The 72,089-nt window shown below is 43.7% G+C and overlaps 1 protein-coding gene, 1 long non-coding RNA gene and 1 pseudogene across 3 annotated transcripts; 2 read left to right on the plus strand and 1 right to left on the minus strand.

Moving 5' to 3' along the window:
* Positions 1-10,789: 10,789 nt before the first annotated feature.
* On the plus strand, positions 10,790-19,357 carry LOC138441645 (uncharacterized). The gene is given in 6 exon segments (XM_070292426.1): positions 10,790-10,893; positions 10,981-12,427; positions 12,429-14,253; positions 15,278-15,480; positions 16,266-16,361; positions 19,076-19,357. Coding segments are annotated over 6 exon segments (3,957 nt in total).
* A 6,795-nt stretch (positions 19,358-26,152) lies between these two features.
* LOC138441646 (bcl-2-like protein 1) lies at positions 26,153-26,843 on the minus strand (annotated as a pseudogene).
* Positions 26,844-27,253: 410 nt separating this feature from the next.
* On the plus strand, positions 27,254-56,908 carry LOC138440554 (uncharacterized). Of its 2 annotated transcripts, none has more exons than XR_011257079.1 (5): positions 27,254-27,426; positions 28,187-28,271; positions 40,444-40,524; positions 43,375-43,531; positions 56,611-56,908. It is a non-coding gene; the product is annotated as an uncharacterized lncRNA (long non-coding RNA). The 2 variants fall into 2 exon arrangements; XR_011257080.1 differs by lacking the exon at positions 56,611-56,908 and adding an exon at positions 44,242-44,718 and having other exon boundaries at positions 27,260-27,426.
* The last annotated feature ends 15,181 nt before the right edge of the window (positions 56,909-72,089 follow it).

The raw sequence follows: 72,089 nt of genomic DNA on the forward strand, positions 1-72,089 counted from the left end.
TATCAGTTAATTGAAATTACATAGTCATTCCAGCTATAAACTCTGTGCCTTTTTAAAATAATTTCATCTTTATTATATACTACACTTCCAAAGTCCATTAGTTACTCTCTTATCCATATACCCAGTTCCAGGCCCCTTAAAAAATGCTCAAGTGCATCATTAAAATTATCTTATAACTACTCACTCTTGCCAGATTACCCCTATTCAAAAACCTCATGCTGCTTCTAAATTGTCTGACTGTGATGTTCTTGATTAGGACACTGTGACGTGAATTAAAAGGAAAATGAACAAACAACAGCAACAGAAAACAGATGGTTCCTGATGTTACCTACAGAGTAAGAACCAAAAGCTCCTCACTGAGTGACTGAAAGAAAGAACATTGGTTTTCTATCATCGTTCTAGTATTTATTCTTAACTGATTATTCTTAGAGAAGTTAAACTTTCTGAGACTCAGTTTCTTCAAAAAGGCTAGTAACACCTAAAAAAGCTGCTGTGCTGGTAAAGTGAGACTGTTCACACGAGAGACTGTTCAGTAGAGCAGAAAATCCAGAGATCAGGCTTTCTTCTTTCTTTACTCAGAGTAGTCCCAGACTGCTTTTTAGGTTACTTCCTGCCACGCCCACTCCCTTGCAATCTGAACTCGAACATTCCAGTTTCTCACAAACATGGGCACACCTATGTCTCATTTCTTCTTCTTGGTGTTCATCCCACTTCTCGTCTTTCGAGATGCAGTTCAGTGTCACCTCTCCCGCGACAGTTGCCCGAAGACCCCCGAGCTGCGTCCGCAGAAGAGAGCCCTGAGTCCTCTGAGCTGACAGCAGCGCAGTTCAGAGTTCGCACATGCGCTGCGTCAAGAACTGTGAATTTTTATCTCCGCTCAAGCTCATAAGCTGGCCTGTCAATTTCATGCTGGCAGAAGCCAAGAGAATCCTGGGTTAGGGACAATGGCTTCATTAGTCACAGCACGGCAAGCAACACAAGATTCACATTCAGCTTCGCTCTCCCTGCTCCTCAGTCCCCTGCTGCGGAGGAGAGAGGCCAGGCGGATACGGAGCAGGCAGTGGGATCCTGAGTACAGAGAGTCTCAGTCTACTGACGGCCTCAGAGCAAACCCATCAACCTTAGTCCCCAAGGGAAGCACTGTCTTTATTACACTGGACAGCAGGCAAGCCCGTGCTCCGCTCCGCGTGCAGACGCCTGCACTAGCTTAAGGCTTTCCCTCTGCACAGTCTGGGAGACGACAAATGAGAACGAAAGGGCAGTTAGCTCTGCTGTGAATTTTGCAGAAACCCAAGAGCTCCATGGGGAACTGTCTCCCGACACTTGCATGGGAGTTTTCCCTCTGTTTCCAAGTTGAGGGAGAAGGACAGACGTTGGGCAGTGTCCCGTTCTCAGTAGGACCTTAGTGCCAATAAGAGGGACATCTGTTGAAGAGAGGCCGATCCAATCTCGCTTTCAAGATAGAAAGTCTCCAAAGAAGAGCAAATGAAGGTGACAATACAAAGTAGGCAAGGTGAGCCCAGGCTAAGAGAGAGTTCCAAATGTACATATCTTTCATTTTAAACCGGGGTGGCTATAAATTATCTAAGGATATGCTTTTGACTCTAGTAACATAAATCCCTAAATTTCTTTCTTTTGTTTTTTTTGTTGGAAAAGTATTGGTTTCATGTTGTGGTTGTTGTTCAGTCACCAAGTCACGTCCAACTCTTTGAAACCCCAAGCACACCAGGCTTCCTTGTCCCTCACCATCTCCCGGAGTTTGCCCAAGCTCATGGCCGTAGCGTCAGTGATGCCGTCCAGCCGTCTCATCCTCTGGCGTCCCCTTCTCCTTCTGCCTTTAGCCTTCCCCAGCCTCAGGGTCTTTTCCAGTGAGTCAGCTTTCCAAGTCAGGTGGCCAAAGAATCGGAGCTGCAGCTTCAGCATCAGTCCTTCCAAAGAGTATTTAGGGTTGATGTCCTTTAAGATGGACTGGTTTGATCTCCTTGCTTTTCAAGGAACTCTCAAGAGTCTTCTCCAGCACCACAGTTTGAAAGCATCAGTTCTTCAGCACTCTCCCTTCTTTACGGTCCAGCTCTCCTATTTGTACATGACTACTGGAAAGACCGTAGCTTTGACTATATGGACCTTTGTCTGCAAAGTGATTTCTTGGACTTTTAACACACTGTCTAGGTTTGTCATTGCTTTCCTGCCAAGAAGCAGTCATCTAATCCCATGGCTGCAGTCACCATCCGCAGTGATCTTAGAGCCCAAGAAGAGGACGTCTGTCACTGCTTCCACGTTTTCCGCTTCTATTTGCCATGAACGGATGGGATTGGGTGCCACGATCATAGTTTTTTAAATATTGAGTTTTAAGCCTACTTTTTCACTCTTCTCCTTCACCCTTATCAAGAGGTTTTTTAGTTCCTCTTTGCTTTCTGCCATTAGAGTGGTATCATCCACATATCTGAGATTGTTAATATTTCTTCCAGCAATCTTGATTCCAGCTTGTAACTCATCCAGCCCAGCGTTTTGCAAGGTGAGGTCTGCCTATAAATTAAATAAACAGTATGATAATAAACAGCCTTGTCATACTCATTTTCAATCCTGAACCAGTCACTTGTTCCATACAGAGTTCTAACTGTTGATTCCAGACCTGTATTCAGCTCTCTCAGGAGACAGGTAAGGTGGTCTTGTATTCCCACCTCTTTAAGAGTTTTCCGCAGTTTGTTGCAATCCACACAGTCAAAGGCTTTAGTGTAGTCAATTAAACAGAGGTAGATGTTTTTCTGGAATTCCCTTGCTTTCTTTATGATCCAGCAAATGTTGGTAATTTGATCTCTGGCTCCTCTGCCTTTTATAAACCCAGCTTGAACATCTGGAAGTTCTTGGTTCACATAATGCTGAAACCTAGCTTGGAGAATTTTGAGCCTAACCTTACTAGCAGGGGAGATGAGTGCAATTGTCCGGTGGTTTGAACATTCCTTAGTACCACCTTGCTTGGGAACTGGGTTGAGGATTGACCTTTTCCAGTCCTATGGCCACTGCTGAGTTTTCCAAATTTGCTGACAAATTGAGTGCAGCACTTCGATAGCATCATCTTTGGGGATTTTAAATAGCTCTGCTGGAATTCCATCACCTCCACTAGCTTTATTGGCAGCAGTGCTTCCTAAGGCCCCCCTGACTTCACACTCCAGGATGTCTGGCTCTGAGTGAGAGACTACACCATCCTCGCATCCAGGTCATTAAGGTCTTTTTTGTCCAGTTATTCTGTGCATTCTTTTCAAGTCTTCTTAATCTCTTTTGCTTCTATAGGTCTTTACCATTTCTGCCCTTTATTGTGTGCATCTTTGGATGAAATGTTCCTTGATATTTCCATTTTTCTTGAAGAGGTCTCTGTTGTTTTCCTCTGTGTCTTCTCACTGTCCATAGAGGAAGGCCTTCCTGCATCTCCTCGCTGCTCTCTGGAACTCTGCATTCCGTTTGGTGCACCTCTCCCTCTCTCCCTTGCTTTTCCCTCCTCTTCTTTCCTTGGTTTCATATCTACCCCAAAATTCTGCTCTCAACTGTGAGTAGCAGCTATATCTTAGTGGTACCTACTGTGAGCCTCATCATACATCTGCATCATCTCTAATGCTTACACAACCGCGTGAGGAACTTTCCATGTTCCAAATTTTGGGGATGAGCTCTTGTATTATCCAAAGTGACAGAACTAATAAGGGGAGGACTTGTTTTTCGAACCCAGTCTCTTTCCAAATTCTATGAACTAAACTTCCTCAAGACAATGCTCTTCTGCGATTACCTTCCCTCCATGACCAACAGCTAAGACCAAGGGAAGTGGAGTTAAATCTGGAAGCGGGCCCAGACTCCAGTCCCGGGTGACCACATGGATGGTGCTAAGCAGGGGCTGCCAAGTGTAGAGATGGAGAAGGCCCTGAGTCTCACTTTGCCTGCCTTTCGGTTTAACTAAAGCCCGTCCTAACTACAGAAACAGCGACGCGCAGTCTTTCTCTTTTCACTTCATAGGGAGGTTGGGGCAGCCTCGCTTTGTCACAAGAGACAGGAGTGCTTCACAATGCAGACCAATTCTATAAAGCTCCCTGTTATCACTTCTAGCTCTCAGATCAGCGTTGTCCATGAAGTCTCGGGTGCTTCCTGCTTCTGCTGCTTAGAAGATAAACTATCTAACCTCTCCAGGCCTCTGTTTCATTGTATGTAAAGTGAAAAAGTAGTCCCCATCTCTATTTATGTGCAAGAATAAGAGCAAAGAAGTCTCTCAGTTGCCTAACAGAGTGCCTGAATTGTGAATGGTGGCTCCTGTCTCTCTCAGACATCACAAGGCTAAGATGATTGTGTGCTACTTCTAGAACACTAACAGATATCATAAAGAACACACTGGCCTCAGAGAACTTAAATATTTACTCTTACATGAAGCTGTCTGTATGCTGGATATGGATTCCGGACCAGAAATAAAAATCTAATTTCCTGCCCAGCAATTGAATGAACATCAAACCCTTATGTTCAGTGCAGTTTCCCCAGAGGAAATTCAAAGCTTAGCTGAGGGGTTTTAGAAGTTAAACTATCTGTTTGTGGCTGTTGGATAAGCAAGTGGAGCAGGAAGCCATTCTCCCAGCTGGCTAGAACTCAAAATAAGGAAAGCCTGCTGGAATCCTGTAAAGCACAGGTGATTAAAAAACAAAAACAACTGAATTGGTGATTTCAAAAAGTTTGAAGAATATTCTACCAAATCTCCTGAAATCTTATTCTTCTGACTAGTACATGTAACACACAAATGAAAATAACCATGATTTGCTTTAAAAAAATAAAATAAAAAATAAAAAACAAAAACAAACTATGGCTTTTGTTGAGATTGAGAAGAAGGAAGATTTTACTATAACTTTTCTTTGCCAGGAAAAAGCAGCAACCATACATATTCGTGGTGATCTGGAACAGAGAGAGAGCAAACATGGGGATTTCCATTGCGGAAAGTGCCCAGTTCTTGCAGCTACTACAGCAGCTGCCAAAGGGCTGGATACTGAAAGCGTCTGATCTGTCATCCGTTGTGGTGTCTGTCGCTACTGACGAATGTGTGCGTTGAATCTGGTGTACTGTCAGCGTGGGAACCCTGGCAGAGCTATTTCCTTTTTTGATGCTCAGATAACCGCGTGGCACAGCCGCCAAAGGAAGTGCTTCCAGAAGCTCATCAGGGTGCTCTGAATGGCTGGAAGAACATGCCTTGAGCACATGTCTTCCTGGCTTCAGCTACATTCCAAGAGGAAATGTGTTTGCATCCGATGATATGGAAAAGAATTATCAGGGCATAAGCACCCTGAATGTAGCAAGATTTTCTTTTTGACAAAGTCCCAATCCAATCCACGATGAATCATGGGATTAAAGCTAAAACACACAAGTCTGTAGTATAGTTTTGCTGCAAAGAAGGAAACAATCTTAAGTTTTGATCCAAGTGTGAAGTCTGACATGCTGTATTTCCTGTCTTCCTGTTCTTAGTCAGACCCTCAAAAAAAATAAATCTTTACTGACTAATGTGAGATCTAAAAATATTGTAGTTACTGATACAAATGATGTTAACTGGAAAGATTAAAGCACTCATCTCGAAAAAATTTTTTTTGAAAACAGCTTAGTTTCCATAGACTTCCCTGGTGGCTCAGACGGTTAAGCGTCTGCCTACAATGTGGGAGATCCAGGTTTAATCCCTGGGTTGAGAAGATCCCCTGGAGAAGGAAATGGCAACCCACTCCAGTACTCTTGCCTTGAATGGAGGAACCTGGTAGGCCACAGTCCATGGGGTTGCAGAGTCAGACACGACTGAGCGACTTCACTTTCTTTCTTTCTACAGTTTCCATGGGGAGAGAATAGACAGTAACAAGAAAAGATGACAAAATATTCTTTAGGTCACAGATGGAAAGAAATTTTCGTGCAATAGGAGTAAAAAGGTCTTACTTCCAGTCTGTGACACAGAACTCTGTTGATATGAACTTGCCCCACCTGAATCCATGATAACGAGCTGTGAGGTGTCCTTCCCTTAGAGTGAACTCACCCTTTCTGAATCCTTAGGAACGAGCTGTGAGGTATCCTCCCCTCCGTCTAGTTTACTTGACCCCTCTTGTCCTGTTCACTGACCTCAGCACCATCGCAGAAAGACAGAACGTGGAAACAAGCACAACTCAAGAGAATCAACTTTCTTTGCCCTTTCTAGAAAGAAAGGTATTTATATCAGTTTTCTACCCAAACATCTACCTGTGATTTTGCTTGGCCTATCTGTGGTATTTGTCTAACTTTCCTTAAAGAAAAATTGCACATTGCCTCCCAACTAAGCAATACTAACATCTCTTAGTAAGCAAAATTGAAGCAATGAATGTTGGCTAGACCACTTAGCCTATCTGCCAAAATGCACCTTGCTTTTCTCACTTAATATGCAGCCTTCCCGTGCTAGTGCGAACCTCATTATTATGAATGGCTTTTTGGTATTCTATTGTATGAATGTCCAGTACTTTTTTTAACAACTCACCTGCTGAGGCACATATCTGTTTTAACTTTCTGAGAACTGCTGATGTAGGCATCCTTCATTCCTAATTTTATATTTGTAAGTTTGTATTTATTTTCTTATGAAGAGTGCCTCTTTCTGAGGCTTGTGTAAGCTTCAAGCCTCACAACACCCAGAATTTATTCTTAAATATTTGACAATGTCCCTGTTTCTACTGCTTTCTAAATTTCTGAGTTAATTTATTTGATATTTTAATTGTTGATACATCACATTATCCAAAGAGGATATAATGATCATTATTAATAACAGTTAATACATGTAATTAAGTACTAGGTATTGTTCTACATGCCTTAGTGTATAAATAACTTGGTCCTTATGAAGATTCCATGAGATAGATACTGTTATTATCTATATTTTACAAATGAAGGAACTTAAATGTGAAATGATTAAGGCATTTAAAAAAAAGGACCAAGGCATAAGGCCAACAATTTAGTGGCATAGTCATTTTCTTCAGCTTTTGTTTCCCTAAAATCCTGAGTATATCTCTTTGTCCAATGCAATGGAATATTAAAAATGTGTTGACAGATATATAGAACAGATTTGTGGTTTCCAAGGGAGCAGGGGATGGGTTGCGAGTTTGGAATTAGCAGATGCAAGCTATTATATACAGAACAGATACACAACAAGGGCCTGCTGTATAGCACAGGGAACTCTGTTCAATATCCTGTAATAAACCGCAATGGAAAACATGAAGTAGAATATATAAACATAGAGCTGAATCAGCAGAAACTAAAAAAATTAATTTTTGTTGGAGTATATTTGCTTCACAATGTTGTTAGTTTCTACAGTACAGCAGAATGGATCAGCCATTCGCACACATATATCTCCACCTTTTCAGACTTCCTTCCCATCAGGGCACCACAGGGAGCTGCGTGGAGCTCCCTGGGCTACATAGCATGCTATCACTAGTTACCTCCCTAAAACACAGCGTTAAAAGAGCATATGCGTCACATGTAAAAGGAATTGATGCAATATTGTAGATCACTATGCCTGGGAACACTAGGGTTAGGGTCTTTCCAAGCAGTGTCACGGCATCAGTCAGGGGCTGTGGCCTCACACCAGAAAGTAGGCAAGTCCATGACCTTTTCATTGGGCTTTATGGTCATTTGGAGGCAACAATCCCCAAACCTCAGAGGTTGTTTTAGTTAGGTTAGACTGCAATAACAAAATATCATAGGATGGGTAGTGTAAACAAGGACACGGTTCAGGAGGCTGGAGGCCTATGAGCAGGCTGTCCACATGGCTGGGCTGTAGTCAGAGCTCTCTGGCCAGGGGCCCCTTCTTGGTGTTTAGACAGGCACCTTTGTGTCCAGCTTTGCCTCGTGACTCACACTTAAACCACACCCCAGTTCTTAACCAGATTGCTTATATTCAGATAAAAGTAGAATTGGTAAATTAGTGAATTTGGGGATTGGGCAAAATTATCATAGAATTAAATATCTTCTCCCTCATTCCACTCATTTTCTTTACTGCCTCTAAGCCACCATGAGTAAACTCCAGGATTTGGTGATGGACAGGGAGGCCTGTCATGCTGCGGTCCATGGGGTCACTGAGAGTCGGACATGGCTGAGCAACTGAACTGAAGCCACCATGGTTTTACATTTGTTGAGGAGGAAAAACAATATTTCCTTTTCAACATAATTATGAAAATAAAATGAGAAAATGGATATAAAGGTACCTTGCTAACTGCAAAGCATTCCACAATGCTTTGTAAACACAGTAAATAAAGTAACGTTCAGTTCAGTTCAGTTCAGTTGCTCAGTCGTGTCCGACTCCTTGTGAACCCATGAATCACAGCTCGCCAGGCCTCCCTGTCCATCACCATCTCCCGGAGTTCACTCAGACTCACTCCGTTGAGTCGGTGATGCCATCCAGCCATCTCATCCTCTGTCGTCCCCTTCTCCTCCTGCCCCCAATCCCTCGCAGCATCAGGGTCTTTTCCAATGAGTCAACTCTTCGCATGAAGTGGCCAAAGTACTGGAGTTTCAGCTTTGGCATCAGTCCTTCCAAAGAACACCCAGGGCTGATCTCCTTTAGAATGGGCTAGTTGGATCTCCTTGGAGTCCAAGGGACTCTCAAGAGTCTTCTCCAACACCACAGCTCAAAAGCATCAATTCTTCAGTGTTCAGCTCTCAACCCACTCCAGTACTCTTGCCTGGAAAATCCCATGGATGGAGGAGCCTGGTAGGCTGCAGTCCATTGGGTCACACAGAGTCGGATACGACTGAAGCGACTTAGCAGTAGCAGCAGCAGCTTTCTTCACAGTCCAACTCTCGCATCCATACACGACTACTGGAAAAACCATAGCCTTGATTAGATGGACCTTTGTTGGCAAAGTAATGTCTTTGCTTTTGAATATGCTATCTAGGTTGGTCATAACTTTTCTTCCAAGGAGTAAGCATCTTTTAATTTCATGGCTGCAGTCACCATCTGCAGTGATTTTGGAGCCCCCAAAAATAAAGTCTGACACTGTTTCCACTGTTTCCCCATCTATTTCCCATGAAGTGATGGGACCTATATTCTATATGGAGATTATCATACTAAGTGAAGTAAGTCAGACAGAGAAAGGCCAGTATCATATGATATTGTTTATATCTGGAATCTTAAAAAATGGTACAATGAACTTATTTGAAACAGACTCACAGACCTAGAGAAAGAACTAATGATGACCAGAGGGGAAGTAGGGGAAGAGACAGATTGGGAGTTTGGAATTGATGTACATGTTGCTATATTTAAAATAGATAGCCAACAATGATCTACCATATAGCACAGGGAATTCTGCTCAATATTCTATAATAACCTAAATGGGAAAATAATCTGAAAAGAATAGATACATGTATACTGTTAGGGGCCAAACCCTGGCTACGACAAGCTCAGTGAGGTATACTAAGCCTAGGACCTGAGTTATGGTTCTTTAACAGAACATTCCTCGACCAAATTAGGAAGACTTCCCGCACACACCAACCAAGGGGAGACAGGACGTGAACTCATCCTGCCTAGCCAATCATGTAACGCCAGCTACCCCTGTAACTGAGACAAAGAGCTGCCTGTATATAAGCCGCCATAATCCTTTGTTCGGGGCTCTTGTCAGATTCCACTGTGCTGGATGAGACTTGGGCCCTAGCGCGCTAGAAATAAACTCCCTTCTTGCCTTTGCATTACTGTGGTGGACTTGTTCTCTTGGTCGGTTTGGAGATACAGGCTCGGTGTATAACATTTGGGGGCTCGTCTGGGATCTCCATCCAACCGGGGAGAACAACTCTCCTGGTAGAAGGGGGCAACCTCGTTAGGAGGTATGAGCTCTGAGCACCGGTGTTAATGCTGTAAAGGCCCAGACTAAGTCCGGGGCCCAGTATCGTACTGGGAAGGCATCTGGGTATAGGTGCAGAGGCAAGTCCAGCATGAGGCCGAGTCCCCGGTGGCATACAGGGAGGGCAGCTGGCACTGAGGACGTCCTGACGGTAAGACACGTGCAAGTAGAGAAGGGGTTTCTGGCGGTGTAAAGAGGACCAAAGCATGCTGGGATTGGGTACCTGTTTGTTGTGCCGTTCCTGTGTCTCTGTGCCGGCTCTGTCGTCGTGAGTCTCATTGTTATTCGTGTTCTCTGTACCCATGGGGCAAACTGCTTCTACTCCGCTGTCTCTGATGACTGACCACTTCTCTGATTTCAAGTCTAGAGCTCAGAATCTATCATTACTGGTGAAGAAGAGCCAACTGGTGACTTTCTGTTCCACCGTGTGGCCTACCTTTGATGTCGGGTGGCTGCTAGAGGGAACCTTCAACCCCCAAATTATCCAGGCAGTTAAAGAGAGGGTGCTCACTCCTGGTCCTGCCGGGCACCCAGACCAGACTCCCTATATTCTGGCCTGGCAGGATCTAGTGAGAAACCCGCCAGAATGGCTTAAACCCTTTGTTCTCACTCCTCCTAAACCTCCTAAACCTCCCCATCCCTCTTCCCCAACTCCAACCTCGCCAAGCCCACAGGTGCTAGTCATGAAGTCTTCCGAAGAGAAGGAAAGAAAAAAGGATGAAAATCGACCGAAACCAGTATTCCAGGAATCTTCTCCGTATCCTAATCTGATAGACCTGGAGACCGAATTGTCCCCACCCCCATATGCGGATCCACATCCACCCTTGCTTCCACAGGTTCCACAAGTTTCATCAGGAGAAACCACGAGGGGAACCTAGCCTTCAGCTCCTCCCCGAGAAGGGGGCCCCACCAGGGGAACTTGGGGAAGGACAAGGGGAATGGCCAGCGTAGCAGAAGAAGACCCAGAAGTTCCCTCCTCCACCGTTCACGCGTTTCTGGTCCGGGCGGGGCCAGCCAGAGAGGGTGGAGAGCGGACACATCAGTATTGGCCCTTCTCCACTAGTGATCTGTACAATTGGAAAACCCAGACTCCCTCCTTCTCTGAAAAACCACAGAGTCTTATTGATCTTTTAGAGTCTATCCTTTTCACTCACAATCCCACTTGGGATGATTGTCAGCAACTGTTACAGGTGCTTTTCACTACAGAGGAGTGCGAACAGATCCTGCCAGAAGCTCGGGAAAATGTGCCAGGGGCGGATGGGAGGCCCACGATACAGCCTAACCTCATTGAGGAGGGGTTCCCCTCGGTGCGACCCAGCTGGGACTTCGAACGCGCTGAAGGTAGGGAGCGTCTCCGAGTGTACCGCCAGACTCTTACGGCCGGCCTTAGCGCGGCCGCCAGGAAGCCAACAAATTTGGTCAAAATAAATTCAGTGAGACAGGAGCCAAATGAGAGCCCGGCAGCCTTCCTTGAAAGGATAATGGAAGCCTTTAGACAGTATACCCCTATGGACCCACAGGCAGATGAGTCACGAGCGGCAGTTATGTTAGCATTTGTAAATCAAGCAGCCCCCGATATTAGAAAAAAGTTACAAAAGATAGAGAGGTTAAGCGAACAATCCCTGCAGGATCTAGTGAGGGCAGCTGAGAGAGTGTTTAATCATAGAGAGACCCCAGAGGAGAGAGAGGACCGCATTAGACGAGAAGAAAGAGAATTTAGAGCTGAAGAAAACCGTAAAAATAAAAAAGAGCTGGCCCAGATATTTTTTGCTGGGATTGAAAACAAAAACAGGTTCCAAAAAGGGAAAAAGATGGACTCAAAAATTGAAGAGAAAACAACAAGGCGTAAGCTTGAGAAAAACCAATATGCATTTTGTAAAGAGTTTGGACATTGGAAAGATAAATGCCCCAAGAAAAATCTGAAAGAGAGGCCCAGAACCCCCAAGAATGAGACCCCTTCCCCAGAAAGTCATATCCTCTACACGGGAGAGGATAGCGACTAGGGGGGTCAGGGCTCGATGCCCCTCCCCGAGTCCTGGGTAACCATAAATGTGGAGGGGAAACCGGTTGGCTTCATGGTGGACGCGGGAGCCCAATACTCAGTCTTAAACCAAAAAGATGGACCTATGTCTAAAAAAAGTAGCTGGGTACAGGGAGCAACCAGGACTAAACGATATGGATAGACTACAAAACGGTATGTGAACTTGGGGGCCCACCAGGTAACCCACTCTTTTTTGGTGATACCCGAGTGTCCAGCACCCTTGCTAGGAAGAGATTTACTGTCTAAAGTGAATGCCCAAATTCGTTTCGACCACGGACAAGTGTCGGTCTTAGATGGGACCGGGCATCCTCTCCAGGTCTTGTCTCTGGCATTGAAAGATGAATACAGACTATATTTGCCAGAGGCCCCAGCGTCAATAAACCCCGAAGTACAACCATAGATTCAAAGATACCCTCAGGCCTGGGCTGAAATAGCAGGAATGGGACGAGCCAAACAGAGGTCCCCTATCATTGTGGAACTAAAGGCCAATGCTTCCCCGGTGAGGGTACGGCAGTATCCCATGAGTCAAGAGGCTTGACAAAAAAATCACACCTCATATACAACGCCTCATAGATGCAGGGGTCCTAAAAAGGTGCCGGTCCCCATGGAACACTCCTCTGTTGCCTGTGAGAAAGCCTGGGGGGACTGATTTTAGACCAGTTCAAGATCTACAAGAAGTCAACAAATGGGTGAGTGATATTCATCCTACGGTTCCTAACCCTTATACACTACTAAGCAACTTGCCTCCAAACTACATTTGGTACACTGTTTTAGATTTAAAAGATGCCTTTTTCAGTTTGCCTCTTGCCCCCGCAAGCCAAGAGATCTTTGCCTTCGAATGGCAGGAAGACGGTGGTCAGACCCCTGTGCAGCTGACATGGACTCGCTTACCACAGGGTTTCAAAAACTCGCCCACGTTATTTAATGAGGCCCTGGACGAAGACCTCCGTGAGTATCAGCTTGAACACCCTACCATTGTTTTATTACAATATGTCGATGACCTCATGCTGGCAGCAGTTACAGAAAAAGATTGCCAAGAGGCAACAGGTGACCTCCTCCAAACATTGGAGACTTTAGGTTACAGGGCCAGTGCCAAAAAGGCCCAGATTGCCAAGCAGGAGGTTACATACCTTGGTTATAAGATAAAACAGGGCCAGAGGTGGCTAACACAGGCCATGAAAGAAACCATCCTCCAGATCCCTGAGCTGGCTAACCCTAGGCAAGTGAGAGAATTTCTGGGAACTGTGGGATATTGCTGGTTGTGGGTCTTGGGGTTTGCAGAAAAGGCTAGGCCCCTATATGAAGGGAGCAAGGAAAACAAGGACTGGAAATGGACTGAGCCAATGAAGAACGCCTTCCAAGAGCTCAGGCGAGCCTTGCTGGAAGCTCCTGCCCTTGCCCTCCCTGATCCATCTAAGCCTTTCCAATTATTTGTAGATGAAAAGCAGGGGATAGGAAAAAGGGTACTAACACAGAGATGGGGACCATGGAAGCGACCTGTACCTTACCTTTCCAAGAGGCTGCACCCAGTGGCAGCCGGATGGCCACCTTGCCTCCGTATCACTGCGGCCACCGCGCTCTTAGTCCACGATGCTGATAAACTGACTTATGGACAGAGACTCTTGGTCTACACTCCTCATGCCATAGAGAGAGTTTTAAAGCAACCCCCAGGTAAATGGATTTCCAATGCCCGCTTGATGCACTACCAGGCCTTGCTGCTTGACACCCCACGGATACATTTCCAAACGCCCTGCACTCTAAATCTGGCCACTCTTTTGCCCAATCCGGAGGGAGACAGCCCCCTCCATGATTGTGATGAGATACTGGCCGGGGTAACAGCAATACGAAAGGACTTAACCGATACTCCACTGGATAACAGTGAGCTAAGATGGTTCACAGACTGCAGCAGTTATGTAAAAGATGGACAGAGACAGGCGGGAGCCACAGTAGTAGATGACTCTGGACAGACCATATGGGCTGAGGCCCTTCCCCCAGATACCTCCGCACAAAAGGCAGAATTAATTGCCCTGATTCAAGCACTAGAGAGGGCCAAAGGAAGGAGAATAACCATCTTCACTGACAGTCGCTATGCTTTAGGCACGGTACACATCCAGGGCCCAATATATCGGGAACGGGGTTTTTTGACAGCTGAAGGGAAAGAAATTAAAAATTTGCCAGAAATCCATAGACTTTTGGAGGCTGTACAGATGCCTCGGGCTGTGTCAATAGTACACGTACTTGGACACCAGAAGGGCGACAACCCTATGGCACGAGGGAATCGTGCCACAGACCTGGCAGCTCAAAAGGTAGCTGATGAAGAGTACATCACCCCTGTGTTGGCGATTGAACTTCCACCTGCAGGTATGGGAACTTTGCCCCCAACCCCTGAGTATTCATCCTCAGACCTTGCTTGGATCCAAGAAAACACCAACCTTCAAAAAGGTGAAGATGGATGGTACCAAGACTCAGATGGCTACTTGATACTCCCCACTCAGTTGGGACAGCAACTATGGGAACATTTACACTTGACTACTCATCTGGGGGAAAAAAAGACTCTGATGCTCTTTCAAACTGCGCGCCTGTGATTCCCCCAGCACCAAACAACTGTGAAGAATATAGTACATGCTTGTAAGGCATGTCAACAAATGAGACCAGGGAAAGGACAACACACAGGACTGAGGTATCGGGGAGAAGGACCAGGGCAACACTGGGAAATAGATTTCACCGAGGTAAGGCCAGGCAAGTATGGTTACCGGTACTTGTTAGTGTTGGTGGATACCTTCTCAGGGTGGGTGGAGGCTTTTCCTACAAAGGGAGAAACCACAATGATAGTGGCGAAAAAGATTTTAGAAGAAATAGTTCCCAGGTTTGGCCTGCCAGTGGCCAATCGGCTCTGATAATGGACCTGCTTTTGTGAGTCAAATAGTTCAGAGCCTTGCCCTAGCCCTGGGGACCAAATGGAAATTACATTGTGAATACAGTCCACAGAGCTCAGGGCAAGTTGAAAGAATGAATCGGACCCTAAAAGAAACTTTAACTAAATTGGCTATAGAGACTGGCGGGGACTCCTTATCAACTTAATCTGACCCCATTCAAAATTCTGTATGAGAGACCTCCCCCTATGTGTCCAATCTTTGAAGGGAAGAATCTACCACCTCCCACGTTGGGACAATTCCAAGAGGCCTTGATGGCCTTAAGTAAGGTGCATTCCTGTGTTTGGAAACTGCTCCGGGAACTACATGTAGGTCAAAATAAGGGAACTGTCCCCTCACACAACATTGGCCCAGGAGATTGGGTGTGGGTCAGAAGGCACCAAACCAAGGCACTAGAACCCAGATGGAAGGGTCCTTATGTTGTTCTTCTTACCACCCCAACTGCCCTAAAGGTCGACGGTATCGGGCCTTGGGTGCATTGCAACCACGTACGCCAAGCCACCTCAGCAGAACAAGAAAATGCCAAGAAAGAATGGGAAGCATCTCTACACCCATCCAACCCCCTGAGGCTGAAGCTCTGTCACCGACAGGACCAAGACAAATCGTCTGGACCGTCTGGTGGATGACCATGTTACTCTGCTCCGAAGCTGCCCACGTAAACCCACATCAACCCATCAGAATCACCTGGAAACTGCAAAATGGACTAACACGTGAGATGCTCAACTCAACCACTGTAATACATCTGCCAAATACGTGGTGGCCAGACTTATACTTTGACCTTAAGCTGGTGGTAAATGTGCCTTGGGCTAGGGGTTTCCTCCAGATACAGGGGTTCTGGGCGTGCCTGGGCCACCAGAAGACCAACTGGAAAACTTGTGGGGGGGGCACAAGATTATTTTTGTAAATCATGGGATTGTGTTACTTGTAATGATGGGCCTCGGCGCTGGGAGGTAAGAGATCGGGACCTACTTAACTTCTCGTTCGCAGAGCCCATCCCCAAAGCCCTTGGGGATCCAACTTTTGAATGTGAAGAGAGTTGTAACTATGCACAGGTTAAGATAAGGTTCAATCAGGAAGAAGTGAAAAAAGAGGGGGCTTGGATTTCTGGCCTATCTTGGGGAATATAGACAAGAATGGTGGGAGGCGCATACATTTATGGGGGAATTTATAGTCACAAGCCAGGTTCTAGAGCCAACACAGGTACACAGTATAGGTCCCAACCCAATGGAAAAAATTGCTGTAACTCCCTACCCGACAACCTCCCTACCTATATCACAGAGACCAACAGAAGACCCAAAAGCAGACCCCCTTGTTAAACTCAGACATACAGATCCACTATGGAAATTAGTAAAGGCAGCCTATGCTACCTTAAATCAGACCCATCCTGAGGCAACTAAATCCTGTTGGTTATGTTACAACTTAATTCCCCCTTACTATGAGGCAATAGGCCTCAACGCCTCTTACGACCTGGCCAACGGCACCGATCCTCCCCAATGTCGATGGGGAGAACAAAAAGTAGGCCTTACAATGAGAGAGGTATGGGGAAAAGGGTTATGTATGGGCAAGATATTATCAGGGAGGTCTCCACTGTGTGCGCATGTCGTTGAACCTACAGACTTGCCCGTAGCCAGGTGGCTGATACCACGGATGGGAGGATGGTGGGTCTGTTCACACACGGGGCTGACTCCATGCTTACACAGCTCAATCTTTGACCCCAAAGAAGAATTCTGTGTTATGGTAGCAGTCGTGCCAAAAATTCTGTACCAGCCAGAAGAAACAATATATGATTACTGGGCCCAAAGGCTGACCTTAAGTTCTCAAGAAAGAACTTACAGAGTTAAGAGAGAGCCTATTACTGCCATAACCATTGCAACTATGTTCGGTCTTGAAATAGCCAGGGTCAGAGCAGGAATAACAGCCTTGTCCCTGCAAAGCCAGGGATTTAACTCCCTGAGAGCAGCCATAGATGAAGACATCACCCGTGTAGAGCAATCTATTAGTCATTTGGAATCGTCTTTAACTTCCCTATCTGAAGTAGTTCTGCAAAACAGAAGAGGATTAGATCTACTTTTTCTACAACCAGGGGGACTCTGTGCAGCCCTAGGAGAAGAATGTTGTTCCTATGCCGATCACACAGGAATAGTCAGAGAATCTATGGCCAAAGTGAGAGAGGGACTAGCCCAACGCAGACGGGAACGTGGTGAGGCCCAACAAGGGTGGTTCGAGTCCTGGTTTCAGCAGTCCCCTTGGTTGACCACTCTAATCTCCACGTTGCTGGGGCCCCTGCTAGTGCTTCTACTGATACTTACTTTTGGTCCCTGTATTATCAATAGACTTATAGCCTTTGTAAAAGAACGTATAAACACCGTACAGCTATTTGTGCTTCGGCAACAATATCAAACTGTGTCTCAGGACCAAGAGAAAGATTCCTCTATATGATCTAAGGACGGGGGGAATGTTAGGGGCCAAACCCCGGCTACGACAACCTCAGCGAGGTATACTAAGCCTAGGACCTGAGTTATGTTTCTTTAACAGAACATTCCTTGACCAAATTAGGAAGACTTCCCACACACACCAACCAAGGGGAGACAGGACGTGAACTCATCCTGCCTAGCCAATCATGTAACGCCAGCTACCCCTGTAACTGAGACAAAAAGCTGCCTGTATATAAGCCGCCATAATCCTTTGTTCGGGGCTCTTGTCGGATTCCACTGTGCTGGATGAGACTTGGGCCCTAGCGAGCTAGAAATAAACTCCCTTCTTGCCTTTGCATTATTGTGGTGGACTTGTTCTCTCGGTCGGTTTGGAGATACAGGCTTGGTGTATAACATATACGTATAACTGAATTAGTCTGCTGTACATCCAAAACTAATACAGCATTGTTAATTAACTACACACCAATATAAAATAAAAATTTAAAAAGGCAAAAATGCATTCAAGGTTATGAAATATTTTGAGATTTTCCTAAGCAAACCACATTTTCTATATGCAGTATACATGTGTAGCTGTCTCACCAATATTTACATAGAAAGGATTCCTGATGTTGCAGGCATGTTTATCTTGGAAAGTTTGTGCCAAGAAAGATTGGCATGGAACACATGTGGAACTACTGTGGCTTCCACACAATGTCAGCCAAATCTGGGGATTAATCACAGCAAGAAACTGTGACTCTTACAAGAAACATTTAAGAAGAAGACAGTAAGGAAAACAAAAACCTGCTGCCTTTGTACATATACATTGTGCCAATGCCAAATCGCTGGTTTTGCCATGGTAACTATGAAAGATGGAACCACTGGGGAGGGCTGGGTCAAGGGTATATTAGAAACGCCTTCGAACCTATAATTATTTCAAAATAAAAGAGTAAAATAATATTCAGTTATTTGCTACCTCAAAAGGAAAGAAGCTGGATCAGAAGGAGCAAGAATTGGGAAACAAACCATTGATATCAACTAACGTAAAAGTAGAGACAAGGAGTTGGCTTACACTCTGGCTGTTACCTCCTGATGGGACTTGGCTTCCAGTGGGGTAAAATTGGGCCACCTCTCAGGTGCTAAGAGATGATGCCAGCTGTGGTTTGCGAGCTCCACTCACGCGGTGGTTTCTGAGGGGACACTCCCAAAGAAAAGTCATTGCTCTTTGCCCTTTTCCCTCCTTCCATATGGAATGTGGGAAAATGCTATGTAGCAGCTATTCTGAAGTCTTGAGGTAAAAAGTATGTGGGCAAAAGCGACAAATAAGGATAGAACTAGAAAGGCAAGAAAAGCCTGGGTCCCTCAAGGCACTACAGATTTCCTGGCAGTCTTGGACTTTTTACTATCTGATGAAAGCAAATGCTTCAGTGGTTGATTTATTTTTGAACTTTCAGCTCTAATTAAATCCTGATTTTAAATATATAGATATAATGTAGAGTATATATTAGAATAAAATCTCAAAGGAAGATGTAGATGTGTGTGTAAAATAGACTGGAGGGGTGATCAGCAAACTCGGACGCGTAGTTACCACTTAGGAAAGAAGCTGGACATGAGAGGGGAAGTCCCCATTGTGTTCAGTATGCTTCGGACACTATTCTAATCTTTATTTGAATCTTCTACTGTGAATGTATTTATAATTTTAAATCAAGAAATGAACATTTTCAGTTCCTTTATTTCCATGTGTGTGTGTGACCCTGCATTCTGCTTTTCAAGTTGTCACAGGAAAAGCAGGTGAACGACTTTGAAAATTCAGGCTGTGACCTTCATATGATTTTAAAGGTGAGCACTCAAGCCAAAAACAATATCTTACTTTTCCTTACCCTCAAGCCATCACTGCTGGAAACTCCACTGAGCAAGCACGCTCTCCCACTGAGCCGCCTGATGAGACCCAGCCGCCCCGGTCTCTGCGGCTGCACCCAGGGCCACCCAGAAATGACTGCAGCGTCTGGGATCAGTCACACGCTGGTCTCCTCTCCAACGCTTCTACTGGGAATAAATAGGTGTAAGTCATTATCAGTAACAGCGTTCAAGGGGAAAGCCAGGCTAAATCACACGGTGTGAAGAATTCTTCACACCGAGAAGAGCACCGAGTTACGGAGCCAAGCCGGCAGCTTGGGAGCTGACTTGGAAAGTCAGAGGGTGCTCGGCACCCTCGCAATCCACGGACAGGCTGCTGCAGCTCTGGGTGAAGCCGCTGACTCTACAGGCTAACAGCACAGCCAGCTCTGGCTTTAAAAGAAAATGCTCTCTTCCCGAATCAGTCTCAAGCCTTCAAGAAACCAACAGACACAAGCTGAATACCTATGATGGCCCAAGCACTGGACTAGACTTTGTGTTAAGAGCACGGAGTGAAGAGGTGGGGAAATCAGTGTAGTAACCCTCAAGACACATTTCTCCATAGGTCTCGCTAAGCCATGAAAGTGAAGAGTGAAAGTGTTGGTCGTTCAGTCGTGTCCGACTCTCTGCAACCCCATGGACTGCAGCCCACCAGGCTTCCCTGTCCATCGTCAGCTCCTGGAGTTTACTCAAACTCATGTCCATCAAGTTAGTGATGCCATATAAGGAAGAATAGAAAAGCACTCAGAACTTTGGGACCAGATCCTGGAAGGTATTAAATGCCCTTAAGGATGCCTTTTACACAGAGAGCAATGGTGAGGCCTCCAGGAGATTTTTAAACCAGAAAATGAACTACCAGAAAGAAACTGAACTGTGAAGTGACTGTTGGGTGCAGGGTCAGGAAGAAGAAGAAGCTGAGGCACAGGGACTAATCAGGAGGTGGCAGCAGTTCAAGGAAGATACTCAGGGCCTGTGTGAAGGTAGAAACTGAAGGGACAGGGAAAAGGGCTGTTATGGGACATTGGTATAAGTAAGTACAGGCAGGCCAATGATTGGGATGTCTTTCGCTTGCTCCTTGGAAGAAAAGCTATGGCCAACCTAGACAGCATATAAAAAAGCAGAGGCATTATTTGCCAACAAATATCCGTCTAGTCAAGACTATGGTTTTTCCAGGAGTCATGTATAGATGTGAGAGTTGGACAATAAAGAAAGCTGAGCACCAAAGAATTGATATTTTTGAACTGTGGTGTTGGAGAAGACTCTTGAGAGTCCCTTGGACTGCAAGGAGATCCAACCCACCAATCCTAAAGGAGATCAGTCCTGGGTGTTCATTGGAAGGACTGATGTTGAAGCTGAAAGTCCAACACTTTGGCCACCTGACGCGAAGAGCTGACATCTTTGGAAAAGACTCTGACGCTGGGAAAGATTGAAGGCAGGAGGAGAAGGGGACAACAGAGGATGAGATGGTTGGACAGCATCACTGACTCAATGGACACGAGTTTGAGCAAACTCCAAGAATTGGTGATGGACAAGGAGGCCTTGCGTGCTCTGGTTCATGGGGTTGCAGAGAGTTGGACACGACTGAGTGACTGAATTGAACTGAACTGAATTAACTGTTTAGTATTTATATTTACAAGTGGTACACACAGACATCATACTTTTAATACACTATTTTTTAGAACACTTAGAATTACAGAAAAATTACTGTTTTGAACATGGTGCAGATAGATTGCATATAGTCGGCCTCAGTTTCCCTTGCTAACATCTAACGTTAGTATGGCACGTTTGTTACAATTAGTAAACCAATGTTTACATATAACTATTAACAGAAGTCCGTATACACTCCACAGTCTTAGTTTTTATCTGAGGTCCTCTTTTTGTTCTAGGGTCCAGGATACCATATTACATTTAGTCACCATATCTTCTTAGGCTGTGACATTTCTCAGACTTATTTTTAAAGGCCTTGACAAATGTGAGGAGTAATGGTCTCATATTTTGCAGAATGTCCCTCAATTAGAGTTCGCTGATGTTTTTCTCATGATTAGGCTGGGTTTGGATCCTCAGGAGGAAGGTCATAGGGGTAAAATCCCATTTCTCATCACATCAAGGGCACCTGCTGTCAAGCTGACTTGCTGCCGATGCTGTTAACTTTGGCCTCCTGGCTGAGGAATCTATTTGTCCGATTTCTCCACTGCACATTTACCTTGTTCTCATCCTTCTTGTGATCTTCTCTTTAAAAGGAAGTCACTGTGTAAACACAAACATTGGCAAGAAAAGAAACACTTTCTCCAGTTCAGCTCTAATGGCCACTTAGATACCTCCTTCAGCCACACAAGTCCAGAAGCCATTTAAGTCTACACAACTCAGAAGCCACTTTAGCAAGCATCTGCTGTGACATGAGCTGGCTCATGGGGGGTCTCACTCCTCACCAGGCTATGATCAGTTTCAGCCACATGCCATGTTCTCCCCAAGGTCAGCAGACACAGACACCTTCCCTCTAAAGCTGCCCACCTTTCCAGCCATCCTTCAGTCCCAGTAGCGATGGAGGACCCTTGGAGATGGACTGCTCAAATCACCTGGCCATGGGACCCAAGTGAAGCCTGAATCCTTCCCAGCAGCCCGCCCCACCCCCTGGACACACCACCTCTGCTGTTACATCCCAGAAAATCGCCACCTTCCAGCCTCAGGTCCACATCACAGCTGGAGGGTGTGATCAAGCCCCCACTGCCGCCCTGCCCTGAGACAACCCTATTTTTAGGCCACTGCTGAATCAAGAGAGGAGAGGTTCAAATTCCTCTCCCCCATATCCTGGGGATGGCAGGGTTTCTTTTTCCTTGGCACACTTGAAGCAAATTGGGCCTATGTCCATTTTTGCCTTAACGATCATCCAAAATACAAACTCCATTCAAGTTACACTCAAAACAGAAACTCTTTCTTTCTTGGTTTCAAGATGCCAATTCATGTAAGTGTATGTCATGGATCAAATGCAGGGTGAGACGAATTCCCACATGCAAAGTTTACAAAGGAAATGTGTCAGAACCATTGCATAACTCCAGGAGCCCAAGGCCAGAGTGAGGGCATCAGTAGGCTTGAGCATGGGGAGAGGGGAAGGTGAGCCAAGGGGTATCTTTAGAGACAGCTGCCTTCCTGCTGAGTCCTGACCCCCTACCCCACTCCCACCTGGAGCCTTGTGATGCGGACTTTCATGGGGTCACATGGAGAGTTTTGAAACATGTTCTATGTAGTGGAGCAACGCAGCACACACGAGCTTAAGTCTCGGAAGAGAAAACTAAAAAGTGCTTCAGCAACAAAACGAGAATAGTGCAGGAGTTTGGCCTGTACTCACAGAGCTTGCAAATTGCTGTGGAGGCCAAAGATGAATACAGTTTTTTGTTTTTCCACGGTCCTCCCATGGGGAGAGAGAGAGAGATAGGCATAGGCCTTCCCTTTGGATCCAGGTAAGCTCTGTGACAATTCTGGGGTCAGCAGGAATGACTCAGTGCCAATTTCTGGTCCATCTTCTCTCTTTTAGAATATTCCTTGGAAATCCTGCCTGTAATAAATTGTCCACCCTGAGACCACCAGCCTAGAGAAGCCCTGGGCAAACACTCTGGATGACAGCCAACTTCCCAGTCAAAGCACCCAACATTTAAGCCTTAGACACAAGACCTGCCCATCCTCCAGTTGCAATGAGTGACTCCTACCAATGCCACATAGAACAGAAGAAGCACCCAATGAGCCACTCCTAAAGCCCTCCTGCAAGAAAAGAAAAAGTAAATTACAATCAAAAAGTTGCTGCTTTAAGCCATTAGATCTGGGGTAAATAGTTATGCAGCAGTAGGTAACCAGAGCGGTGGCAACAGACTGTCTCCGGTGGGTAATTTGGAGGGCTCCTGGAAGAGAGCTGCAGCACAGTACAAAGATAAGGGTTTGAGTTATGCCCAGAGCTGAGCCCTGCCCAGGGGCCTTTCTAGAGATGCTGGTGGACCATCAGGAAGCGAGAGGTGGCACCAGACAACTCAGGGCTACGAAAGAGGTTGAAAATGCCTGCCCAGAGCAGAGATTTGTCTGTGTCAGTCAAGGACACTGGGATGAGTTTAGCAGTGGATTCTGAAACGACCATGAAAGCATTCCACAGAGGAAGCTCTGGCTTCTAGACAGGAGAACGTGGCAGAAACAAGACAGGAAGGCTCAATGGCCTGAAGCGTGCAAAGTGAGCTGATTTGCTAATACGTCTGTGTGGTCTTCATGACAGACCAGAACCTGGGACCAGGAGTTGATGAAAAGAAGGCGAAGAAAAGATGGACGCGGGGGATCCAAGTCTCTAGTGGAACAAGGGTGCTTTATTCATGGAGGTGTGTGCTTACATATTGTTATACAAGGAAGCTTTAGGCAAAAACTAAAGTTGAGTGAAAAACACTGTAACCAGACACATCACAACAGTAACTAAGGGAATAACAATCGTCATGGGGCCATAACAACAGTTTCTAGGGGAACAACAGTTGTCATGGGGCCATAACAACAGTTTCTAGGGGAACAACAGTCGTCATGGGGCCATAACAACAGTTTCTAGGGGAACAACAATCGTCATGGGGCCATAACAATAGTTTCTAGGGGAATAACATTCGTCACAGGGCCAGAAGACAATCCAGGTATTGGAAATAGGAACAAGACTAAGTAGTTTCACAGAAAAGTAAAAGGTTACTGAAAGGAACCCAGGCGTGTGTTCTGCCGCATGACCTCAGTCCTGAGAACTGCGTGCAGCTCTGCTCGTTTCTATTTTCCAGGAACTGATAAGGGACAGAGGGCCCTTGAGAAATGAAAAACAACATATAGGCTTCCTTAAAATTAAACGCTCCCTGACAATCCCCCCTTTTTCTACTATTCTGAATTTGTTTAGTGGAAACAATTTATGTTGACAGGCATCCTTATACAACAAATACAGTTACCTGCCGGGAGCCAGCATGGGAGATCCCACCCATGACAAGGTCATGCAGAGAGACCTGACAGGCAAGGCGAGTCAGGTCTCAAGGGGTCCTCTGCCTGAGCATCTACTCCCAAAACCAGAGTCTGCCTGCCTTATTGTTCTGTGCTTTCCACACACCACCACCTTTCTCTGGAAAAAGTTAACTCAGAGCTCCAACTGATCTCCTGCATATGAAAGAAATGGCTCAGCTTAAACCCCTCTGACGGCTCTCTAACTTGCCTGACAGCTGGAGACTTTTACAACTTGTAATTGTTTACAGCCCCCCAACCACGAGAGACACGAAGCTTAAAGCATCTTAAAGATATAGAGCCTTTTTAGAGCTAAGAATTAGTTTGGTGAAGGGATTCATTGGTTGAATTAATGTTTGCCACCAGGCCTCCATATCCTTTATCTTTTAGGCACCTGGGAGGATAGTAATCAATGTAATTGGGATGCAGAAATAGGAATATAGTAGTTTTTATGTTAGCAACACTAGACTTTTGAGTTAATGAATTTTCTCTCCGTTATAAATCACTGTACTCCTCTTTCTTTGTTTGTTATAAATTGCTGTGTCCTCGCTGTGTAAGGATGTAACTTTATTTAGTGCTTTCTGAGAGCGGCACCAGACTTTGGGAAGAACAACACAAACAAGCTCTCTGGTTGACAGATCCGTATCCGAAAAGGGCCGTAAAATGTTAACTGGCCCTTTGGCCAGAAGATGATGTAAATCACCTAAGACTTGTGTATACAACTAGGTATGCAGAGAGAAAGCCTGGTCTCGGTAAGAGTCAGGGCTGCTGACACTGCATAATTTTGTATTATCCATTGATCTCTATGTACAATCAAAAGTATAAAAGGCCTTTCTGGACAATGGAGGATGGGCCAGTCATTGGAAAGACTGGTTCCCCTGTGTCTTTTCTTACTCTATTTTCAGGCTGAATTCCCATCTGGGGCGTGGAGGCTCGCCATGTCTACTTACTTGCCCTGGCTTCTAAGACCCACGAGAGAGGGAGCCCAAGGAGGGGCACCCTCCGCTATTCAAACGGGCGCCAGTGGCCTAACGTAGATGGTGCAAATCTCTTGTCCTGAGGTTTTATTAGTTCTCCATGTAAACCAAGTTATTCAGCATCTTTTCTCCACTAAATTTTCCTACTACACTGTTTCTTCCCAATCTCTCTTTATATTTCTAAATAAATAAGTTTTTCCTCGCCATGCCATCCCCACTTTGAATTACCCTGGATCCACATGGGCTGGACCCTGGCAATTACCAGGACAATCACCACTGTTACAGCATCAAACCCAATACTGTGAGTAATGCTTTGGAACTGTCTTCAAGGATCTAGCCCAGATAATTGATCAGCTAGCTATTCAGCTAAAGTTTCCAAATTATTGCAAGAGGACAGACTTTTAGGGAAGGTTTCAAAGATTTTCTTTTGCAATAATTGTACATTTAGGGAAGCATCATCATGTACGTCTTTCAAGTGAAATTTAATTTGTTCCCAGTTGTAAGCACTATAGTTGAACCAAACAAAAGTGATACAAAATTGTGTAGAATTCCAATCGCATTTTAGTATTACTTGTTTTTGTAAATCTATTAATTGATCTCTGACTCATTGGACGTTTTTAGTTCCTGTATTTCTTCTTGAATTTCGTCATCTGAGCCTGAGCAGCCCACATAATATGAGCATCTTTGGTCCAATTTTGAATAAAGTTGTGTGTTTGAATTTAGGTTTGTAAAGCGATGTCTGCAATAGCGGCAGTAATGCAAATAGCTATTAATCCCAAAATGCCAAAAATTAACCATCCAATGAATTGTTTAGATCACCGGAGGAATTTAGTGAGTAGATGGGAGGCAAGTCCTGCCATGTAACCCTCTTTCGAGGGGTTCATTTTTCAAAGAAACAGAGGAATTAAGACAAGTATACATTTTGTAATCTATACAAGTCACAAAGTGTAGAGTCTTGTTAAATTGTAAGGTCTCTATAGCTGTAACAAAAGGAAGGGGAACACAAGCTTGTGCAAAACACGAATGACTGTAATGAAAGGAACAGTCACTATGAGTTGAAGAGCGAGCCCAGCAGAGCTATACCAGCCAAAGTCACGGCCGTCAGGGACCAGCAGTTGAAGCGCTCCTGGCCCTTTTGGCTCTCGGTTGCTGTCTTGTTTTCATAGAATTCCACAGAAGCGTCCCAGCCGCCATTCTCCTGGATCCAAGGCTCTAGGTGGTCATTTAGCTGGCTGGCCATCCAAGTCATGACCTGACTCACCAATACCTGGATCTCCTTGTCTATGCTTTCCATGCATAGTGCCCCCCCGAAGGAGAAAAAGGCCACAGTGTGACCCCAGTTCACCCCGTCCCAGAAGAGCTCATACATTACCTGTTCAAAGCTCTGATATGCTGTCCCTGGGGTGGTGTGGAGCTGGGACGTCAGGTCGCTGACCGTCTGTTGGTGCCTCAGTTCAAACTCGCTGCCTGTCTCCCTTGGGGCTTGCTGTGCTATTGTCACGGGACCACTATCCGGGCGTCCAGGCTTCTGTGTGGCCAGTGGCTCCATTCACCGCAGGGCTATGCACCAGGTGCCAAGATGGGTTGGCATTGATGGCATTCGGGTTTCCATATCTGATTTTGTCCCTTCTGAGGCCTCAGTTCTCCTCCACATCATTAAATTGACTCCAGCTGTATCCTTTCTGGGAAAGCTTGTAAGAGAGAAAGTCAACCACCAGCTCTCAGTTGCTCTGAGACATTTTTATAATAAGGATGGGTTTCACCAGTCTATTGCCTAAAATACCTGTAGTAAAAAAGGGGGTTATGTATATAGGTCCAATAAGTATGATTAATTAATTCAGCTTGAGTGGGGGAAGCAAAAGCAAGCAAAGCAAGTATAGCAACAAAAATATTTTCTGGATTCTGAGGCATTCCCTGTTGAGAAGCCAGATTTTTAGCTTGATTGGTAAGGGTTTTTGTTTATCCCTAGGTAAGGAGATCATAAGGTTGATGACGTTGAGGGTGGTGTTTCTTGCAGATTTTTTAGAGTCGCCATGGCTTGTACTGGAATTTTTTTCTTCCCAGGAATTTCGCCGCTTTTTTTTTTTTTCCTCTATTTTGAACACCGGATGCTCTCCTGGGGGCAGATCTTTCAAAGAGGAAGCCAGTTGATTTTGTTGGATCTATCTGGAGAAATACAAGCATACCCCTTTCCCTGTAAGATTAATTTCCTAGATTTCCATTGTTTAGTTAGCCTGTCTTGATACCAGCCAGGCAGAGGAAGAGAAGTGTCTTTCAATTCTAAGAAATGTTTTTCTGCTTATGTCAAGATACCAACTTGTGGTAAGTTTTTAAAATTTTAAAACAAATAAAGCTGTATTAACAATAGTTATAGGATTAAAGAATATCTTGCGTTTGGAATCTAGTGGAGTCTGCTCTGGATAGAGAAGACAGAATTGTTCCTGTGTATTCCTCCTTTAAAAATTTTTCTATTTGTAGTTTCAGTGTGTGAAATGGCGGAAGTGTGGTTCCTAAAAATAGATTGTAATTCAAGAAAATGTTGTTGAATAATAGATTGATTAGAACTATACTAGAAGTTTTTATATTTTTTAATACAAAAACTGAATATGAGAAGTCAGAAATTATATTGATAAGGTAAGGATGTAGGTGAATAACCTGAATAAGAGCATATAATTTATTTTGTTGAGCAGAATGAAATTTAGTATAAAAGACTTTATATTTTTTGAGAGACCAAAATGGGGCTTTGGTGTTTTTAGTCTCATCTATATAGAAAACATCAGCTTGAGGTATAGGTTGTGATATAACAATGTGAGAGATAATAAATGTAATATTTTTGAAGAAATTTCAAAGTTTATTAGAGGGATAATGAAATGAAATTTTTTAAAAGTAGTCTGAGAAAGCTATTTGGAAATCGGTAGAAGTTTGTAATGTATTTTTAAGTTGAGCTTTATTAATAGGCAATATAATTTGGTGAGGATAGGAGCTAATTAAAGTCTTAGTTATATTTTTTTGTTGTTGATTATTAGAGTGATAAAATCAAGACAGACAAAATGGGTGTATATCCATTGTCTCTTCAAAATAGGTACTTATCCATTTTATTGGGTATTCTTGTTGGGCAAGAAGTCTTGTGGGAGAATGGAGAGAGAGGAGTATAAACAACTCTAAAGGTAATTCAAGCCTAATATGAGTAAGATATCGTTTTTGTATAATTTATTTTGTATTAAACAGAGTTTGTGTGTGTGTGTGTGTGTGTGTGTGTGTCTTGTGAAAGTGAATGAGGGCTATTTAAATCTGGATCTCCTTTTAAAGTATTTGGTGGCTCAGACGGTAAAGCATCTGCTTGAAATGCGGGAAACTCAAGTTCAATCCCTGGGTGGGGAAGATCCCCTGGAGAAGGAAATGGCAACCCACTCCAGTACTCTTTCCTGGAAAATCACATGGATGGAGGAGGCTAATAGGCTACAGCCCATGGGGTCGCAAAGAGTCAGTCATGACTGAGCGACTGCACTTTTAAAGAGGGTCTAATCCAGTTTATATTGTCTTAAAGTTTTTGAAAGTCATTCAAGGTTGATAATTTATCAACATGAATCTGTATTAGTTGGGGAGTAATATGTTGTCTATTAACAATAGATCTTAAGTAAGGTTTGGTCTAGAGGTTTGAATCTTTTTAGGGGCAATGATTAATTTAGAATCTTTTAAGCATTGTTGAGCTATGTCAAACATTTGTTGACTTTTTAAAACAGATGGAGCCAAAAACAATATATCATCTATATAAAGAATAACAAGAAAGTCATGAAATTGTTTTTTCACAGGTTCAGAGGCTTTGACTACATAATATTGACATATGGTGGAAGAATTCATCATTTTTTGAGGCAATACAGTCTATTGATATAATTTATGGGGCCCAATATGATTAGGAAAAGGAAGAGGGAAGGCAAACCTTTCTCGGTCTAGAGGGTGTAAAGGTATAGTAAAAAAGCAATCCTGTACATTTATAATAATAATATGTCAGTTTTGAGGAATAATGGTAGGTGATAGAATTTTTGGTTGCAATGTACCCATAGGTTTTATAGATGCATTAACTTTTTGAAGGTCTCTTAAAAATGTAATTTGTCAGTTTTTTTTTTAATTACAAAAATGGGAGAATTTCCAGGAGAACAAAATTTTTTAATATGTTTTCACTTTAAATGTGTATCAATAAGTTTCTTAGTAGCTTTTAGTTTCTCTTTTGTAAGGGGCCATTGTTTTGTCTAAATAGGCTTGTCACCTTTTCAAGTTATTTTAATAATTGTATTGTTTGTTAAGTGAGCAGTGGCCCCTAGGAAAAATGTGGAATGCATATTTGAGTTTGTCATTGCATAAGTAAATCTCATTTTATTAAATTAAGAAGTGCATCTATCACGTACGGTCGTAATGTTGTAGGCTGGCTGGCTTGAAGCTCAACATTCAGAAAACGAAGATCATGGCATCCAGTCCCATCACTTCATGGGAAATAGATGGGGAAACAGTGGAAACAGTGTCAGACTTTATTTTGGGGGGTTCCAAAATCACTGCAGATGGTGACTGCAGCCATGAAATTAAAAGATGCTTACTCCTTGGAAGAAAAGTTATGACCAACCTAGATAGCATATTCAAAAGCAGAGACATTACTTTGCCAACTAAGGTCCATCTAGTCAAGGCTATGGTTTTTCCAGTAGTCATGTATGGATGTGAGAGTTGGACTGTGAAGAAAGCTGAGCTCTGAAGAAGTGATGCTTTTGAACTGTGGTGTTGGAAAAGACTCTTGAGAGTCCCTTGGACTGCAAAGAGGTCCAACCAGTCCATTCTGAAGGAGAACAGCCCTGGGATTTCTTTGGAAGGAATGATGTTAAAGCTGAAACTCCACTACTTTGACCACCTCATGCGAAGAGTTGACTCATTGGAAAAGACTCTGATGCTGGGAGGGATTGGGAGCAGGAGGAGAAGGGGACGACAGAGGATGAGATGGTTGGATGGCATCACTGACTCGATGGACGTGAGTCTGAGTGGACTCCGGGAGTTGGTGATGGACAGGGAGGCCTGGCGTGCTGTGATTCATGGGGTCGCAAAGAGTTGGACATGACTGAGTGACTGAACTGAGCTGATGGATACATTTGGACATTTTGATAAACCTCTTGTATTTTGGTTTGAGAAACTCCTGTAATTTGGCAAGAAATTTTCTGTATAGGCCAAGATTTGGCTCATAAATATTTGGAAATAATAGTAATATCAAGGAGACCAGAAAATTTTTTGCCATTAATTTTGATACTTACATTTGGTTGGGTATATTCAGATACTACTGATGCCCATAAGGATTGTTTTTGATCTGAATTGTCAAATGCATCTGTCTGTACATCATTAGAGGAGTTAATAGAAATGTAAGATAAAAGAAATAATTGAGCAATTTTGTCTCTCATTTTGAATTGTCATAATATCTGAGAGACATTATAATTTGAATTTCTCCCTTATAATCTGAATCAATTACTCTAGGGTGAACAGTATTGGCCAAATAAAAGACCAAAATTTTGTGGGGGTAGGGGTCCAAAAAGTCCAGTAGATATTTTAGAAGGGACTGCTTGAGGAAAAAGGAGAAAATCATTCAGGGCTGGTATATTGATGGTAGCACTGTCAGATGTCGAGGGTTTGAGGGAAAAAATGGAGTTTGTCCCTGGTTTTTTGTTGATGGGACCCGGGAAGTCCACAGCTTGGAGTTTTCCAAAATAGGCTTCCTTACAATATCACATTTAGATTGGAATTTTCTGGCCCAATGTATCCCCTTAGGGCAATGAGGGCAAATTTCTGGAGGGTTTTTTTTTTTTTAATTGTTTTAATTGTTTTGTGTGTGTTTTTTAGGAGAATCCTTTTTAAAATGTTTTATCTCCACATGTTAAACATCTTTTATATCTCTTTTTAAAGGTAGCAACCATTGTTTCAGTTAATATTTATATTTTTTGAGTTTCTGATCCTAAATTGTGATAAGCCTTTAAGTAATTAATAATAGTCTCAAACTCATGAATTGGAGCAATAGCTCTTTAACATTTTTTGTTTGCATTTTTATAAGAAAGCAGTTTTTTTAGCTGTATTTTGGTCTCTTTTTCAATAACATTATGGGAAATAGCAACTTTCAATCTCGCTAAAAAATTACCATAGGCTTCATTAGGTCCTTGAAATATTTTTGTGTGGCTATCTTCAGGTTTCATTTACTTTAGCTTTTCAGGGGGGAACACAAGGTTGGGGTTTACCCATATCCATATGTTGGGCTCTAAATCTGGACCATCTTTATTAGGGTCAGGTGGCTCAACTATCTGGAGTTTATATCTGGCAAGGCTTTGTTTGGCTAAGGGCAGGTGTGGCATAGTGAATGCTAGAAAGGATTCGTTTTTCATGTCCCAGTCTAGTAATTCAGAAAGCCTTTGTCGTGAAGGAGAATGAGTAGATAGTGTTTTTTCATAAATATGAGTGTGTGTTAAAGGCTTATCGTCGTCATTAAGGAAAGCATCGTTAGCTTTAGTGTCAAAAAGAGCCTCTGAAGAGTCATTGTCAGAGTCCTTTGTCCTTGGGTTGAGATGACTTCTGGTTTGGTGTCTGTTGCAAGGAGGAGGAGCACTTGGGGCAGCTGGAGAAGGGCTGGTGGGATAATTTTGAAACGTTTTATGTTGTTTTAATTGGGCCTTTTGTAAAATTTTATCATCTAATTTATGTTCATGTAACAAATGTGCTGCCTGTTGTCGAATATCAGGGAGGCTAGAATTTTCTTGACATGGCAAAATCATGGCTTTAATGAGGGCCCATAAGGGCTAGAAATCTATTGGAATATTTTTTCCCTGTCTTATGGCTCATTTAACATTCTTTCTAACCTGGTTCCAAATCTTTAAATCAAAATTGCTTTCATTAAGGAACCAGGGATTATGTTCAATTCCTTGAACCTTAAATAAATGATGAAGCAAAGTAAAAAAGTGGTGGGGCTTTCCAGCCGTTTGTCTCATAACCCCGCACTTACCGACCTCAGTAGGTCCACAGTCACTCCGTCCGCTTGCCAAGGGCGTACTCCAGGGCCCTGTTCGGGTGCCCCCTGTTATGCTCTTCTTGACAGACCAGAGCCTGAGGAAGGAGTCGATGAAAAGAAGGCAAAGGAAAGTAGGACGCGGGGAACCCAAGTCTCCAGTGGAACAGGGTGTTTTATTCATGGCAGTGTGTTTATATATTGTAATACAAGGAAGCTTTAGGAAAAAAATAAAGGAAAAACACCGTAACCAGACACATCACAACAGTAACTAAGGGAATAACAATCGTCATGGGCCCATAACAACAGTTACTAGGGGAACAACAGTCGTCACAGGGCCAGAAGGCAACCCATGTATTGGAAATAGGAACATGACTAAGTAGTTTTACAGAAAAGTAAAGGTTACTGAAAGGAACCCAGGTGTGTGTTCTGCCGCATGACCTCAGTCCTGAGAACTGTGTGCATCTCTGTTCATTCCTGTTTTCCAGGAACTGATAAGGAACAGAGGGCCCTTGAGAAACGAAAAACAACATATAGGCTTCCTTAAAATTAAACGTTCCCTGACATAGATCAACTTCAAAACTGCAAAATTACACACACCTGGAAACTCCAATTAATGACTAGAACTACTGTTTGTGATTAAAGTGACAATTATTCAAAAATCAGCACATGTCTATTCTCTATGTCTGTTTCTTCACTGTTGCCCTGTAAATGGGGAGAGGGGAGGAGAGGGTGAAATGTATGGAAAGAGTAACAGGGAAACTTACATTCAGCTCAGTTCAGTTCAGTTCAGTGGCTCAGTCGTGTCCAACTCTTTGTGACCCCATGAATCACAGCACGCCAGGCCTCCCTGTCCATCACCAACTCCCAGAGTTCACTCAGACTCACGTCCATCGAGTCCATGATGCCAACCAACATCTCATCCTCGGCCATCCCCTTTTCCTCCTGCCACCAATCCCTCCCAGCATCAGAGTCTTTTCCAATGAGTCAACTCTTCGCATGAGGTGGCCAAAGTAGTGGAGTTTCAGCTTTAGCATCATTCCTTCCAAAGAAATCCTAGGGTTGATCTTTTAGGATGGGCTGGTTGGACCTCCTTGCAGTCCAAGGGACTCTCAAGAGTCTTCTCCAACACCACAGTTCAAAAGCATCAATTCTTCAGCGCTCAGCCTTCTTCACAGTCCAACTCTCACATCCATACATGACCACTGGAAAAACCATAGCCTTGACTAGATGGACCTTAGTCAGCAAAGTAATGTCTCTGCTTTTGAATATGCTATCTAAGTTGGTCATAACTTTTCTTCCAAGGAGTAAGCATCTTTTAATTTCATGGCTGCAATCACCACCTGCAGTGATTTTGGAGCCCCCCAAAATAAAGTCTGACACTGTTTCCACTGTTTCCCCATCTATTTCCCATGAAGTGATGGGACCGGATGCCATGATCTTCGTTTTCTGAATGTTGAGCTTTAAGCCAACTTTTTCACTCTCCTCTTTTACTTTCATCAAGAGGCTTTTTAGTTCCTCTTCACTTTCTGCCATAAAGGTGGTGTCACCTGCATATCTGAGGTTATTGATATTTCTCCCGGCATCTTGAGTCCAACTTGTATTTCTTCCAGCCCAGCGTTTCTCATGATGTACTCTGCATATAAGTTAAATAAGCAGGGTGACAATACACAGCCTTGATGTACTCCTTTTCCTATTTGGAACCAGTCTGTTCCATGTCCAGTTCTAACTGTTGCTTCCTGACCTGCATACAGATTTCTCAAGAGGCAGGTTAGGTGGTCTGGTATTCCCATTTCTTTCAGAATTTTCCACAGTTTATTGTGATCCACACAGTCAAAGGCTTTGGCATAGTTAATAAAGCAGAAATAGATGTTTTTCTGGAACTCTCTTGCTTTTTCCATCATCTAGCACATGTTGGCAATTTGATCTCTGGTCCCTCTTCCTTTTCTAAAACCAGCTTGAACATCAGGGAGTTCACAGTTCACATATTGCTGAAGCCTGGCTTGGAGAATTTTGAGCATTACTTTACTAGCATGTGAGATGAGTGCAATTGTGTGGTAGTTTGACCATTCTTTAGCATTACCTTTCTTTGTGTGTGGAATGAAAACTGACCTTTTCCAGTCCTGTGGCCACTGTTGAGTTTTCCCTATTTGGTGGCATATTGAGTGCAGCACTTTCACAGCATCATCTTTCAGGATTTGAAATAGCTCAGTAGGAATTCCATCACCTCCACTAGCTTTGTTCATAGTGATGCTTTCTAAGGCCCACTTGGCTTCACATTCCAGGATGTCTGGCTCTAGATGAGTGATCACACCATCGTGATTATCTGGGTCGTGAAGATCTTTTTTGTACCGTTCTTCTGTGTATTTTGCCATAATATAAAATAGTAAACTTACATTACCATATGTAAAATAGATAGCCAATGGGAATTTGCTGTGTGGCTCAGGAAGCTCAAATAGGGGCTCTGTATCAACCTCCAACAGTGGGATGAGTTGAATGGGACGGAGGCTCAGAAGGGAGTGGTTGTATGTATACCTATGGCTGACTCATGTTGAAGTTTGACAGAAAACAGCAAAATTTTGTAAAGCAATTATCCTTCAATAAAAAATAAATTTTAAAAATATCAGCAGGGTTCATGAGACTGTCAGCATTTTCCTTTAGTGTCAAGAGACTTATACTCCTTTCAGTAAAGTTTAAGAATTTGGAGAGAGATAAAATTTGCATTCTGTTTGACTAAATTACTGGTTAAGCTTTGCAGTAACTGAGTTATGGATAATTGTCTCATTTATGTCATGCAATCTCTTTGGCATATATAGTATTTCAGAACTAGATTATTATAGAACATACATTTGTAAGCAGCAGTGTTTTAAAGCTAAGTGTCTTTAGGTGCCTTTTGGTAATATATGGTCTCAATTTGCAGTGTTATGCAGAATAGGATTCAGGGCCCTAAATGTACACATTTACCTCACTTTGTCTAAGGAGAATTTAAGTTTTCCCATAAGTCCTGTGAGTGATGAATCTGATCACATTTCCTTGATTGTGAGGAAGGAGCTAAATTTAGTGCTATACTTCCCCTTAACATACTATATTTTATGGTATTGATTTTGAGTAATACCTTTAGTTTGGATTCCATTTTATCAAAACATGCTTATTTGTGCTTTCTAACATTTTACCTTTCTATCTGTCCATTTCTTTGAAAGCTTCCATATATACTTACAGCGGAGCTTAAGTGGGCCAAAGAGCCTGCGTTCACACCCAGCTCTGCCTCTTACTGTGTAACTTCTGGACCATAGCCTTCTCGTGTTTGTTTTCTCATTTGTAAAACATAGATTTTAAGAGTATCTTCATAGTATCATTGAAGGCTTAAGTTAAAGTGATGCGTGTAGAACGAGGACTAGCACTTAGTTTTAAGTATTAGCTACTAATCAGACTTTATTTTTTGGGGTTCCAAAATCACTGCAGATGGTGACTGCAGCCATGATATTAAAAGATGCTTACTCCTTGGAAGAAAAGTTATGACCAACCTAGATAGCATATTCAAAAGCAGAGATAATACTTTGCCAACAAAGGTCCATCTAGTCAAGGCTATGGTTTTTCCTGTGGTCATGTATGGATGTGAGAGTTGGACTGTGAAGAAAGCTGAGCGCTGAAGAACTGATGCTTTTGAGCTGTGGTGTTGGAGAAGACTCTTGAGAGTCCCTTGGACTGCAAGGAGGTCCAACCAGTCCATCCTAAAGGAGATCAGTCCTGGGTGTTCACTGGAAGGACTGATGCTGAAGCTGAAGCTCCAGTACTTTGGCCACCTCACACGAAGAGTTGACTCATTAGAAAAGACTCTGATGCTGGGAGGGATTGGGGGCAGGAGGAGAAGGGGAAGATAGAGGATGAGATGGCTGGATGGCATCTGGGACTCAATGGACGTGAGTCTGAGTGAACTCTGGGAGTTGGTGATAGACAGCAAGGCCTGGCGTGCTGCGATTCATGGGGTCACAAAGAGTCGAACATGACTGAGCAACTGAACTGACTGACTGACTGACTAATAATAATGACAATTTTATCCTTGTGGAATATCAACAATTAAATGAAAAATAGTAAAAACTAAAATAACAAACAAATATACTGAGATATTTGGAAATAAGCAAAACAATAGAATGTTGTTAAATGTTTATGGATGGGTTTTAAGTGTCATGAGATCTCATGCTTATAGAATTTTTATTAAAAAGAAATTACAAATGCAAAATCAGAAATAAAAGTAGGTGCAATTTGCTAACTTGTCTGAAAACTAATGACAGGTTGTTTTTTGTTTTTGTTTTTTTAACAACAGCAAAATAATACTGTCTCAGCCTTGCTCAGAGATAACATTATCTGGTTGCAGTGATCTACATTATAATTTATTTCAAAGTTTGAAATAAAGAGATTTCAGAGATTTTAAAGTAGCACTAGAACTTACGTTGGTTTGTTCATAAACTTGTAGCGTTTATTTTGATAGGCATAATGACTCCACTCTAGTCAGATCTGTTGGAAAAGGAATGAAAATTGCTGTCCTCTCTTCTTTACCCCTTTCATTTACTTATTTTTTTAATGGAGGATAGTTGCTTTACAATGCTGTGTTGGTCTCTGCCTCACAGCAACGCGAATCAGCCATAAGCGTATATATATGTCCTCTGCCCCACACCTCCCCGACCCCGGCCCGCCCTGCTCCCCAGTCCCTGAGCACAGTGTCGGGCTCCCTGGGTTACCCAGCAGCCCACCCCTGACTGTATCCCTTAAGGTAACGTGTGTTTCAGTGCTAAACTGTCGGGTCATCCCGCCCTCTCCTCCACCTCTGCTCTGCCCAAAGTTTGTTCTCTATTCTGCATCTCTATTCCTACCCTGAAAATAAGTTCATCAGCAGCTTTTTCTAGATTCTACATACATGCGCCAATGTATGTACCGCCGCCAGTTTGCAGAGGCAACTGCGTCCGTGTACACCATGGAGAGCTGTGAGAAGGCAGTTAGCAACAAGGACCGGCAGCTGCATCCTCAACCAATGGACTGCGCCAGACTCTGGCCAGGCCTACTGTACTGGAATCAGTAGATCGAACGGCTCAATAAGAAATAAAACACAAACAAATTCAGTTAATAACCACTACTCTGTGAGAGTTACATAGCTATGCAGTTTTGCCTCCCAACAGACTGTGAACCCAGATTCCAGATGTTGGGGTACATGGCTTAAGTTGAATAAAGTCACACTTTCTATGGTATTGGTACCAATCCTTGAGGACCACATAGCTGTCTCACTATTCCCATCTTACCAACTGTAATAAAAGTGTAAAGGTCAGTGACCCCAAAGTCTTAGGTGCCTCTACGTGGATCTCTCACTCTAAGAAGACAGAAAAGCCTGCTGAACTTTCAAATGTGCTTCCATAAGCAATAAAGAACCGGGGAGCTGAACCCGTGCAATCCATCATGTACGATAGGTCTGGTTGTCTTATTTGCATTGGTTCCTTGCTTGATTCCCTGGAGAAGGAAATGGCAACCCACTCCAGTATTCTTGTGTGGAGAATTCCATGGACAGAGGAGCCTGGCGGGCTTCATGGGGTTGCAAAGAGTCAGGCATGACTGAGCAAGTATCACTCACTTGCTTGATTTGGTGGCTGAACAAAGTGAATGCTGTGTTGCTCAAAACCAAGTCATCATCTTCAAGCACAGCAGTGGTGGTCCTGCCTTTCTCACCCCTTCGTGGTAAGGAAGGTGAATTTACATATGATCATATCCAACTCCAGAGCTTAGCACTGGATCTAGCATGTAGGTGACTGAAAAACCGGTCACCAACGCACTGAGAACATGCTCATAAACGCTTGTGTCGAAGCCGAACTCTTCATTGCCCGTTCTGGCAACGGATCGGGTTTACGACCAATACAACAAAGCTGATCTGCGAAATACACGTCGCTTTCATCAGTCTTCAGCTGTAACCTCCTCAGTTGCAGTTACTGGGCCAAGCACTTCTCGACAGCATAGTCGCCACTTTAATAATGGAAATGGTGTAGAAATCAGTAACTTCTGTCAGTTACAGACTGAGGTACATCACATGCAGGACTTCTCCTCCATGGCAGGCTGCCCTTCTTAGAGAATGCATTGTTGTGACTACTTGGGAAATTTTTCGACACGTTTCTAGGAAGCGTAGGGGTTTTTCACCTTGATGTAAGAGATGAAGCAAGTATGAAAGACAACCAGGGCAATACAAGGGAGCACCTCCTTCTGCGTCAGGGGACCCTCCTTGGCTCTTTTAATCAGAAAGATTCTATATGCACCATATGGTTGAGAAGTCCCATACAAAGTGATCAAAACCCAGCAAAAGTCGCAATACAAATTTCTTGTTCTAAGGGCCTTAGCAGTGTTTGGAAGCAGCAACAGGATCTGACTTGCTCAGCGTATTTGTTGCACATTAAGAAAAGCATCTTAGAGGTAAATCCAGCATGTTTCTGGGGATTTTTTTTTAATAACATGCAAAATTAATAAGGAAGTGTTAGTAGTTCACATTTAAGGATTTAATCATAAATAAGTTTGGGGCTTTATTTTAATGCCAATTATCATACTATTGGTTCTACCCATCCATTTAGTTAGAAATTTTTGGAAACCCTTTGTTCACTGTGAAGCATTCATCAGGTGATATAGTTCCATCCAAAACATCCAACAATAACACCTCTAATTTTTTCAGTAGGGTCTCCATGGCCTTGCAAGCAAAACTTACAAATGTACAAATCTTATAAAACTTATAGACAGAGTTCATAAGTAGGAGAATTAGAAGTATTTATGTGTCTTACTAAATCAATGAGTAGTAATTAACTTTTCTTCTAGATACTTTAGGTTTAAAAACATTTTCCTTGAGGTTTTTATGTCAAAGCCTCGGGTAATGTTTAAATGATTTCTAAAGAATTTCTTGATAAAAGCCTCTTGATATATTTTAGAAGTCAATGTTATCTTTGCCTTGTCCTTCAGCACTTGGAAATAGACATTATTTTACAGTGAAAGAGAAAGTGGTTTGGGACCAGTCATCTTTAACAAACTTTATTCTGAAATAATTTATATTTGCAGAAGAATCACAAGGACAGCTCCCATATACCCTTCACCCAGTTTCTCCTAAGTTAAACAACCATGACACATTCATCAAAACTAAGAAATTAACTTTATACAAGTCAGGAAGCAACATTTAGAACTGGACATGGAACAACAGACTGGTTCCAAATAGGAAAAGGAGTACGTCAAGGCTGTATATTGTCACCCTGCTTATTTAACTTCTATGCAGAGTACATCATGAGAAACACTGGTCTGGAAGAAGCACAAGCTGGAATCAAGATTGCTGGGAGAAATATCAATAACCTCACATATGCATATGACACCACCCTTACGGCAGAAAGTGAAGAGGAGCTAAAAAGCCTCTTGATGAAAGTGAAAGAGGAGAGCGAAAAAGTTGGCTTAAAGCTCAACATTCAGAAAACGAAGATCATGGCATCCGGTCCCATCACTTCATGAGAGATAGATGGGGAAACAGTGGAAACAGTGTCAGACTTTATTTTGGGGGGCTCCAAAATCACTGCAGATGGTGACTGCAGCCATGAAATTAAAAGATGCTTACTCCTTGGAAAAAAAGTTATGAGCAACCTAGATAGCATATTCAAAAGCAAAGACATTACTTTGCCAACAAAGGTCCATCTAGTCAAGGCTATGGTTTTTCCTGTGGTCATGTATGGATGTGAGAGTTGGACTGTGAAGAAGGCTGAGCGCCGAAGAATTGATGCTTTTGAACTGTGGTGTTGGAGAAGACTCTTGAGAGTCCCTTGGGCTGCAAAGAGATCCAACCAGTCCATTCTAAAGGACATCAGCCCTGGGATTTCTTTGGAAGGAATGATGCTAAAGCTGAAACTCCAGTACTTTGGACACCTCATGTGAAGAGTTGACTCATTGGAAAAGACTCTGATGCTGGGAGAGATTGGGGGCAGGAGGAGAAGGGGATGACTGAGGATGAGATGGCTGGATGGCATCTGGGACTCAATGGACGTGAGTCTGAGTGAACTCTGGGAGTTGGTGATGGACAGGGAGGCCTGGCGTGCTGCGATTCATAGGGTCGCAAAGAGTTGGACATGACTGAGTGACTGAACTGAACTGATTTACTAAACTGCAGGCTTTATTCTAATTTTGGTATTTTTTCCCATTAATGTTCTTTTTCTGTCCCAAGATCTGATCCAGGACTGCCCGTTGATTTAGGTGCCACGTCTCCTCCGTCTCCTCCTGTGAGGCAGATTCTCAACCTTTCTTTGTCTTTCATGCCCTGATAGTTCTGAGTGGTTCTCGTCCCGGAGCTTGTAGACCGTCCTTCAGGTTGTGTTCGTCTGACGTTTTCCAATGCCTAAACTCAGGTAATGGATTTGGGGGAAGAACACCATAGGAGTGAAGTGCTTTACCCACTGTACCATTTCAGGGGGTATATGCTATCAATATGACTTATTTCAGGTGATGTTAACTTTGACCACTTGATTAAGTGCCCAGGGCTCTCCACTGTACAGTTATCTTTCTTTTCCCATATTCTCTTCCAAACCACCCTCAAGAGGAAGGGAACCAACTCCATTTCCCAGAGTGAACAATATCAAACAATTTGTGGGCATTAATAAAATAATAAACTAATAAATATTTAGAGGAAATATCTTGAGGCTATGCAAATATTCTCTTTCTTCTTAAAGTTGCATCTACTAATGTTAGCATTTATCAGTGGGTCTTGCCTGCAGCAGATATTACTATGGTGTCTGATGGTGATTTTCTATTTCCTTCATGTCTTCTGCATTTATTAATTGGAATTCATCTCTAAGGGTCCAATATTTTGGTCACCTGATGCAAAGAGCTGACTCTGGGAAAGACCCTGATGCTGGGAAAGATTGAGGGCAAAAGGAGAAGGAGGTGGCAGAGGATGAGACAGCTGGATGGCATCACCACTCAATGAACATGAATCTGGGTCAACTCCAGGAGACAGTGAAGGACAGGGGAGCCTGGCATGCTGCAGCCTGTGGTGTTGCAAAGCATCAAACATAACTTAGTGACTGAACAAAAACAAAATCTGTGAGGAATATCCCTTCCTCCCCATCTATTTGCTCATTAATCATTCAGTTACTCATTTATTTAAATAGGAACTTAGGCATGTTTATTTCTCTAGGTTATAATGCCATACTATTTGTATTTATTATGCTGCTCAAATTATTCTGCTTTAGCCATTCCATCTATTTTATACTGGTTCCTGTGTGCTTTTGACATACCCCTACCTTAATTTTTTTTACTTTTTCTCTTTTTTTGACCTTACTTTCTGGAACTATATAAGATGCTCCAGAATCTTACACTTCATTGCCCCCAGACTGAGAGTCAGCCATTTCTCTAAGGAGACTTGATCCCTTTTACTGAAGAACAGTATATAGATCGAAGATCTGGGAATTAGATATATCTGTTGCAATTGGAGGGTCACTCTTTCTAGGCTCTCTTAGCAGACAGGTCTAAGAAATCTATGTCTGTATACCAGCCCACATACACACATACCTGTACTTATTTCATTGTCTATACTACACAGCATTAAACAAGTGAGCTCATCACGATATTACCAACTCTAATCTAGCACCAGAGGCTTTTCCATGACCTCTCTAATGCCTTTGTAACTTCCTTCTCTGGCAGTGAGAAATCTGGCTCTCATTATCTGCATAGTTCATCCCCAGTATATAAATAGTGTAGTGTCAGAACTGCTGAAATACTGCTGTACGAAACAAATCTGCCAGAGTACTGCTTGTAAATAGTTCTTTTCTTTTGTCTTTAGAGTTAGATTATCCAACCAAAACACTACTTTCCAACATTCTTAGGGTCAGCTCCTATTATCCATAACCCCTTCAGTGTAGTTAAGTCACACACTTGTTATACAGTTAAATTAATTTGTCAGTTTTGGGTTCTCCCAATATCTTGGGTCCTCCTAACACAAAATTCTAGTTGGTTTTTTAAAAATTTACATAGGGTAAATTTCACTCTTTACAGTGTACAGTTCAATGGGTCTTGACAAATGTATAAAGTAATCTACCTAACACCACAGTACATACAGATCAAATTCATCATCTTAAAAATCACCCTTTGTCAGAGCCAACCAATTTAAAAATCCCTCTAATAGCTTCAGTCTTTTACTTGGACATACCTCACAGAGTTCTAGAGTAGCAAGCAAACATCCCAAGGATAAAGTAAAAAATAAATTAAAAATTTTAAAAACCACAAAAATATTTTATAGGAATAATGGGCCACATTTGCTCAAAAATGAACTTTAGAATATCATATTAGTATTGTTCTTATTTATTTGCAGAGCAGAGAATGCAAACTGCTTAACAGAACTTTGCTATGTGCCACCAGAAATAATGTCAGGAAGGAAAATTTTCTGTTCCTTCCTTCTAGGTCCTTTGACTGGTCTAACAGTTAAAATGACAAAGACAGATTAACAGCAGAAAAGCAAATTTAATTTTCTATGTATGGGATCTCCTAAAAATAGGAGACTCAAAGAAGTGACCAAAACAGGCAAATTTTATACCATTTAAACAAGGAAACAATACATTTGTGAAGAACTGACAAGCAAAAGGGGTTTGGGCTTGGGGTAGCAAATGAACGGTTTGCTTACAGACCAAAACGTGGTTTGTTTCCACACCCTGTCAGCCCTAAATTCTGTCTCCAGCGGTACGCATCTCTGTCTACTTCCTGGTACAGAAAAGGACCTTTAACAAGGGAGATTTAGCTCTTGTTTCTAGAGGGGCAAAGGAAGACAGCTGTGTGCTTCTTACACCAGCTGTTCCATAAGCAACTTAATTCAGAATAGTCACCATGCCAAAGTGGCATCCTCTGGGATGGCCTCTCTGCTTCCTTTCAGTAATATTTAGATCACTATCAGCTTTACCTGTTAGTATCTGTCTGAGCTCTAGGGCAGCGACTTACAAAATCAAACTCTTTGATTTTCCTATTTTCCCATTTTTATTGGTTTGATTCAACTCCTTATCATCTCTCATCTAAATTATTAAAAAAAAATTTTCCTACCTGGTTTCCCTCAGGCAAGTGTCTCCTAACTGAAAAACCCCTGCCCACAAACTCTCTGAACATATCCTCTTTAAATCCAAATCTGATTGTTTTTCCCTCAATTAAAAACCCATGCCAATATACCTGGACAAAACTAATTCAAAAAGATACCTTCACCCCTATGTTTATAGCAGCACTATTCACAATAGCCAAGACACGGAGACAACCCAATGTCCATCAACAGACGAAGGGACAAAGCAGACGTGATGCGTACATACAATGGAATATTGCTTAGCCGTGAAAAGAATGAAATGGAGCCATTTGCAGAAGCTTATCATACCGAGTGAGGTAAGTCGGAAGCTGAAGGACAAATGCCGCACACTCTCACTTATGCGTGGGCTCTAAAACGCGGCACAAATGGGCCCATCTGCAAAACAGGTTGGGACTCGCAGAGGGAGAGGATAGACTTGCGGTTGCAGAGGGTGGGGAGGAGGCGCAGGGAGAGGGATGGTCTGGGGTCGGGGTTGGCACACGCCAACTATCGCATTTGGAGAGAAGAAACAAGGTCCTACTGTATAGCGAAGGGAGCCATATTCAGCCTCCTGGGATAAACCATAATGGACAAGAATATACGAAAAGAACGTGTGTGTGCGCGGAACCGTGTCACTTTGCAGGACAGGAGAGGCTAGCGCAGCACTGTGAATCAGTTACACTGCAAGGTTTTTAATCTGTTTAAAAAAAAACAAACTCATTCCAGTTGCCAACAGGAAGATCCCCAGCTCCTTAACGTGACAGCTGTGTGACTCACTGATCTTTCAGCCAAACCACGGCCTCTCACACACACCTCTCTGACTACCGGAAGCGCCCCAAGTTTCCTGCACAGACTCCCCAGCTTCCCCTCCGCCTGTCCACACTGCTCTCTCTTTGCCAACGCGAACCCATCCTTCAAAACCCAATTAGATTTTACCTCCTCTGGAATCTTGCACCGTTTCTCAAAGTGAATTAACTTTTCTTTCTTTTTTTATCCTGCTTTTTGTGTTCCCATGGCCCTTTCATAGAATATTGTGCTGCTGCTGCTGCTGCTGCTGAGTCGCTTCAGTCGTGTCTGACTCTGTGCGATCCCATAGATGGCAGCTCACCAGGCTCCCCTGTCTCTGGGTTTCTCCAGGCAAGAACACTGGAGTGGGCTGCCATTTCCTTCTCCAATGCATGAAAGGGAAAAGTGAAAGTGAAGTCGCTCAGTCATGTCTGACTCTTAGCGACCCCATGGACTGCAGCTCACCAGGCTCCTCCCTCCATGGGATTTTCCAGGCAAGAGTACTGCAGTGGGTTGCCATTGCCTTTTCCAGAATATTGTGCTGTGTGGTACTTATCAATAGTTCTCTTTTTTGTAAAGTCTGAGCTCCTTAAAGAAAGGATACAGCCTTTCACCTCTGATAACATCCCTGAGACTTAAAACGCCACGCTTGTATGAATTCAGATAATGTGAATGTGAATTTAGACAATCACACCAAAAATAAAATGGCAGAACTCTCTGGAAGGCTCTCCTTACCTGTCAGTCCCCTCTCCCCTCAGATTGCTTGCTGACTCACGTGAGAACCGTGAGAACCGGATGATTGGGGATAGAACAGCAAGGCATCCGGGCGCACTGGGCTCCACTCCCAAGGCACACTCCCTCACTGTCTGCCCAACCCGTCCAACAGGAAGCCGGAAGCATGCACGCCCCTCACTCAGAGGGCTCTCCCATGTGCGGTCGGGGAGCTGTCTTCTGTCAGATCTACCGCTCAGCTAGCTGTGATCATTATTTTAAAGGCTTTTTTGGCAATATTTACTTTTTTCTTTCTGATTAGATGTAAGACACACCTTAGCAGGATCGGCCACATACTAAAACCATCTCTTAGAACAGGCTATTTTCAGGAAAGTTTCAGCAATGACTCATTTTTCATGTTTCATATTGACCCATGCTTGTTTAAACAGAAAATTGTATTTTTCCAATCTTATCTCTCAGTTATATGAATACAACTGTATTAGGGTTTCCCAGAGAAGTGGAATCAATAGGATCAATATCTAACTATACACATATACCTAGAGAGAGAGGGAAATAGATTTACCATAAAGAATTGGCTTATGTAATTATGGAGACTGAAAAACACCAAGATATATACTCTGAAGAACGGAGAATCAGACCAATGGGATAATTTCCAGTCTGAGTCTAAAGGCCTGCGAACCAGGAGACTCGATGCTTTCAGCTCTCAGAGCTCCTAATGTAAGAGAATGAGAAGTTAAGTTCTAAAGGAGAGGCTTGTCGGACCGCAGACGGCAAAGAGAACAGACCGCTAGCACAGGAGGAAAATGAATGCCGTGATGCAGCCAGAGACTGCTGCACTGAGAAATGATGTGCGTGACTTCAGAGGCTTCTAAAGCGGCTGGGGTTACTGCAAAATCACCAGGGCCTCTGCTGAAGACGGCTATACACCAGCAGTGCTTTAAGCGAGGGTGTGGCACTATCTGAGACCTGAGTTAAAACACAAACTTTATGATACATGCTTCCTTGGTGGCTCAGACGGTAAAGAATCCCCCTGCTGGGCGGCAGACCTGGGTTAGATCCCTGAGTTGGGAAGATCTCCTGGAGAAAGGAAAGGCTGTCCCCTCCAGCATTCTTTCCTGAACTGCATGGACAGAGGACTCTTGTGGGCTGCAGTCCATGGGGTCACAAAGAGCGGGACACGACCGAGTGACTAAGCACAGCACAGACAGTACTGCTTATGTCATAGACCCTCTTTTTCAGGTTTTGAAGACAGTTTGAAGGCAAGCAACTCAGCCTGGTGCTTTCTACCTTGTCTCCATTCTTTCTTATCTGTAGTTACTTAAGAACACTGCTATGTTCAAAATTGCTATCAGTTGTTAAGTAGGGTTTCTTAAACTGTTACAACAAACAACATGCCCAAACCATTTTCCACCATTTAATGTTAGAATCACCAATATCATTGGTTTATAATACCTCTTACATTATTGTTGGGTAAAATTTAAACATAAATGTATATTAACTTTCCCTGTAGAAAAAATTGGGTTGCAAATTATTTGAATAAAACACAATATAGTATTATACTCATTTTGTAGCCACAACAATCAAAATGGCGTCTAGCAGAGCAATAAAATATAGCAGTTTGACAAGGATTTTTGGAGGGATGAACCAGGTAGGTAATTAATATGATCCGGTTTTGTCTGGAATTGTTTCTAGTCTCTCATGCCTTGTGCATTCACTTTGGGACAAATAAGAGGATACAGGAAAAAGCCCGTCATATTTATCATCTTCACACTGGGAGTGCCCTCTCTTCTTCACTAATCCCTTCCTGACAACACAGATTTCTATGGGGTCACAGTGTTCAGGATGAGTAGAGTGATCCTTAAGGAAGCTCTGAATGGACATCAAGATTTGACTGTATCTTTTGCCCATTTAATCCTGGATCTTCAGATGAATCTGCATATCAGATAATCAGTTCAGTCGCTCAGTCGTGTCTGACTCTTTGCAACCCCATGGGCTGCAGCACGCCAGGCCTCCCTGTCCATCACCAACTCCAGGAGTTTACCCAAACTCATGTCCATTGAGTTGGTGATGCCATCCAACCAACTCATCCTCTGGCATCCCCTTCTCCTCCCACCTTCAGTCTTTCCCAGCATCAGGGTCTTTTCCAATGAGTCCAGTTTTTCTCATCAGGTGGCCAAAGTATTGGAGTTTCAGCTTCAGCATCAGTCCTTCCAATGAACACCCAGGACTGATCTCCTTTAGGATGGATCTCCTCCCAGTCCAAGGGACTCTCAACAGTTTTCTCCAACACCACAGTTCAAAAGCATCAATTCTTCAGTGCTCAGCTTTCTTTGTAGTCCAACTCTCACATCCATACATGATTACTGGAAAAACCATAACGTTGACTAGATAGACCTTTGTTGGCAAAGTAATGTCTCTGCTTTTTAATATGCTGTCTAGGTTGGTTGTAGCTTTTCTTCCAAGGAGCAAGCATCTTTTAATTCCATGGCTGCAGTCACCATCTGCAGTGATTTTTGAGCCCAAAATAATAAAGTCTGTCACTATTTCCATTGTTTCTCCATCTATTTGCCATGAGGTGATGGGGCCAGATGCCATGATCTTAGTTTTCTGAATGTCGAGTTTTAAGCCAATTTTTTCACTTTATTTTTTCACTTTCATCAAGAGGCGCTTTACTTCTTCTTCACTTTTTATCATAAGGGTGGTGTCATCTGCATATCTGAGGTGATTGATATTTCTTCCAGCAATCTTGATTCCAGCTTGTGCTTCATCCAGCCCCACATTTCACATGATGTACTCTGTGTATAAGTTAAATAAGCAAGGTGACGATATACAACCTTGACATACTCCTTTCCCAACTTGGAACCAGTCTGTTGTTCCAGTCTGGGTTTCCCTTGTGGCTCAGCTGGTAAAAAATCCAGCTGCAATGAAGGAGACCTGGGTTCAGTCCCTGGGTTGTGAAGATCCCCTGGAGAAGGGAAAGGCTCTCCACTCTAGTATTCTAGCCTGGAGAATTCTTGACCTGCACAGATTTCTCAGGAGGCAGGAAAGGTGGTCTGGTATTCCCATCTCTTTAAGAATTTTCCACAGTTTGTATTGACCCACACAGTCAAAGGCTCTGGTATAGTCAATAAAGCAGAAGTAGATGGGAGGAATATACATAATGTTAAAGGAGGGTGATAAGAAACTCCTCAAATTAACAAAAATCTACTCTGGGCAAGCCACTTCCTACGGGGGGTGAAATATGGGTCTGCTGGCTTGTGAGTCTCTGTGGGGCAAGGAGTACATGGAAGTCTTCCGTGTACCTGGTACCCTGTACCCATGGTGCTGCCACGTTGTCTTAGCTCTTCCACAGTGTTCTCGAAGGCCAGCACATTCGCTGAGTGTCGTCTGTTGTGTACAAACGTGTAACGGAGACGCGACGGAGAGGAAAACGTGGGCAGAGCAGCCTCTCGCGGGTGGGCCTGCTCCGTCTGTAATCTCCTGCCCTTCTCCTCAGGGGGGTCCCTCTCTCTGATGCTCTGGGGCCTTTTGGGAAAGTACAACAGTCAACTATTTTTCTTTAAGATGCATCTGATTTTCCCCTGCAATATATTCCTGCAGGTTTGAGTTATTCAGTCTGAAATAACAACCCAAGGGGTCTAGCCTTCTCTGAAACAGTAGCCATCACAGAACTTGTCTCATTATTCTTCCAATTTCTAACAGGAAGAGGTAGAAACACACACACATACCCCTCCAAAATAAAAATAGCAATTCTTAGAAAACAGCATAATCTCAACCTGTTATGCCCAGAGTCCAAGTCCCCAAAACTGAGAGAATAAGACGTCCACAGCAATGCAAAAGCATAAAGGGGTTTATTACCAGCTCGAGCCAGGACCCATGTTTCATCCAGCACAGTGGAATCAGACAAAGGCCCTGAGCTCTGAATCACATCTACTTTTATACAGACGGTTCTTTGTTTCTGTAACAGCATAGCTGATTGGTTAAACCGTATGCATGTGTGGGACTTTTAAACCTCACATCCCTATCCGGATTGGCTCAGGTCTGGTGCGGGCGGGGGGCGGGGGGCGGGGGGCGCTACAGGGATTTTTTCTGATTGGTCGAGCTACACTGCCTGTGGGAATTCCCAGAGCCTCAGCTTTTCTCAGGCCTAGCCTGCCCCTTAGAGCCTGTCCTGGCTTCAGTTTGGTCCTAACATTCCCGCCTGTCTTTTTATCCTTGAGAGGAATCTTCCTCTCCATTCTGAGACACTGCCTAATATTGTTGCCTCAGACCATTACCTGAACGGTACTGATTTGGTTTTTTTTACAAAGGTTATCAATTTATTTAAAATACATGGGCCAAAAGTTAGAATGAGAAGGAGTATAATGAGCGGTCCGAGTAGGGTAGAAATTAGTGTTGTTAGCCACAGGGACTGTTGGAACCAGGACTCAAATTAATTTTGAGACATTTTTCTCTCTCTCTCTCTTTTTTTTTTTTTTTATTTAGCCCCTTTTTTTATCTTGGCCAGGGACTCCCTGATTACCCCTGAGTGATTTCTATAAAATCAACATTTTTCTCCTAACACAGCACATAGGCCCCCTGAGAGACTTCATACTCAAGATACTTCTTGGGAATTGGGCGGAGGTCTCTTTCTTCTGTGATTTCTTCCTGCTGTGCATGGGCGTAGGCCTGCCTAGCAGAGCAGAAGTCTCTCTACCTGATCTAAGTTGGGGTTTTTCACATCTGAAACCAGCTTCCACCCTTGTAGTTGCAGCAATTTAGTTGGCCCCTCTCAGAGATGAAATAGACAAGGGCCAAACAAGAGACCTACCAGGATGGTCATCTCTGGTCCCTGGAAACAGAAGGCAGCATTTGGGGGTGAGGGTTGCAGGCTTTGTGACCCCTTCTGATTGGTTGGTGGTGAAGCAACAGAGCAGTGCTCCAAGAATCTTGTGTTCAGTCTGACGTTACCATCTTTTACCTGGGTGGGGGCTCAAAGACACTGCTATGCATATTTCTCTGAGTAGGAACCGGGACTCTGTCTGGAGGCTGTACCAACCTTTGATGGTTTCTGTTTTCGTATCCCCTCCCTTCCCTGATGAGCAATTGTTTGAATCCACGCTTTGGAATTCAGCGAAGGCCAAGGAGGCTGAGCAAAGTCTATATCTTATGGATAAGAAAAGGAGAACGCAGAGCAGATCTGTACTCCAGAGCCCCAGAGTCTCGCTCAGTTTTAATTTAAGGGAACTAGGCAACAATGACTATGATAATTTCCTGTCAAAATGGGGCACAGGACTGCCCCAGCTTGGAACACTACAAGCTCTAATCTGAAAGTACACCCATAGCATCACCTAGTTATTTTCCAGGATATCTGAACCGTAGCTACTCTATTTTGACTTTTAATTATAAACTCTTTTTTAATAGCCAAAGCAGATTTTACCGTTAATGACAGTGTTTTTCTAGATATGAGAAGATGCAAGAATTGGGACTCATAAAATCTTTTCCTGAAAAGATCTAACTATCTGATGGCCTGTTTTGCCAGTTTTTTTCCAGAGCACAGAGTGCCTCATTTCTGATTTTTACCCTGAACTCCTTTCAGGGGCGTTGAAAGTCAGCAGTTGCAGCGGCCATGATTTAATCTTTGTGGATGCAGATGGCGAGTGTCAGTCTTCAGTTGGCAGAGCCCCTTTTTGCTCATAAACTTGACCATGATCATGAGGGGGGCACTTCATGACCATTTTATCCCAGGGTGCTGAGAGTGTCCATTTTCAGGTAAACAGGCCACTCAATGTGCTGTTACTGGACTAGGCCATGAAACAGTATCTAAAATTCTCTGGACCAACTGTCTTACTAGCTTTCTGGTCCAGGAGAATATTCCCTCTTGTTGCTTCTTGCCATATCTAGAGTTACACTGTTACCATCATTGATCTCATACGGGACTATATATTATTCTATTAGAGGCCTCACACACATATAGTGTAAGAAACAGCAATTTTGTAAAACAGGTGAAATACAAATAACATAGCCAGCAGTATTAGTAAAGCCACAAGTAAGACTTATGTTAAGAACTTCCATTAGATGTAGCCCAGTATATCTTCAGGTCATCTGACTTAGTCTGCCCTGTAGAATCTTTATCTTCCAGGGAAATTATATATTGGCACCATCTATAAGGAACATAGCCCAGTTTTTTTTAGTGTCACTAGACTGGTTATCTTTAGTATGATTTAATTTTTTAAGTAACTTTTCTCAGGGCCAACCAGTTAAAGTCTGGTAATAGAGAAATTTACCAAGATAACCCAGAACTAGACACAGGTTATTGGCCACAAACCCAACAATTGGATTGATTTTGAAACTAGCATCGGATCAGGCCTATGATAGAAAAGCATTTGACTTATAAGCAAAGGTCTAAGAAGTCAAGGAAACATAAATGATCATACGACTCAGGTCCAGCATCTCGGGGAAGCCGTCTCCCTCCGATGTCGTCGTCTTCTCATCCTGGTGTAGTGTAGTTTCTCCTGATAAAAGAGTCCTTCCATCCATGTTGGAGACAGTCCCTTAAATTATGTCTTTTTCCAGTCTTGGTTGCAGGTCATGAGGCATCTGATCTTCATCCAAAGATAGATTACTGAGATAAGCTTCAGAAACAAACTTAGGGTGTTTTTCAAGAATTCAATTAAATTTTACGTTAATATCACATAACAGCAAAGAACTATCTAAGAGATGAGTCTTACTAGATGCAGACCTCCATTAACAAACCGGGATTTAACATTTTGAAATATCTTTTTTCTTCCTTAAAGTTACTCTTATTTTTATTAAATATAATCAAATTAAGGCTAGTTTGTTTGCAAAATAGGTCTGTTCTCACTCATTTTGGTCTGATGATTTTTATAACCATAATTGATTATAGGTTTTTTATTTTGCTGAAACATTTATAGTCTCAGACTGAACTTTTAAAATAAAACAGGGCTGGGAAACTCACACCAAAGGCTTATTACAGATTTTGCCTAACAAATCTAGGTGAATTTTTTCCTTTTTAAGGTCTCAAAAATTTTTTGAGATTTTTTTTATCCGTGAGATAAACTTCCTAACTCATTTGATAAACTTACTGGGAACCTAAGAACTTCCAATTTTCGGAGGAGTCAGATAGAAAATATAATTGTTTTGTTTATAACGTTTAATTTTACCAAAGTATTGTCATAATTAGTTTGAGAGGAAGATTTTCCCTACTCCCTGAAAACATAAGATTTAACCCCATAATTTTTCAGATAGAAACCATAAAAGTTATAAGCATATTCACTGGTTCATTCAGTCCTTTTGCTAACTTTTGTGAAGTCATCAGGTTTTTCATTAAAATACCAGGACATATCAGAATGTTAAAAACTCCATATAATTTTTAGGATATCTGTATTAGTAATTTTACCCTACATTATAATATGAGCAGATGTATTACTCATTTGATAATCTTTTTAATGTAATTTAACCAACTGAATAAACACAGTTTAATATCTCTCTTTGGGATGCTTCTGGGGCCCTCCAAAGCACCCCAAAGTTAGCTAGAAGCCAAAAGTGCTTCATAGAATGATTTAGGATGTTTTGTCAACAAATATCAGAAAAGTTTCGAGCACTCAGTCAGATTGGACTATAGGTCACTGTGAAACAATTGCTATTCACTCAGCCAAAGTAACAATATGGGATTTCAGAGGGGAATACAGAACAGACCATTTAAGAAGCAAATGAACTTAAATCTATTGTCAAATGCAGTTCAACATCTGAAGAAATTGTGTCCTTTTAACAGAGAGAAAAGCCAAATTCAAGTTTTTGTGCCAGCTTATTTTTAGTCATTAACAGTCCCAAATTTCTTTAGCTTCTTTGTAAGAGGAAACTAATGTTCAGTAATAAATGTTTCAAAATTTTACTCTATTTGGAAATGAGCTAGCTAGTCAGTGAACTTCCATCACTTAGTTTAGCACAATCCCAATTCAAGTTACCCCAATTTGGACAGACTATTTCAGCCAGGCATTCCTAAAGCATAATTATTCTTAATAAAATCTATCTAAAAGCTCATATCTCATTAACATTTTTTTGAAGTTTTTTTTTTACTTGAGGTAATTTTTTTGTTGACAAACTTGTAACAGATATAATATTTAACATATTAAACCTAAGTACAATGAAAATATATTTTAATGTTAAGTACTCTAAGACATGTCTATATTAAATAGGTCAACAAACAAACATTAATATCAGGTATTTAACATTGAATATTTCCCAGTTTACATGAACCTGGAATTTATTGTTTAATTTAGAATTACTTGATTTGTAAGCACTTACCTTTTTTAAGCCAAATAAACAGATCTCATATACAAATTAACCTCAAAAATATTATCCAGAGACAGAGATATACCAAGACATATTTAGACAGATACAGTGAAAGATTTAGCTTTAAGTCCTTTTTTTTCTTCTCAGTGTCAGGAGTTAGAGATAGTCTAGATAACTGTTCTTAAGAGCCCTGGTCTCAAGGCACAGGGAAAGAAAATCAAGGTCTAACAAATGGCGGCAGGTCTAAACCACATGATGGCCAGACAAAGCAAAATGGCCATCAAAAACCTTCAGGTCACAGAGTTAAAATACACACATATAAACCCGGCAGTCTTCATCAGAGTGAAGGTGAAGTCGCTCAGTCGTATCAGACTGTTTGCGACCTGTGGACTGTAGCTCACCAAGCCTTTCCATAACATCAAAGATTTTAAGGGAGGAAAGGAAGCCAGGTTGAAAGAAGAAGGGGGAGGAGGCGGGAGAGGGGGCAAAAGGGGTGGCCTTACAGACGTCTCCTGCCACCTACAGACACCCAGGCCTTACGGGACTTTTCCCTGGGCTTCCAGAGAAGGGAGGACTGGAACTCGGCCCTACCAGAAATCAGAACCAGAATTCGAGTTTCCTGCCAAGAGGAGGTGATCAGTCTCCAATCCTCAGCTCAGGCTGAGGGCCCTTCGACCAGATTTCTGCATCTAAGACCAGGGGACTGGAAAAACAGGGAAGGATAGGAAGGGTTAAGGAGAGGAAACAGAGAGGGAAGGGGAGAGAGATCAATAAAGTCTCTTGTTCCTTACCGGTCAGGGCACTCTGGCCAGTTGTCCGTGTCAGGAGGAGACCAGGGACAAAAGGGTCCCCGTTGCGGCCACTGGGTCTGGTCCGTTGGCAGGCAAGCTGGCCCCTGAGCACCCCGAGTGGTCAGGATGTCAGTCTTGGCGAAGAAGAGTCCCACTAGAGTCACCATTTGTTGCAGGAAGAGGGACCCCTTCCAGGGCCCGAAACTGGGCTCTTGCCTAACACTCGAAAATGAATTGTCCGAGGAGACGTATGTGCTGACAAAGCAAGAGATTTTATTGGGAAAGGGCACCCAGGTGGAGAGCAGCAGGGTAAGGAAACCCAGGAGAACTGCTCTGCTGAGTGGCTCACAATGTACAGGTGGTGTCTCCTTTAAACCTTTCCCGAAATTGGTGGAGGCTTATTAGTTCCGTATTCCTAATCAGGATCCCCTGTCATAAAGCAACTCATGTAAGTGGTTACTATGGTGCCTGGCCAGGGTGGGGCGGTTTCAATCAGTGTGCCTCCCCTAACAGTTCCCCCTGCAAGATGGGGCATATAGCGGCGCCCTTGGTTCAGGCTCCTTGAGATTCTTTGGGTTCTTTCTTGTCACCAACACCTGAGGGGTAGAAAATCCCTGTTGAGGCAAAAAAGGTTTTACCCAAGGAGGGGGCTTGGTCAGGGTGTCGGATCCGCGGTCGGAAGACGATATCTCGGACTTGGTGTACAGTTCCCAAGTCAAAGGTGCCTTCTGAGGGCCAGCCTACATGGAAAGTTGGCCATTCTGCGCTGCAAAAAGTTATTAATTTGTTCTTCTTCACCAGCACTGATAGATTCTGTGCTCTAGACTTAAAATCAGAAAAATGGTCAGTCCTAAGGGACAACGGAGTAGAAGTCTCTTGCCCCATGATTACAGGATAGAACACAGGAGACAAGATGAACACACAGAGAGCAGCGGCAATGCCGGCGCACACAAGGATGCGACGAACAGAGGAGACAAACCTCGGCCGAGAACACAGTGCTAGGTCTTCCTGGGCCCCCTGAACCCTCCCATCCCTCTAGGTTATCTTACCAACAAGGCGTTCACAGCGCCAGCCGCCTTCCCAGCACGATGCCCGGCCTCGGCCTTACGCCGGCTAAGACGACTAATTCGCCCCTGATTAAGCCTGACAAGAGCTCTCTCCTCACCAGAGCCAGCTGCCTTCCAGCGCGTAAGCTGGGCCTCGGTCTTATACTGGCTAACCAAACTTAACACCGGTGTTCAGATAGCTTTCCTCCAAGTGAGGAAACCCCCTCTACTGGGGGAGTGCTATTCTTCCCAGTTAAAGGGATCCTGGACAAGCCCCCAAATGTTGTGCCCGAAGTCCGAGTCCCCAAAGCTGAGAGAATAAGATGTCCGCAGCAATGCAAAAGCATAAAGGGGTTTATTACCAGCTCGAGCCAGGACCCATGCTTCATCCAGCATAGGGGAATCAGACAAAGGCCCTGAGCTCTGAATCACATCTACTTTTATACAGAAGGTTCTTTGTTTCTGTAACAGCATAGCTGATTGGTTAAACCATAGGCACGCGCGGGACTTTTAAACCTCGAATCCCTATCCGGATTGGCCCAGGTCTGGTGCGGGCGGGGGGCTACGGGGGTTTTTCTGATTGGTCGAGCTACACTGCCTGTGGGAATTCCCAGAGCCTCAGCTTTTCTCAGGCCTAGCCTGCCCCTTAGAGCCTGTCCTGGCTTCAGTTTGGTCCTAACAAACCTACAAGGTAGAAGATAAATATATTTCTTACCAGCCACAGACATAGCAATATCATAATAAAATATTTAACATCTTTATTTTGCAAATCAGTTCTAATTCCTTTCTTTCATCTCCAACTCTCTTTACCCAACCAACCTGCTGGGACTGAAAAATAAACTCCTTGTCAAAATTAGTAGGTGCTTGTTAGTAGCTGCTTGCATTTCTATAAAAAGCCCCAGTAGAAACTGCGAAACTTGTTTCTGTAAGGTCTCAAGTTATTTGGTCAAGAGATAGTCTGCTCACATTGTCTTTTTTCCCTTCACTTTCTTGGTGGGGTGGGGGATGGGGGAGGGCGGTACACAGTTTCTTTCTTCCAATTATAAAAGCATGTTTAAGTTTCAGTAAGTGGTCATGTTCTCTACCTCATGGAGAAAGCAAGTCTGTAGACAGAGGAAATTAGAGGACAAAGGGAAAGAGTCTTGTGGGCGTTGCTAAGCCTGGGGCTTGCTGCTCCCAAGGTCCTGCTGAGCGTCTGTCCTTCTTAAACATAACCCAGTTGTTCTCCTCTTTTTATCTCACCAGATAGCATCTTATTTCTCTTTCTTGTTCTCAGTCGCTCAGTCGTGTCCAATTCTTTGCGACCCCATGGACTGCAGTCTGCCAGTTTCCTCCATTCCTGGGATTCTCCAGGCAAGGACACTGGACTGGGTTGCCATTTCCTTCTCCAGGGGATCTTCCTACCCAGGGATCGGATCTGTGTTTCCTGTGCCTCCTGCATTAACTGGCCCATTCTTTACCACTGAGCCACCTGGGAAGCCCCAATTTCTTGCTAAACAAGACTTAATTCAAATTTTCTTTATATCACTTAAAAGCAAAGGAAATCTCACTAGTAGACCAAACTAACGAAAACAAACAGAGAAAAATCTTGTTCCAGATCACCGGGTCCTGTTTAAGAAAAAAACAGACATTAACTCCATCTTTATCATCCGCAGAAGTGCTACAGAATGTTAACTCAAAACATTCATTTGGTTGCTTTCTACGCATGCCCCTCTCCCTTTTTGTTCACTCTTGTTCCTCCTCCAGGATAGCAGAACAGAAGCAGACAAACCTCAGAGGAGGCTTCTGAGATCTGAACTTGCGGCTCCAGCTTCCTTGCACAGAAGAGAGACGCCGGGGAGAGGCAGGCCAGCCAGCCCAGAGCAGGCCCGAGACGCAGCGAGGACAGTGGGGAAAGGATAAAAAGCAGCCTCACAAAGGGAAGAAGAGCACCTTTCGTCGGCTTTTCCCCCGGTCCCTGTGGGTGAAGGGATTCCAGCTACCCCCTGTTTGGTGTTGCCTGATTCACACTGATTTTTGTTCAAATAAACTCTGAAAAAAAAAATTTTTTTTTTAATCCACACACACACACAAAATAGAAACACCTTTTGTCTTAAATGCCAGAAAGTAGAATAGAAGGGATGACGGTGACCAAATGGACTCAAGAGTTAGCATCACTCCTTGTCATCACCTAAGGACAACCTGCAATTCAAAACCTGGAAATCTCCTAGCCCCTCGACGGGAGGAGCGCTGTCTGGCCATCTTGGGTGGGAATGGAGGGGTGAAGGGCGCACCTTGCCCCTGACGAGTGGCGGAAGAGCAGAGCCAACCGGAGATGCCTCTGCGTGACACACGGCGAGCACAAGGACCCTGGTCCCGGGGAAAGGCAGTGCTCGGGCAAAGGAGGGACCCAAAATTTCAACCTCAGCTCTGCGAGACTAAAACCTCCTCCGCGTGAGATGTCTGGGCTTGCCCATGAAAGTGAGAGGGTAACCGGCAGGAAGGCCAGGGATCTCCAAACAGAGGAAACAGGCTACAAACGCCAGACATTTTTCTCTCTCTTAAGCGGCAGGAGGAAACAGACTAGCGACATTTTTTCCTTCTCTATACAATTTTAAAAGGAGGTTTCTCTTAAAATAGTGTGTTGCCATGACGACACCTGGTTTCACCTGAAGTTAACTATTCTCAAACCTTGAGTTAACCAATGCCTTTTTCTTATGGAAATGTTTGTCTTAAGCTATGCTAACGTACTATGCATTTACCCCAGGCTCTGTCTTCAAGTTGGTTCCGCCTCATGGCTCAGAACCTACTTGACAAACAAAATACTCAGATATTGTTGCCCTGATCTCTGTAAACGAAACTATTTGTGTGGTAATCTGTCCTTCTACAAGATTCAAGTTAATCATTTTATGGCCCAGGATGAACCATTTGGTGCCAAGATTATCCCACAATGCATCTTATGGGTGAGGGGCCTGGTGCTTTTCTGAGTTTTAAGACATTCCTTTCTCTCATTAACAGACTGCTAGTGACTATATAACATCCAGCTGAAGACTAGCAGGGGCGTACTCTTTCTGCCCCCTTCTGATGCCTATGTCAGAAGCTTTCTCTATCTCCTTTATACCTTAATAAAACTTTATTACACAAAAGCTCTGAGCGATCAAGCCTCGTCTGCGGCCCTGGATTGAATTCTTCTCCTCCAGAGGCCAAGAATCCAGGTGTCTTTTCATTCAGCAATAACCTTTCAAAAGGTTATAACTCATCCCAGAAGGAGGAGATAAAGACCCAAACAGGAGTTGGTTTCAAAATAGTAAGCTGTAAGGAAAAGCTGGTTTCTGCTTTCCATTTCTCTGCTTTCCCAGCTGTCTTCACCAGCCACCATTCTGTGAGAATTAGCTCTGATCTCAGTTTGCCAGTCCCAAGTCAAGTGCTGTTTCCTTCCCCCGTTCTGCCTTTTCTGGGATTTCCCAAGGGCACTTTCTTCTCCATTTGTCATATCAAGGATCATGAATACAAACACAAGGTTTTGTGAGAACATTCCAATGCTGTCCTCAGGTTCACACCCCAAGAGCAGCAAAACCACATGGAATCTCCCCATTTAAAAATACAAACTTGCACTTACCCATGATCTGTGTAATATGTATGTTCAGTAAACAGGACCTGTGACAGCAGAGGCCAACCTTGCAGCGTTACTGAGAGGCTCCTGTTTCAACATCCTCATTCATCAGTGGCAAGTTCCTCGCAGCTCCAGGTTTCATGCTGGACACCCCCTCCTGTTTTCCAAAGAAGACTTCTAACCTTTGTTTACCTCTCTTTTCTTGCCGTGTATTTTTCTTGACCACCTCTCCTCTTAGTTTCCTGGAACCCATCATTCCATATCAGCAACGTGCAGATCATGTTTCATTTCTTTCCCCAGATTTTTGGGGTGTTGGCAAGACAACTGAAAAGAATGGGCCAGCTGACTTGATTTTTGTATGAGAAAATTTGAGAAGAGGTGGCAACAAATGGCGTTATTCCCCTGTTGTTAAGTGGGGCCTGTGGGAAAGCATCCTCCTCCCTGAGCTAGGAGGTGTGGGTTCTCTTCCTAAGTCTGCTACTGCCAGCTGTGTGGCCTCCAGGAAAGGATGCACGATCCCTAACTACTCACAGAATCATATACAGTTTGAGCTAGAGTAACAACCCATCTCTCATTTCATAAGAGACTCAGAAGTCTGAAGTGACTTACCGGCACTAGACAAAGGGAGGGTGAATTGAGCAGAAACGCTGAAGGACGTAGAGGGAAGAAAGAGAGTAACTCATCTGAAAAACAAAATTGGAACCCTTCGGGAAACAGTCCGCCACCTGAAGTTAGACAGGATATGAAAGCTGTAAGAAACGCCGCGGGAAGAAAGAGCCACCTCTATGGACCGTTGGTGAAGGCCTTTAATGGGCGGTCGCTCTCGGGCAGAACTCCCGGGGGCGGGTGAGCAAGGAGACAAAGGGAGTCTGCGAGGTAGGAGGGGTGAGGAAAGGTTTTATAGCTAGGGCCGGCTTCCCATATAAGGAAGAAAGCGCGGGTTTCAGCGGTGTCTAAGGGCTCCTGTCGGCTTCCTGATTGGATGGCTTGGCTTCCTGATTGGATGGCTTGGTTGTCGGCCCGCCTCCTGGGCTTGTCTGCGGCTCTCTGCCAGGACATGTCCCGACATGTCTGACCTTGCCCTTACCTTTCAAAAGCCAATCCTCCTGTGTATCAAAATGGGGATGACTGCGTTCCTGCACACGGTGGCAGAAACGAGGAGCCTAATTCCCTGAGACACTTAATTTCAGCTAGAAGATTGAGATTCAGGTAAACTCTGAAGGCAGTGAGTAACCCTAGGTTCTAAGTGCTCATGAGAAAACTCAAACGCCAATGTAAATATCCCAGGTTTAATAATTAGAATAAAATAGCAAACTGAACCTTTAAAGAAAAGAGGTGAACAAGTCCAAGGTTATACTGAACTTTGATAGGTAGAAACAGAAGCTGTCAGGAAAACTAGAAGCAGTCATCACGGAAGTAACAGAAAGGCCATAACTGGAAGCTCACAGATCTGGAGAGAGAGGCGGCGGCGCCGTTTGCTGAGCTGTCTAGCGCTATGCTCTGCATTTTGCCATCTTTCCTCATTTAATTTTCAGAGCAGCCTAGAAGTACGTATTGTTCTTCTCATTTTACAAAGGAGAGATCTATAGTTCAGAGAGGTTAAATGATCTGACTACCATCAGGGCTATTTCCAATCAGTAGAGCTTGCTCCAATTCAGATTAATCCAGTTGATCCAAAAAAAAAAACGGGCGGCGTTTGCTTAACTCTCTCTCCCCTTCCACTTAGCTGTGACATGGTTTAGAGACAGAAAGACTTCCCTGGTGGGCTAGCGTTGAGGACCTGCCTGCCACTGCAGGAGACATGGGTTTGCTCCCTGCTCCACGAAGGTGCCACGTGCCGCGGGGGAACCAAGCCCAGCACCACAGCTACTGAGCCCAGGCTCCCGAGCCCCCGCCAGGGCTACTGAAGCCCCTCCTGCAGCCCGCGCTCCGCGGCAAGAGGCGCCCCTGCAGGGAGACTCCTGCGCGCCCCCAGCGGAGAGCAGCCCCTCACGCTGCAACTGGAGAGCCCAGGTGCAGCTCCGAGGACCAGCACAGCTGCAAACCAGGAAATGAATAATAAAATAAAGGCACAAAGCCAGAAGGAGCAGGCCTGGGAGCAACAAAATGCTGATTTAGTTCTTTGTATTTCCTGCTGATATCCTGAGAATAGAAATGTCATACAGCTCATTTTTTCCCCCAAAATATGTTTCTATATTTATACAAGCTTGCTTCTTTTCCTCATCTGTTCTCCATCTCCCTAGAACTCACCTGCACATCCCCAGCTTTCCTTCTGATTTCTCAACATCTTCCTCTGCAAACTGTTCCTTCTCTCTCCCTCGGTACATTCAAGGGTCCGTAGCCAGGGCCTCATCCTGAGTGGAGAGGGACAGAAAGGACTTAAGGGAAGGAGAGGCTCTAATCAAGCTGACATTTAGAAAGACCCATAAAGAGAGCTATAAAGAGGTGCCTCTCCCTGGGCTCGACCTGAATGTGCCCCTCCCAGAATGACTGAGCTCTGTGTTCACTGGGGTAATTCCTGCCCACGGGAGAGTCAGAAATGTCCACAGACCCCCAGTCTGGTCTTTGCTCTTGTCTGTGTCCGTCACTGCCAATCGGGTCCTCTGTCACCTGTATTCTCTGCCCAGCCTCCCTGTCCGTCACCAGCTCCCGGAGCTTGCTCAAACTCATGCTCACGAGTCAGTGATGCCACGCAGCCCTCTCATCCTCTGTCATGCCTTCCCTCTTTATCTGATTGCTTTCTACTGTAAAAACTCCCACTGCTAAGCTCACCCCACAGATCCTCCTTTGGGATCTCCCATTCCAAGATTGTATCTTCATATGCTGCGCTCAGAGTTTTTAAAATACTTCTCATTTACTGAAATTGCACTCTCCCCAGGGGAAATGGATTTTCTGAACTTACTCAATCGTTTTTCTATGTTTCAGTTACATCAAGATGCCAGGATGACGATGATTTCCACCATCACTTCTGGACAATGACGCTTCTTGCTCTCATGTTAAACCCTGCCGCCTACCCTTCTCTTCACTGTCACGTCCAAAAGCCATTCTCACTTCCTTTAATTCAAAACTTCTAGCTTGTATCTCATCCCCAATTCCTGTCATCACCCTGAGTGAAACAAAGCTAATTTATCTCAAATTTTTGCCCATTAGATTTCATCACCTCCTTTTCCCTACAGACCTCTCCTCAACTTTTAGGTCATGCACTCATGTCCATGGCCTTGCACGTGTCCTAGGGCCTTGTTTTCAAATGCAGTTACTTCCTGCCTGAAATGATAAATGCAACTCCTTTAAAACTACGCCTTCTTGCTTTTCCAGTTTGCTTTGTCTATTACATTCAACCCAGTAGATCTTGCCCATCATCAAGATCTTGAGTTGATGAATTCCTGTAATTGTTTATCAATCATTCTTCTCTTCCCTCACCATTCTCCTTAGATTGAGAGAGTTATGCTGACCAAAAGAAAGGAAAAAATATGTAAATTCAAAATGAATTTGTTTCACTGGGCGATTACAAGTAATTTGGCAGCAAGCCCTTTCGTTTATCTCACCAAATGCTTAAAGCCGTGAGCCGTGAACTCTGTGAGCTGCTCTCTCCTGCACCGTGTAAGTGCTGCACAGCTCCGTCCCTTCTGACCGTTCCAAGGGCTCAGTGCCTATAATTACCTTTTTTCACTTTTGCGTCATCAATGTCTGCCTCTTCACTAGATCAGTCCCCACTACAACACCCATGATCTTCAGTTGTTCACCTTCAAAACTTTCATTAACATGTAACACAGTTGACTTCCTTTATCTTCAGACGATTTCTGCTCAAGGCTTATGTGACTGTGTTAGGTGTCCAGTCATGTCTGACTTTTAATGATCCCATGGACTGTAGCCTGCCAGGTCCTCTGTTCATGGGATTTCCCAGGCAAGAACCCTGGAGTGGGTAATCATTCCTTCCTCCAGGGGATCTTCCAGACCAAGGGACTGAAGCTTGGTCTCCTGCATTGCAGGCAGATTCTTTACCATCTGAACTACCCAGGGAAGCCCAGTGTAATCTAATTTCATTTCTATCCTCTTTGCTGGCACATTCTCCTGCTGTAAGTGTTTCAAATACTGGAGAGCCCTGTGTCTGTCCTTGGCTCTCTTCTCCTTTTAACCTGTGGCCTCTCATTGGATAATCTCTTCCAGCCTCATGATTACTAAAAACTCCTACAGCCATACCTCTAGCCTCTGACATTTCCTTTTGAACATCAAAGAAGCATCTCAAACTTCAAGTTGCCAAATCAGAACTTTAGTCTTCTCCCTTCCCCCAAGTTAACAGTAAAAGGTTAGCTCAGCAGGCCTGAACTGCCTAAAGCTGCATATTCTAAAGGTCTTTAGAATTGTCCCTTTATTGCTCTTGGTAAGACAGTTCATGGGGCTTCCCAGGTGGCTCAGTGGTAAAGAATCCACTTGTTAATACAGGAGACATGGGTTTGATCCCTGGGTCAGGAAGATCCCCTGGAGAAGGAAATGGCAACCCATTCCAGTATTTTTGCCTGGGAGATCCCATGGACAGAGGAGCCTGGTGGGCAACAGTCTGTGGAGTCACAAAGATTTGGACACCACCTAGGAACTAACCAGCAATAACAACTAAGACTGCACAGAGGTCAGTATTCCATGGCACAGAACAGGCAGAAAAGGGAAAACAATGGAGGGAGGAATCAGAACCTTTCATGGCCCTGCCTCACCTCTGTAGCCTCAACATTATGGTCTCATCAGTTGCTACGTGTAACTGATCTTCCTTTTTAAATAACCTCTTTAAAAATAAATCCAGTCCTTTCTTTGCAATTCTACCGCCAATACTCTTGTATAAGCCCAGATTAATAAACTTCTAAGCTATCGCCTCTATTCTTTCCCTGAAAAAATCTTTACCATTGTCAGATTAATCTCCTTACAACTTCTCTTCATGCCTGTCATTCCCTCTCTCAAACACTTTTACTGGTTCCCTCTGCCCTGTCTTCCTGTAACTTGCCATCTCACGTTAGTGTCTTTTTCTAGCCTAAAGTCCCACTAGTAATCTACATGAGGGCTTCCCAAGTGGCTCAGTGGTAAAGAATCTGCCTGCCAATTCAGGAGATGTGGGTTTGATCCCTGGGGAGGAAGATCCCCTGAAGAAGGAAATGGAAACCCGCTCCAGTATTCTTGCCTGGAGAATCCCATGGACAGAGGAGTCTGGTGGGCTACAGCCCATGGGGTCACAAAGAGTCGGACGCGGCTGAGCAACTGAGAATCTAAACAAACAACAACATATGCTAATTAATCACAGTGTCCCAAACACTGCTCTGGGCACTGGAATACAAAGTATCCTGCTTCCATGGAACTTTTGTCAAGTAGGAAGAGAAAGACAATAACCAAGCACACAAAAATCAGTAAATTACATAGCATATTGGAAAGTATTCAGTGCACGGGAGGGTTAGGGAAAAAAGGATGGGGCGTGTCAAAGAAGTCTCTAATTACAAATGAGTAATCAGGGCAGGTCTCATCCAGCACACAACATCTGAGGAAAGACGTGGCAAGGATGTTGGAGTACGGTCTAGCAGAATCCACAGAGTAAATAACCATGAGAAAAGGATTTGTAACATCAGGAACAGCAACTACAAAGGTCTTTAGGATGAGGAAAAGATAAATGTGGCTGCCATGGGAACGAATGAGTTCGGGATGAGAGGAAATGAGGTCAGAGAGAGAATGGAAGGCAGACGATAGGGTCTTCCAGGCCATTATAAAGAGCCCTCAACTCCAATCAAACTGGCCACCACTTACATTTCCTACATGTACATAACCATTCTTATTGCCACAGGTTTGTCTCTCTTGCCTAGGAGGATTTCCCTGCTTATCCAAAGCCTACCAGGCCCAGATTATCTCTCCCTCCCTTTATAACACCTTCCAGAACTCTGGCAGCCTGCAGTGACTTTTCACATTTTATCACGCAGTCGATACTGGACGTATTTGTCTTTTTTACTGTCTCCCTAACTTTTCAATGTCTTTGTAATAATATCTTATCTTGAGGATGATGACAATACTTATGTTAATTTGAAATGATGATCATGACTCTACTTACAGATTTGATTGACAATAATGTTTTCTGTTTCTCTGCCCCACCAATGAAAGAGGAAGCTATCCATACAATTGGAGTTAATATATGGAAAGCATCTAACATCTAAAAGACACTCAATAAAGAGCACATTTTATTATTCATATCCTAAAATTAATTATTCCCATCAATGTTGTATCTAACTGGCAAGTGAAGGAGGCCAATGATTTCATCATCAAAAGGCTCTACTAAACATGAGTGATTACTGACCAGCTCGTGGTGAGCACTTTCTCCTGCTCCCCGTGTGCCTGAACCATTTAAGCCTCTCACACACAAGCTCCTCTGTTAGGCAGCAGCCATCTCAGCGCACTCTCGAGCCTGGTAGGACTCAGGCACCGACTTGGCTTCAGCGCTCTGATCCCTGGTGATGTCAGTCTTTCTGCTTAAGCCAAAGCTGGCTTCCCGCCAGGCAGGTCTCTGCAAGAACAGGCAGGTTCATGACCTTTTCTTGAAGCACAGTCTTGTCCTGCCTTAAGCTAGCTCGTGGAAAGAAGAACAATTCCTCATTTCTGCAGATCTTTTGGAAGGTGGGGCAAGCAAGTGCCAAGATTTTTCGAAACAACAAGAACAAACAAATATCCAGCTTCCCAATGAACCAAGAAGGAGAATTTCGTTATCTCAGACCCTTAGCACAATCTTGCTAAAAACATACTATAGAGACGGTTGTTTCTATAGTAGAGAAAACTAAGGCAGAGAGAAGTGAGAAGCTCGTCAGTGGGGCTTCCCTGGTGCCTCAGGAACCCGCCTGCTAATGCAGGAGACACAGGATCGATCCCGGTTCTGGAAGATCTCACATGCCGTGGAGCCACTAAGCCTGTGCCCGCGACAATGGAGCCTGTGCTCTAGGACCCTGGAGTCACAACTACTCATCTCCGAGATGAGAGAGGGGCCCACGCTCCTTGCAACTAGAGAAAAGCCTGAGCAACTGCGAAGACCCAGCACGGCCAAAAGCAATGGATTCTGAGTTTCTTTAAGGAAGCTTGTCAAGAGCATCCTGCGAGGAGGCCGCAGGCAGATGGCCACCGCGGGCCCCTGCTCAGCGTTTCTCCTGCGCTTCCTCAGTGTCCGGGGTCAGATGGAAAGTCCGCACACAAACAACACACCAGGCGGATTCAAAAAGCGCCTTTTGCTAAAATGAGGCACATTCCACCACCCGAAATCGCAGAAACTTGCAGTTTATGATAAGAATAATTTCCAATGATTGTATTAATTTCCTTAAATTAATACAGACCTTCAAATCTCTAGCTAATCAATATATAGAATTCAGTTATTAAAGAAAATTAGGAGAGAAGACAACTTTCTTTTCAGACATCTTGGCCTTTGATGGTTTTCAAGTTAGTAAATTAGCTGGTAGCTAATTTGTATTACTCTATACTTTTTCTCTGCTAGCCTCTTTGTCTGTCTTAAGCATTCTCCAAAAGGCTAACAAAGACCAATCATTCGTGGGATTTACAAGAGGCTGGTGAGTATATTGTGTTATTAGTCCTCAGATGATAGCATCACTCTCCTTATTTGGGGAAACTTCTCTTAGTTCAGTTATTCCAGTGAGAAGCTTTTATCCCCCAGCCCTACCAACCATGTGAGATAAGCTGATTTCATCAGAGTCCCATGACTATTGGCCCCAGTTTCAGACCACAGGGTAGAAGCTGCCCCAGACAACTCTGAGAAACAGGAACAGATGAGGCAGCTTTTGGGCTCCAAGACAATGACTGTCCTTCGCATTGTTCATGTAAATCAGCCAGCAAATCGCCGTTTTTTTTGCTCTAAGGTAGTTTCAGTTGTGTATTGTTGAGCTGAGTGTGTGCTAAGCCAAGTCAGACTCTTTGAGACCCCATGCGCTGTAGCCCACCAGGCTCCTCCGTCCATGGGGTTTTCCAAGGAAGAATCCTGGAGTGGGTTGTCATTTCCTACTCCAGAGGATCTTCCCGGCCCAGGAAGATCGAGCCTGTGTTTCCTGCGCCTTCTACATTTGCAGGTGGATTCTTCACCACTGAGCCATCTGGGAAACCCTGGCAAATAAAAGAATGGAAACTTTTTACCAAGCAATGCCTTAAACCATAATTACAATATCCTTGAAGACTTGAGCTGAATCTTCTGTATATTTTCATTATTTTGTATTGGGGTACAGCCTGTTATGATAGTTCACGTGAACAGCAAAGGGACTCTGCCATACATAGACAAGTATCCATTCTCCCTGACACTTCACCCCCATCCAGGCTGCCGTGTAATACTGAGCAGAGTTCCATGCACCATACAGTAGGCCCTTGCTGGTTATCCATTCTAAATATAGCAGTCTGTCCATGTCCATCCCAAACTCCCCAACTTTCCCTCCTCCCATCCTTCCCCCCAGCCACCATAAGTTCCTTTTCTAAGTCTGTGTGTCTGTTTCTGTTTTATGAGCTCACTTGTATCGTTTCTTTTTAGATCCCCCGTGTAAAGAATGCCACGCCATAGCTCTCCTCTGCCTGCCTTACTTCACTCCTGATGGCGGTCCCTAGGGCCATCCATGTTGCTGTAACATGGCATTATTTCATTTTTTTTTTAATGGCTGAGTAAAGTAATTGCTTTTTTAAGAGTGATTGTTGGTTTTCAGTGTTTTTTTTAAAGGTTAATCATTTGAGGCTTTGAGGCAGACTGGTGCAGACTTAGAAGAACAGAGGGTATTTTTGATCAGGAGGAAGATGGTGTGTCCCTCAACTCATTCTGCATAAACAAGTTTTTAGGCACAGTAGTCCTGGACCTCATTGGAAAATGCCAGACCTCACCAAATACAACTTACACTCAAAAATCATAATCCTATAAATAAAAAGCTTAAGTGTTATTAAATGGGTATAAACTTTTTCTTTTCAACTGCAACTGGCTAAGGTCACAATGTCTTTACTAATTTGAGTATACATATTTAGGCATTAATTAAGGACTTGTTCTAAACAGTAAATAAACATGGTTTTTGTATGATTTCCCTAACTAGGAATACACAGTCCGATGAGCTAATGACCAGAAAACAGTCTCACTAGATCAAAACTTGAAGAGGTCAGTGACCACTGGCTAAAAAGTGTTTACAGAAGCCATTTATGGGCAGGATTTAGCTCCAGATCAACATCCTCAGCATCCTTTATTCATCAACATCCTTTATTCTTTCCTCATTTCAAAAGCCTATATCCAGTACTTGGCTTCTTGGCTCATCACCAAAGGCATGATGATTTTCCAGAAGATAAACATTAGCCAAGCAAACACATATGCTTTGCAGAATGCAAAAGGCTAAAAGTTAGACATTCCAATTTATAAATTTGCTAAGAGTTTCCAGAACTACTTTGAAAGACATAACCCCAGCCTCATAACACTTACGGACAAACAGAGAAGATTAGACAAGAATATGCCTACTTCTTGTCTACCAGAAAATGAGGGCACAAACGCGAGCTGATGGGCAAGGTGGGCTGGGGGTCGAGTGGACAGGCGTGAGGGTATGCTGTACAATAACCATCATTCTCTGAGCAACCACTGAATGGCAAGTGCTATATATTCCAACAACTGTGCAAAATATGTAGAACTGCCCTCACGGAACCGAAGAAAAAGCTGAGTGTTGCTAAGTTTAAGTGATGGGCCATGGGGCCGTGTAATTAGTAAGTGACTGATTCCCCCGTGTCGTTCTTTCTTTCCGCTTCTGGCTGAATTCCCATCTGGAATGTGAGTACTCACCAAGCCTGCTAATTTTGCCTGGGCTTCTAAGGTCAGACCGGGGAGGCCTCAGTGCCTCCTTTCCTTCAGGAGAACGGAAAGACGCCTGTGGCCTACATAGGTGGTGATTGGTATTCCGTATAAACCAAGTTATTCAGCCCCTTTTTCTCCACTAATTTTCCTACTACACTATTCCTTTCTAATCTTTCTTTATATCTGTAATGAAATAAGTTTTTTCCTAGGACGCCCACTCCATCTCCCCTTTGAATTACCCTGGATCCACCGGGGCTGGACGCCGGCCGTAAGTGGCAGGGCTGGGATTCAAACCAGACACAGCCCAACTTTCAGCCCGTTTTTAATCTCTCTATTCCCTGCCCTTGGAACAGGCAGATGTGATTCCTTCTCTTGACCCCGTGGTTTCAGTGTTCCTCCTCAGATCTTCTAATATATAATTTTAAAGGCTGGCTACTTCCTACTCATCACACTCCTCTGGAATCCCAAATGTTTTCTAATTGAACACAGGTCCCTTCTACTCTGCCTCGGCAATATCTCATCAAAATAGGAGGGAATGGATTAAAGGAAGATAATTTGAAGTATTACATTATTCTTTAGTCTTCACCCTTTCATTCCACCATATACATTCACAAACATATACAAATGCAGGGTCATATCCATTACCTTAAATGGTAGGACAACGTTTAGCTTAAGGAGACACAGCTAGAATAGCTCATTCAGTGGCCGTTACAGCTCCATCTGTCAAAGTACAGTGATCTGGGACCTCAGACCAGTCATCCTTCAAAGTCAGAAGCCCGGCTCCAATAGAACAAGGAGATGGATTAAAGTGTAGTTAAACTAATTGTTGCCCTCCTTGACCAATGACCCTCCTAACTGTCCATCACCTTGGTGCTTGCTATTGCTACTGCTAAGTCACTTCAGTCATGTCTGACTCTGTGTGACCCCGTGGACTGCAGCCTACCAGGCTCCCCCATCCATGGGATTTTCCAGGCAAGAGTGCTGGAGTGGGGTGCCATTGCCTTCTCCTGTAACTGCATAGTGATACACCAATTCAACTTACTGCTATGGGGGAAAAACACCATTTAATGAGACATGAAGACAAAGCAGAGACCCGACTAAGGGCACACACGCTGTGGACCACAGCACGGCCATGACCAGAGCAAGTGGCGGACGGGGAGGGGAGATGGATGGGAAACTACAGCCTCGGGGGCGGGGGTGTGGGGGTGGTGGTCTGGATTGACGACGACTAAGCAGACAACAGGATGAGACAAGAAATCTAAACCAACGGTGAAAGCAGACACACCGTCAGAGAACTCCAACAGCAAGGAGAGCACACAGAGCTGTTCCTTAACAAATATTCGGAAAGAAATCAAGCATGAAACCACACAGTGATCCTGAAGCATTTTAAATATCAACTAATTAGCCAATGATGCAAATTATAAAAACAATGTGTCAAAAGACCACAAAATGGACAAGTTACTTCACAGGCCGCTAAATTGATTCATGGTTAATTTAGTTATACGCCAACAATGCAGCTAACATGAAATGGGTGATAACAGAAAAAAGAGATAATACAAGTCCAGTTACAAAGCAAAGTGTTGTACACATGATTTCATGGGGTAAATAGCAATGAACTCACAAAACCTAAGCTAAACACGCAAGAAAGCTGGAACGTGCTTTAGAGCCGCACACTCTGTCCCCAAAAGCCCCAGTTTTAGACTCGGAAAAGTGAGGCAGCCCACGTCTGCCCTGGGGCCCTGGGGCACCGGGCTTTTAACCTATTTTCACACACAGAGCTGGAATCTGTTGTTTGGGAATGTGGTTGATCAACTTGACACGTTGGCCACTTGGTACCCAATGTAATAAAATGAAAAGAAGAGGCAAGATGATGTCATTTTCCCATATTGTGAAACCAAAAACAAATGCCTTTTGTGAGAGCAAGCTAACAAACCTCTGACGGTGCAAAGAGTAATTCTGTTTGAAGAACTTAACAGTAAGATAGAAGAAGTCCTTTCAAGCTGAGACCTGCAGGTGTACAAAGATCTAAAATACATATTGAGGAGGCCTGATCATCTGAATCCCATTCAATCAGGAAAGCACGGCTATGAGTTGGATCGTCTTCCATCTGTGGCCCTTGACTATGTTTGTGGCCATATAGGTGGGCACAGTTTGTTTTCTTTGAGCCTATCACCTTGAGGGTGTGCCAGGATTCACCTTATAACACTGCCTTCATGCCCAATCTTCTGGATCATCATGACCAACAGACGGCAGTTTTAACAGTGGAGGTTCCCAGATTGTGGTGAGCCGTGTCCTCGGCTGGTGGGCCTGAATTTAGCTGCCGACCCTACTGACGGAGCCTCAGTGGCATGCAGAGGGACTGTGGCTTTGTTGAAAATCGATCCTGATCTTGGCTGTGCCTTTTTGCACGTGCGTGATTGTTCACCTCCTTGTCCAAAGATGTGCTTTAGGAGAGAAAAGCTTTCGTTTGCTCGGTGTTTCACAGGACTGATTCCAGGCATTTGCCTCTCTGCCACATTGTTCACTTTTTTAATTTTTTGGATTGATGTGATAAGATTCCGTTATCCTGAAAGATATTTTATCCTGAAAGATAATTTATGCCATCTGCTCCACGATGGTGTCATTAATTTTCTTTATTGGGTTTTTGCTTGAGGACCGAGTCGCCTGCAATGCATCCAGCCCTGCACAGTATAAGGCTTCCATGGTGACCCGAGGATCTCAGAACAAAGCCTGTATCATGCTTTTTATGGTCCTCTATTTTTTTCACTGTGGCTGGCAGCATTTGGTGGGTGATTCTTACCATCACATGGTTCTTGGCAGCTGTGCCAAAGTGGGGTAGTGAAGCTGCTGAGAAGAAAGCCTTGCTGTTTCATGCCAGTGAGTGGGCATCCCTGGACCGCTGACCGTCATCCTTGGTGCTTAAGACAGTACAAATAGAAGGTGCTGAATACATAGGTGGGGAATGGATGAAAGAAATCAAGAGTGATCTAAACTCTCCTTGAACCCATGGTTCAGAGTGTCAACAGGAAACACGTGGACTATTCCAAGCGTTTAAACTCTTAGATTTAACTCAGAGTACCAGGCACATAGGTACCCAAGCACCTATGTGGGGAGCTGCTACCACTCATAGGCTGAAGGCGAGGGAAGAAATGATCTTCCCAGAGTCCAAGGAGAGGTGAAGCCAGGAGAGGGGTCCCTTCACAGCATGAGACATATCTTACTTACACCTCCCATCATTCAAGAAGCAGAAGCCAGAGAGAAAGGGGGTCCAAGTGACGCCATCCATAGTAGTCAGGCTTTCAGGGCAAAGAGTAGAGAAGGAGACAGACAGGATCTAGGGAAACGCACTGGGAGCCTGGAGGGGCGGGGGCGGTGAGTATAGAATGCCCACGTACCCAGGGATGTGTTCAGGGGAGGAGGCCCTTATTTCATTATCTAAGACAAAAGATATTTTCACAAAGTAATAAAATTTCAGACTATCTTCACAAGATGGGACTCCTAACTTTTTTCTATTATTCTCTATGACACTGTATTTAGAGATAGTAAATATAGGCTAGGGGGCTTCCCTGATGCCTTACATGCTAAAAATCTGCCTGAAATGCAGCCTGCAGTGCAAGAGACCGAGGTACAATTCCTGGGTTGGGAAGATCCTCTGGAGAAGAAAATGGCAACCTACTCCAGTATTTGCCATTGAGCAGCATGGACATGGAACATGGTGGGCTACAGTCTGTGGGGTCACAAAAGAGTTGGACACGACCGAGTGATTAACACATTCACTTTCAAATAGAGTCCAGAGAGAGCCTAGGGCGGCTG

This window comes from Ovis canadensis, chromosome 5, assembly GCF_042477335.2.
Source record: "Ovis canadensis isolate MfBH-ARS-UI-01 breed Bighorn chromosome 5, ARS-UI_OviCan_v2, whole genome shotgun sequence".
Taxonomy (NCBI): Eukaryota; Metazoa; Chordata; class Mammalia; order Artiodactyla; family Bovidae; genus Ovis; species Ovis canadensis.